The sequence below is a fragment of the Erinaceus europaeus genome, chromosome 1 (assembly GCF_950295315.1).
Source record: "Erinaceus europaeus chromosome 1, mEriEur2.1, whole genome shotgun sequence".
In the NCBI taxonomy this organism is placed as follows: Eukaryota; Metazoa; Chordata; class Mammalia; order Eulipotyphla; family Erinaceidae; genus Erinaceus; species Erinaceus europaeus.
The window spans coordinates 140,535,561-140,607,649 of NC_080162.1; the positions used below are offsets into that span (position 1 = coordinate 140,535,561).

At 40.3% G+C, this 72,089-nt stretch overlaps 1 protein-coding gene and 1 pseudogene across 1 annotated transcript; both read right to left on the bottom strand.

Annotated features, from left to right (window-relative positions):
* Positions 1 to 18,727: 18,727 nt before the first annotated feature.
* Positions 18,728 to 24,964, bottom strand: LOC103109769 (NADH dehydrogenase [ubiquinone] iron-sulfur protein 6, mitochondrial-like; annotated as a pseudogene).
* FZD6 (frizzled class receptor 6) lies at positions 24,854 to 44,870 on the bottom strand. The gene is made up of 7 exons (XM_007518865.3): positions 44,658 to 44,870; positions 42,621 to 42,949; positions 35,888 to 36,084; positions 32,979 to 33,996; positions 30,249 to 30,397; positions 28,968 to 29,390; positions 24,854 to 26,391 (listed from the first exon to the last, which is right to left on the bottom strand). The coding sequence occupies exons 2-7, from the start codon at positions 42,795 to 42,797 to the stop codon at positions 26,223 to 26,225; spliced, it is 2,133 nt and encodes a 710-aa protein (XP_007518927.1). The 5' UTR covers positions 42,798 to 42,949; positions 44,658 to 44,870; the 3' UTR covers positions 24,854 to 26,222.
* Between the last annotated feature and the right edge of the window lie 27,219 nt (positions 44,871 to 72,089).

Genomic DNA, 72,089 nt, shown 5'->3' on the forward strand with positions numbered 1-72,089 from the left:
TCAGAAGATCCAAAGAGAACAACACACATATTTGAAGAGATCAGTGTTTACCTAGGTTCACAGCAGCATATTTTTTAATAGGCCAATCTTGGAAACAACCCAAATATTCAACAATATATGAGTGACTATGAAAGTTGTGGTATTTATACACAAATGGAATACCAATCTCTATCTTTTTCTTTTTCTTCCATCCCCTCTATCTAACATAAAAGAAAGAAAACAAATAGGCCCAAGTAGGTTATTCAACAGTGCAAGATCCTGGGTTCAGCCCCTGGTGACACACACAAATAAAAAAACAACAACAAACCCAACCAAACCAAGAAACAGTTGAATGAGTAGGGCTATGGAGGAAAGGCAGAGTATATGCCTCACATATATTAGGTTATAGGTTTTTTAAAAAAATTATTTACTTAGTGGATAGAGACAGCCAGAATTTGAGAGGGAAGGGAGTGATAAAGAGGGAAAGAGATAGCAACCTGCAACACTGCTCCACCACTTGCAAAGCTTTCTCCCTGCAGGTGAGGACTAGGGGACTCAAGCCCAGGTCCTTGTGCATTGAAACATGTGTGCTTAGCCAGGTTCATCACCACCCAGCCCCTAGGTTTTATTCCCAACACTTAAAAAGAAAAAGCTATGGAATGCCACAAATGGTCAAGTTGTGTTCTCTCTCTCTCAAAAAAGAATAAAAAAACAAAAAAAGAAAGAAAGGAAGGAAGGAAGAAAAAAAGAAAGAAAGAAAAGAAAAGAAGAAAGAAAAGAAAAGAAGAAAGAAAGGAAGGAAGGAAGAAAGAAAGAAAGAGAGAAAGAAAGAAAGAAGAGTGTTTTCTTCCCTTCTGAAAAGCAGGGTTTGGCTGTACTAGGCTAGAGCTCCATATTGCTCTCACCACTCCCACTCTCAAAGCCATGTCCAGCAGCATCAAGGTCAGGTGCCAGCTGTGGTGCAGGGATGCCTATGTTTCAGATACAATTTGGACTGAACTGGAATCTCCCAGAGGAGTCCCAAGAAGGCAAGAAAGTCTTTACAATTTGTTACCAGTGCTCCTTTTGTTCTGAGATAGTTGGGCTTTGCTCAGGAGCAAGAATCCAGTTTATATTGTGGGCAGCTACAAAGCTCTTTTTCCTCTCTGGCCTGACAGAGCCTCAGGGAACAGAAGGGAGATGGAGACAGTACAGTTCCCCTCTATCTGAGCCCCAAAAGGGTGGTGTAGAGTTATTGGCAAAATTTTGGCATTGAAGTTGAGAGTCAAGTCCAGTAAGCCTAAATCAATTCCACTTTTCTGCAGAATTATAGTAATTCTAAACCTCCACACACCAGAACTATGAGCTAAACATTAAAGTCAATGCATGTGGGTGTGAATCATTGTTAATACATTCAACAGATACGCCAGCTTCCAAGCTTCATGTCCAAAGGAAGGGTTTTAGTGTTTTTTTTTTTTTCTTGGTGATTTGATCATGTCTGCATACCAGCAGTCATGCTTGGCTGACCAAAGCCGTCTTGAAATATTTAACTTTGAATTTAGTCTAGGAATTCAAAGTTTCTATGTGCAACACAGATCACTCATCAACATTACTTCCAAAGCAAGCTCCAGTCAAGTGTAAAACCAACTATATATTTTATACATTAATGCCATCTATGGAATTAAGTTTGCCAGTCATGTGAGAAAATGTTATGCATGTGTGAACAAACTGTTCTTTCATAAAATTGAAAAAAGGAAATATTCATCAAATGAGCAATAATTCTGAAAATTCCCCAATCATGTTGAAGAAAACAAAATTTATTATTCATCTATCTTTTTAAAATTTATTTATAAAATAAAAATATTGACAAGGCCATAGGAAAAGAGGGGTACAATTCCAGAAAATTCCCACCACCAGAGTTCCATATCCCATCCCCTCCCTTGAAAGCTTTCCTATTCTTTTTTTTAAAAGACTTTTTAAAATTTTATTTATTCCCTTTTGTTGCCCTTACTGCTTTATTGTTATAGTTATTATTGTTGTCATCATTGTTGGATAGGACAGAGAGAAATGAAGAGAGGAGGGGAATACAGAGAGGGAGAGAGAAAGACCCCTGCAGACCTGCATACACACTTGCAAAAAAAAAAGGGGGGGAAATGTAATTAAACTGTCTCTCAGACTTTGTGAGCAGTGTGTGTGTGTGTGTGTGTGTGTGGTAGGGTGGGGGGAAAGCAGCACAGAACTTTAGTGGTGGGTGTGGTGTGGATCTACAACCTTGTAAACCATCATTAAGTCACTAACAAAAATAAAGTTTAAAAATAAAATAACTGTTGTCCACTTATGTTCCTGGTCATGACACAGACCAACACAGAATGACAATATTTGGTTAACTGTATACATCTAGGATTGTTGTAGAAATATGTGATCATGGGGTACATAGTATGAAAGATACATTGCTTTCATCCTTGTTCCTCACCAAATACTTTACAAACTCTTGAAAGTTTGAAGAAAAAAAAGAATGGTGAGGGTGTCTTGATATTCAAAGTAACCCCCTTTTATTCACTTCTGAATTTATGTTAATTAGTTAACTTTTGGAAAGGATGGGGACTTCTGCCAAAGCAACCAACCTTGTGGCTAGAAGGCTGGAAGTTTTAGTCCTACCCCCTGGATGCCTGTGTAATGAAACTTCCATAAAAACCAAAAGATGGGATTCAGAATGCTGGGCTGGTGATCAAATAGAGGAGCTGGGAGAATGGCATCTCAGAGGGCAGACGAGCTCCTCTTTCCTCCACACACACCCTGCCTTGTGTGCTTCTCCACACAACTGTTCATTTTACCGTGTGTCTGGGGTGGTGGTGGTGGATGCTGGAGTCTTGCACTGCTCCCCGAGTTACTTTTTGCACTTCTTTTATTTTAGAGAGAAAAAGAAACTCAGAAGGTGGTATTGTGGAAGAGCACTGGACTTGCATACAAGAGGTTCTGAGTTTGATTTATGGCTCTGCACATATCAGAGTGAGGCTCTGACTTCTCTCTCTCTTTCTCTCTCTCTCTCTCTCTCTTTTTCTTCCCGTTCTCTCATGAAATAGATATATATCTTTAAAATTTTTTACTTGTGATTTAATAATGATTAACAAGATTGTAAGATAACAGGGATACAATTCTATACCGTTCCCACCACTAGAATTCTACTTTCATTCATCCTTCCCATCCCTTCACTGGAAACTTCCTTATTCTTTATCCCTCTCTGGGAGTATGGACCAAAATTCTTTATGGGGTGCAGAAGGTGGAAGGTCTGATTTCTGTAACTGCTTCTCCACTGGCAGGTGGATCCATACCCCAGCCTATTTCTATCTTTCCCTAGTGGGGGACATTCTGGGACTCATTGGTGAGATCATCTGCAAGGGATGTCAGGATGGTGCAACTTGGTGGCATAGAAGGCAACTATCCCCCCCCTTCTTCTCTACAGATATTGACCCTTGAGAGCAGTGCAAAGCTTTTCAGTTCTGAAGAGCAAGAGCTCATGGGGCCAAGAGGTCAGCTGTTTATAGTTGAGTCTTTTTAGTAAGCCATGCATGCTTGCACTTTCCTGACCCACAGAGCTCAGGCTCCTGCATTTACTTTGGCCAAGTTCTCAACCCAAAGTAGATGAATATAGGAGCAAATTACAGGGACACATCACCCACTGCTGAATTTTGATACCACTGACTTTTCTTCCTTTCTGTGTTTCCTCCTGAAATTGGGCTCCAAATAGCCTGGACTGTTTGATGTGGCCCTGGGATGGAGGAAGGGAGGTTGATAAAAAGGGTTAAACTTAAACCCTATAGTTAATATGCTACTGCTGAATTTGGAAACAAAAAGACAGACTCTGGGACTCAAATCCTGCTACCATGAGCAATGAAGAATAGTTAAAACTAACTATGAATGTTTTTCTTTCTTTTTTAAATATTTTATTTATTTTCCTTTTTGTTGCCCTCATTTTTTTATCATTTTTGTGGTTATTATTATTGTTATTGATGTCATTGTTGCCAGATAGGATAGAGAGAAATGGAGAGAGGAGGGGAAGAGAAAGATAGACACCTGAAGACCTGCTTCACTGCTTGTGAAGTGATCCCCTCCCCTGCAAGTGGGGAGCCGGGGGGCTCAAACAGGGATCCTTGCACTCTGTGCCATATGCACTTAACCTGCTGTGCTATCACCTGACCCCTAAGGGTCTTTTTCTCTTAATTTTTATTCTTTCTTTCTAATATTTATTTTATTTTATTTTATTTTATTTTATTCCCTCCAGGGTTATCTCTGGGGCTCCATGCTGACACTACAAATCCACTGCTCCTGGCAGCCATTTTTCCATTTAATTTGATAGGATGGAGAGAATTTGAGAGGGGAGGGGGAAATATATAGAGAGAAGGATATCTGCTGATGTGCTTCAACTGCCTGTGAAGCATCCCCCCTGCAGTTGGGGAGTGGGGGGAGGGTGTGTTGAACCCAGACCCTTGCACTTAGTACTATGTTCTCTTAACTGTGTGAGCCACTGCCTGGCCCCCTATAATTTTTATTAGATAGGACAGAGATAAATTGAGAGGGAAGGGAAGAAAGAGAGACACCTGCAGACGTGCTTTATTGCTCATGAAGTGTCCCGACTGCAGGAGGGGAGCAGGGGCTTGCACCCAGGTCTCTGTGCATGATGATATGTGCACTTAACCAGGTGTGCCACCATCTATCCCCTAATTATGAGTTTTTAAAAAATATTTGTGAGAAAGAAGAGAAGAGAGAATCAGAAAATCACTCTGGTAATGTGATGTCATTCTTGAGAGTCCAATACTTTATTCACTGTGCCACCTCCAGGGTCACAGATGATGAATTTTGCACTAGGAGAATATTTGAGGAGACACGATCATAGAGGAGAGAAGATTTGGGGACCATGGGCTCCTCTTTGATTGCCCCTAAATCCAGCTTTCCTCTTTCCTGCCCTTCTCTACTTCCACCCGTAGAGAAGGCTGGCCCTCCTCACAGGACAGGAAGTTGACTTGAGTTAATATACTCCAATCTCTGACTTGAAAGGGAATGAGGTAATATCCTTTCATGCAAAAATGGGTGTGGCAGAGTTTGACTTTCAAAGCATCTGGCAGGGCCCTGTTTGAGCAGCACATATTTCACAGATTAGAAGACTGGACCCCTAAACTCCTCATCTCCCAGTGTGGGGAGCAAGTCAACAGAACTAGGCTCTACTTGTAGGGATGGGAGTAGAATCTGGGGAAAGGATGGAGAAGGAAGTAGTAGGCATGGAGAGTCTCACACAACACAAAGTGATTGACAACTGAAGAGGCAGTTGCATGCTGGGAGGTAGTGCAGTAGATAAGGCAGTGGATTCTCAAGCACTGAGATCTTGAGTTTGATTCCCAGTACTGATTGTGCCAAAGCAATATTTTGGTTTTCTCTCTATGCCCAATAAACAAACAAACAAATGAATATTTTAAAAGATGATTGAGGGCTGGAGAGACAGCATAAGAGAGAGAGACTGAGAGACCAGAACTTCTAGAATGTCCACCCATGAGCACTTCTTAGGCATCTTTTCTGTGCCATGAAGTATACTATGTACTGAGGCTACATTCTGAACAAGATAAACAAAGTTCCCTTTCTCATAGTTTTTTTTAAAAAATATTTTACTTATTTATGAGAAAGATAGGAGGAGAGAGAAAGAACCAGACATCACTCTGGCACATGTGCTACTAGGGATCGAACTCAGGACCTCATGCTTGAGAGTCCAAAGCTTTACCACTACACCACCTCCCGGACCACTCTCATAGGTTTTTACATAAGAGAAAGCATGGATATATAAATATATTGGGTTGTCGGAAAAGTCATGACTTTTTTTTTTATGAAAAAGTGCATCATGACCTTTCTAACAACCCAATCAATGGATTTTAATAGATAGTTTCTGATATTGATTAGAATCATAGATAAAAATGAAACAATAGGGTGGGAGACAGTGGCCAACCTGTGTGAATGAATCAGCATGAAAAAATGTTAGTATGAAATTTCTCTTCTTCTTCTTCTAGCGTTTGCCCTTCTTCCGTAGCCAGTCAACAGCATCAGGTTGAGCCTGATGTAAAGTTTCGAGACCTCCTTTGAATCTGGAGAGGTGGCAGTCGTTGACTATGTGGGTCATAGTCTGTCTGGAGCCGCAGGGGCAGTTCCGGTCGTCTTTGAAATTTCTCTGAGGAACTTGAGCTCCACCTCAAACAAGAAGATACATCCAGAATATCTAGAGGAAGCTATCCCAAGCAGAAGCAGTAAGAGCAATGATTTAAGAGAGAACAGGAAGTTGTTTGGGAAGACAAAGAGAAGCATAGGAGGAGAGAACCAACAGGAGTTGAACTGTTACCCTTTCCTGACCTCAGAAGTGTGGGTTGATCTTCTGACCTGCAGTCATGTTGATGTAAAAGTGTCTGCCTGTGTTTAGACTTGGACCCTCTTTCAAGCAGATGTGACTGAACTCCATTTGTCAGTATTAGTGAGTGCAGTAGCTTTTGTTTTCTACTTAAGAAATAGATTTTTAAATTACACAATGAGTTATACTAATTGACCCTCCTCATACAAATTTAAACAGATGAGGCTAGTGTCTGCTCTGGGGCTGGGGAAGTGACTAAGCAGTAGAGCATATGCCTTGCATATCCCTGGGGTTCAAGGACAGGCTGTTGTGCACTTGGTTAAGCACACACATTACAGTGTGCAAGGACCCAGGTTCAAACCCCTGAGCACCACCTATAGGGGAAAACTTCATGAATGGTGAAGCATGGCTGCAAATGTTTCTCTGTCTCTCTCTCCCTCTCTATCTCCCACTCCCCTCTCAATTTCTCTCTGTCTCTATCCAATAATAAATAAATAAATAAATAAATAAATAAATAAATAATATATATAGTATATCCCTTGGGTTTGACTCCTGGCACTATGTAAGAATGGTTCCCTAGGGAGTCAGGCGGTAGCACAGTGGGTTAAGCGCACATGGCGCAGAGCACAAATACCAGCGAAAGGATCCCGGTTCAAGCCCCGGCTCCCCACCTGCAGGGGCATCACTTCACAGGCAGTGAAGCAGGTCTCTAGGTGTCTGTCTTTCTCTCCCCCTCTCTGTCTTCCCCTCCTCTCTCCATTTCTCTCTGTCCTATCCAACAACAGTGACAACAACAATAATAACTATAACAATAAAACAACAAGGGCAACAAAAGAGAATAAATAAATAAATAAATAAATAAAAGAATGGTTCCCTGACCTTAAACATGCATGTATGCACAACAAAGCAGGAACATGAAAATCAGTTTTGAGAGCCAGATAGTGGCATACCTGGTTAAGTGCATACATTACAGTGCACAAGGACCTGGAATCAAGCCTCTGGTCTCCACCTGCAGGGGAAAGCTTCATCAGTGGTGATGCAGGGCTGCAAGTGTCTCTCTGTCTCTTTTTCTCATTATCTTCCCACTCCCCATTTAATTTCTCTCTGTCTCTGACAATTAATAAAGCTCAAAAAAAAAAAAGACAATCAGTTTTGATCATTACCTACAATGATGAGCACCTCTTTGAAGACAATCTCTTATTACCATATTTTCCGGGTTGGGCATTGGCACACCCAGTAGAGTGCACACAAAATCATATCACCACAGCTTCCAGCATATTATTCTATACACACACACACACACACACACACACACACACACACACACACACGACTATACAAAGTAGACAACACTGTTCTGTGGTGCAAGGGTTGCTGACACATAATATCATGAGGGGCTGGGAGGTAGTGCACCTGGTTAAGTGCACATAGTACTAAGTGCAAGAGCCCACTCAAAGATCTGGGTTTGAGCCCCTACTCCCCACCTGAAGTGGGAATGCTTCACAAGTGGTGAAACAGGTCTGCAGGTATCTCTGTCTCTCTCCCTCTATATGTCACTCTCTTCTCTCAATTTCTCTCTGTCGTGTCCAATAAAAAGGAAAAAAAAAGGCTACCAGGAGCAGTGGACTTGTAGTGCTGGCACCAAGCCCCAGCGATAACCCTGGAGGCATTATATGTATCTCTGTCTGTCTGCCTATCTCTCTCTGTATATAATATGATGTATTTAGGTACATGTACAGTACATCTTCATTAAATGCTGTCCTTAAGTTTTTGGACATTACAACTTTAAGAGAAATGATACAAAATGAAAACAAGTTTTCATCATCTGTTCCTTGATCACTGGTAAAGACTGTTTTTCTCATCATTGTGACCAAAGTTATTCAGGCTGTGGTGGTTGTCTTTGAAAGGGTGGAGACACAAAACTTTGGTGGTAGGTGTGATGTGGAACTAGACCCTGTAATCTTATGGCTATGTAAAGCACTATTAATCATACACACACACACACACACACACACACACACACACACACACACACACACACACACACACACACACAATGACTTAGCAATAAATATCCTTTAAAAATAAAGTTATTCAAGGATCAGTGTTGTCTGTAACTATAGAAAAGAGCATAATTCTGTGATAGGAGGGTCGTTTACATACATGATATTTTGTAGGCATTGTCTTGCCAATTCCTCTAATGTGTTTAATAATGCCTTTGAAAGTTTCCATGTTTGCATAGTTATTTTAATTTCTTTCAGCTTCTAGCTCTTCTTTTAAAAAATTATCTTTATTTATTTATTGGGTAGTGACAGCCAGAAATTGAGAAAGAAAGGGAAGGTAGAAAGGGAGAGGGAAAGAGAGACACATGCAGCACTGCTTCACCATTTACAAAGTTTTCCCTCTGTATGTGGGGTTCAGGGGCTTGAACCTGGGTCCTTGCACATTGTAACATGTGTGCTCAGCTATGCCCTACCTGCCCACCCCCCCCACCCCCCAAGCTCTTTAGTCTGTCTTGCTTCTTGTACTGTTGTGACATAGCATGGACTTTGGGATGTAACTGGCTGGGGCTGGCAAATATAACTAGCATATGGCTGACATCAGCTTAGTATGAACCTAAGTAAACCCACAAGGGATTGTGGGTGCTTTGTAACTGACTTAAGCACAGATACCCTACCTCCTCCACCCCCTTCTCCTGCTTGCATGGAACCTGGCTTGGCTTCCTAGGACCAACCTTGCAGCTTCTGACTGGAGAAAGTGAACATGTGGAGCTGAACTTTGAGTAACTTAATGTACTCATGGGCCCAGCCTAGTCTTTACTCTTCTGATAATTGCCTATCTTGCTGCACCAAAAAATACCATTGTGTACTGTTGAACCACCATGTAATAAATCCTGATTCTTTTAAACAGTGCCAACAATAGCTAAGATCCCAAAAAGTCCTTTTATTTTTTAAATTACAATATTATACCTGTGGATACATTCTTATCCATCACACTGTGCACTTTTGGGGAGGAGAAAACAAGATTTTATATTCTGTTTAGCCTCTTTGAGATGTCCATACTGTGTCCAAATACTTTTTAAAAATTTTATTAGTGATTTAATAATGATTAACAAGACCATAAAATAACAGTGGTGAAATTCCACACAGTTCCCACCAACAGAGATCTGTGTCCCAACCCCTCCATGGGAAGCTTCCCTATTTTTTATCCCTCTCTGGGAGTACAGACCAACATTCTTTATGGGGTGCAGAAGGTAGGAATTCTGGCTTCTGTAATGGCTTCTCCACTGGACATGGATGCTGGCAGGTGGACCCAAACTCCCAGCCTGTTTCTATCTTTCTTTAGTGGGGTAGGGTTCTAGAGAGGTGAGGTTCTGGGACACTTGGTGAGATCATCTGTCCAGGGAAGTCAGGATGGAATGATAGTAGCATCTGAATACTTTCATCCTGGTTTTACATATGTAGTAAATACCCCTAATCTACCCCCACTCCCCAGCCCCCTGTGCTTCAGGACAGCAGCCTGAGGTCACAAAGGAAAGGAATACGAAAGGTGTTGGATGTCACCCCTCCCTTCATGGGAAAGCCACCTTCCAGCCTATTATGCAGATTGGTCTAAAAGGCAGTCCTGTAGCAATATGCATATAAGATAAGGATTAGAGCACCGATGGGTTGACTTAAAATTCTGAGCTCTCAGTAGCTGCTAGCTTTGCAACACTTAACAGTTCTCCTGACACAGTTTTGTTTTTACGAAACGGTTCCATTTTATTTTCTTTCTTTTTCTATATTTTTTATTGAAGAAAATCTTTGAATCTCTTTGTATCTATGGGCTGAGCTTGGAAAAGGCTGAATGGAGTTCAGGGATCAGTGACAAAGAGGCAGTGATGACAGTCTCTCGAGGAAACACAGTCCTCCTGTTTTGTCTTCCTGTACGTTTTATTTGTCTACAGCCTGCCAAGCAGGTCAGCTCTGCAAGGAAACACAGTAGCCCATTCTTTGAGGGTTGGAGCCTGCACTAATAGAGGTGGCAGTTAGGAAGCTGGGAATGTCTGCCTGGATATTACAAGTTGGTCAACTTCATTTATAGGCTCTGGAGAGACTTCTGAAGGTCACAGGGAAGGATTAAAACCACTAAAGAAGCTCTTGTTTTGTGAGGAAATTTTCCAGATAAAGTCTGGAGTCTGTACATTCAGGTATATAGGTTTCCTAACAGTAAAATGGATTAGATCTTAGAATAGGGCCTTAAAGATATAAACACACAAAGAAGGAGGTTTTTTAACTTCAGTTAGCACTCTGGGAGTGGAGGGAAAGGGGGAGATGATATTAAGATATTTTATTTAATCTTGATTTTTAGGACAAATTTTGTCCATTGATTTTGTGCCTCTGTTCTCAGAATACTGTAAATAAGATAGATGAATTTATCAAAAGTGCACATTAACTGTAGGATTGAATAGATTTCATGTGCTTTAGTATGTTATATCCAGTGTAAGTGGAAGCACATAGGAACTCTGTGTGTGTTTAAGGAAACTGAAAATGAATTATGGCATGAATTTGGAAATTAATTTCAAAAACTTTCTCTAGATGATTCTGTTAGAACTTAAGTAGGGGATCAGGAGATAGTGCACTGGCACACACTCTGTCATGAAAGGGCACCTGAGTAGAGCCCCCAGTCCAACAAAGGAGACCTATGCATGGACAGGGGAGCTCCATGAGCAATGGAGCAATGCTGTGGTGCCTCTTTTCTCAGTCAGACATTATAAGGAAAAGGAAGTCCCCTGGGAGCAGTCAAATTGTATAAATACAAGGTCCCTCTATTCCCACCTCCCCCTAAGGGGGGGGGTCAACTTAAGTAGATTTGCAGATTTATCTTCTTTTGTAATGGGAAAATTAGAAAATCTAATTTTAGCAATTTTCCTTTTTACTTTCTAGGGGTGGAAAAAAAAAAGCTTCATTTGGCAGCTAAAATGTATTCACTTTCATGATCACTTTTTCCATTTCTATTTACCAAGTATTTATAACTTCCAGACCTCCCTCCCCCATAGTCCAGAGTGCAAACCATTACATAATGGAACCACCACTTTTTTTTTTTTAAGACTGTTCCTTTTCATTTCAGATCCTCCACTAATGATCACAACAGACTTTACAGAAAAGTAACAGCAGGACTTCTTGCGGTTATTAAGCATTCTTACTTTCATTTTCTGAAATCCCCAGTGCCTGTCTCGGCAACTTTTCCAGCTACAGTAAGTGGAAATGCCTAGTAGAAGGAAGGGTACATTTCTGAGAAGCGTAAAGACTGCCATTTTGATGATGGGTGGTAAAACTATTAAATTAAAACTATTTTTGGTCTAGTTTTTTTTTTTTTTAAGTTGAGGGAACCTTCTTTCAGTACTATCAACAGAATGGCAGTGAGGGGGTCTCATAGGTGTACTGAATTCCACAATGTTCTATGAAGAATTTGTGGCTGATTTTCAAAGTGAAATGTTGCCTTATCACATTTTTACTGCTATTGAGGTTAGCTGCACATTGCTTATAATAACTTGTTACTATAAAGTAAGTCTACCATGTAATTTAGGTCCATTTTCTTGGTTAATGATGTTATGCATGGGGGCTGGGTGGCGGTTCAGCCAATACAGCATACATGTTACCAAGGACAAGAGCCCAGGTCAGGTCAGGCAGTGGTGCACCTGGCTGAGAGATCTGAGTTTAACCACCTGGTTCCCTACTGCAGGGCGGGTGGGGGGGGGGGGAAGCTCGATGAATAGTGAACCAGGGCTATAGGTGTCTCTTTTTATTTCAATTTCTGTCTGCCCTATCAAATAAAAAAGAAAACAAAAAGAATAAGAAAGAAAAGAAAGTGAGAAAAAGAGAACAAAAAAAAAAAAAAGGAAAAAAGAAACTTAGACTTGAGCCCTTTAGGGTGGGAGCATCTTGAGTGGTGGAGTGGTACTTTGGTGTTTCTCTTTCTCTCTACATTTCTATTTCTCTCTATCTCTGTTCTGATTCAGAGGATACATAGACTGCTGTGCTAAATATGAATAGACATGGGCCCTAGGTCAGATCAATGGGGTTTACATTTAATGGTATTTATATACTTTCTCCATTAAAAAAAATTATTTATTGGGGAATTAATGTTTTACATTCAACAGTAAATATAATAGTTTGTACATGCATAACATTTCCCAGTTTTCCATATAACAATACAACCCCCACTAGGTCCTCTGTCATCCTCCTTGGATCTGTATTCTCTGTACCCACCCACCCCAGAGTCTTTTAGTTTGGTGCAATACACCAATTCCAGTTCAGGTTCTACTTGTGTTTTCTTTTCTGATCTTGTTTTTTTCAACTTCTGCCTGAGAGTGAGATTATCCCATATTCATCCTTCTGTTTCTGACTTATTTCACTTAACATGAATTTTTCAAGGTCCATCCAAGATCAACTGAAAACAGTGAAGTCACCATTTTTTATAGCTGAGTAGTATTCATATAAACATATATATATATATATATATATCACAACTTGCTCAGCCACTCACCTGTTGTTGGACACCTGGGTTGCTTCCAGGTTTTGGCTATTACAATTGTGCTCCCAAGAACATATGTGTACACAGATCTTTTTGGAGGGGTGTTTTCAGTTCCTTAGGATATATCCCCAGGAGAAGAATTGCAGGATCATAGGGTAGGTCCATTTCTAGCCTTCTGAGAGTTCTCCAGACTGTTCTCCACAGAGGACTGGACCAATTTCCATTTCCATCAGCAGTGTAGGAGGGTTCTTTTGACCCCACAACCTCTCCAGCATTTTGCTATTGTTACCTTTTCTGATGTATGACATTCTCACAGGAGTGAAGTGGTATCTCATTGTTGTCTTTATTTGCATTTTTCTGACAATCAAAGACTTGGAGCATTTTTTTCATGTGTTTCTGGGCCTTTTGGATCTCTTCAGTGGTGAATATTCTAACTATGTCCTCCCCCCATTTTTGAATGGGGTTATTTGTTGTCTTGTTGTTGAGATTTGCAAGTTCTTTATATCCTCTGGTTATTAGCCTCTTGTCTGATGTATGGCATGTAAAGATCTTCTCCCATTCTGTGAGGGGTCTCTTGGTTTGGGTAGTAGTTTCTTTAGCTGTGCAGAAGATTTTTAATTTGGTGTAGTCCCATAGCTTTCTGCTTATCTTAGTCTTCTTTGTAATTGGATTCGTTTCATTGAAGATGTCTTTAAAATTGATGCGGAAAATAGTTCTGCCAATATTTTCCTCTAAGTATCTGATAGTTTCTGGTCTAACATCCAAGTCCTTGATCCACTTGGAATTTACTTTTGTATTTGGTGAAATATTGTGGTTCAGTTTCATTCTTTTGCAGGTTTCAATCCATTTTTTTCCAACACCATTTGTTGAAGAGACTCTGCTTTCCCCATTGAATAGTCTGGACACCTTCAACAAAGACTAGATGTCCATAGGTGTGAGGGCTTACGTCTGGGCTCTCAATTTTACTCCACTGGTCAGTATGTCTATTCATGTTCCAGTACCAAGCACTTTTGATGACAATGGCCGTATAATACAATTTGAGATCTGGGAGTGTGATGCCTTCAGTTCTGTTCTTTTTTCTCAAGACTGTTTTGGCAATTCTAGGTCTTTTCTGGTTCCAGATAAACATTTGTAGCATTTGTTCTATTCTCCTAAAAACTGTGGTTGGGATCCTGATGGGGATAGCATTAAATTTGTAGATGGCTCTGGGTAGTATATTCATTTTGATTATGTTAATTCTCCCAACCCATGAATATGGAATATCTTTCCACTTCTTTGTGTCTTTTTTGGATTTCCTTGAGTAGTGACTCATAATTTTCAGTATACAAGTCTTTCACTTCTTTGGTTAGGTTTACTCCTAGATATTTTATTGTTTTTGTTGCTATAGTAAAAGGAATTGATTTCTGGATTTCAATTTCTTCTAGCTTAGTGTTTGCATAGAGGAATGCCACTGACTTTTGAATGTTAATTTTGTAGCCTGACACCTTACTGTATTGCCTGATGATTTGCAAAAACTTCTTGCTGGATTCCTTAGGTTTTTCTGTGTATACTATCATGTCATCTGCAAATAGGGAGAGTTTGACTTCTTCTCTTCCAATCTGTATCCCTTGAATTCCTTGCTCCTGCCTGATTGCTATGACAAGAACTTCTAACACTATGTTGAATAGTAATGGTGATAATGGGCATCCCTCTTTAGTACCTGATCTGAGTGGAAATGCTTCCAGTTTTTCACCATTGAGTATGATGTTGGCTGTAGGTTGGCTATATATATTCCACTATCTTGAGGAATTTTTCATCTATTCCCATTTTTTGTAGTGTTTTCATCATAAAGGGATGTTGTATTTTGTCAAAGGCTTTCTCTGCATCTATTGATATGAACATGTGGTTTTTGGTCTTGCTTTTGTTGATGTGGTTCATCATGTTGATTGATTTATATATTTTAAACCAACCTTACATGCCTGGGATAAACCCACTTGGTCATGATGAACAATCTTTTTAATATACTGCTGTATCCGGTTGGCTAGAATGTTGTTCAATATTTTCACATCTATGTTCATCAGAGATATATTTGTGTTTGTCTTGTTGAGTCAGGTGGGTTTCCTGTAGACAGCATCTTGTTGGGTTATATTTTCTGATCCATCTTCCTACTCTGTGTCTTTTAATAGGTGAATTCAGGCCATTGACATTTATTGATTTCAATGATTGAAGATATTTTAATGCCATTCTTGTAGAGTTTTAGAGTGTTCTGATATATGGCCTGTTGATGGTTGTCTGACTGTTTATAGGAGACCTCTCAGAACTTCTTTCAGGGAAGGCTTGGTGATAGTTGATTCCTTCAACTGTTACTTGTCTGAGAAGGTTTTTATGCCTCCCCCTAGTCTGAATAACAGTCTAGCAGGATACAGTAATCTTGGTTGAAAGCCTTTCTCATTGATAACTCGATAGATATCTTTCCATTCTCTTCTGGCCTGTAGTGTTTGTGTGGTGAAGTCTGCTGCTAATCTTACAGGTTTTCCTCTGTAGGTGACTCTTTATTTTTCTCTTGCAGCCTTCAGGGTCCTTTCTTTATCCTTATTCCTTTCCATTCTAAATATGATGTGTCTTGGTGTCTTTAAGTCCGGGTTAATTCTTTTTGGGACCCTCTGGGCTTCTTGAATCTTTATGTCTTTGATGTTGTCTAGACTAGAGAAGTTTTCAGCTATTATGGCCTGAAGAATGCTTTCTTCCTCTCCCTCTTTCTTCCTCTGGTAAGACAATAATGCATATATTGTTTCTTTTGAAGTCATCTCATAGGACTCTATTGTTATTTTCAGTATCTCTTCATCTCTTTTTAAGATCTTTTCTTTTTTAGTTGTCTCTAATTCATCCTCGATCTTGCTAATTCTGTCTTCAGCCTCATTTATTCTATTTTCTTTCCCCTCTACTGTTTTCTGTAGTTCATCTATTTTGTTACCCTGTTCTGATACTGTTTTAGCTTGTTCAGCTAGTTGTGTTCTTAACTCAGCTATTTCAGCTTTCAGCTCTCTAATGACCTTGAGATAATTAGTGTTTTCTTCTAGAGTCTCATTTGTTGTTCCTGTATTTCTTTCAAACTCTTTGCTCACTCCTGTGATTATTTCCTTAGCTAGTGTTTGGATGTTGACCTCATTATTTTGTGCTTCACTCTTTGGGAGACTTTTATCTGGACTCTTGTCCTGGTTCATTTCTCCAATATTTCTTTTTGTTTAACCATTTTATATATTATGATATGAGTTCCCTTTCTCAGTACTTCTCAAATTACTGATCACTCTTGCCTGGATTGACTTGTGTCTAAGTAAGGTAATTAAGTAAAGGGTTCACAGTGGTGGAAGTTAACAGTTGTTTTAATAGTATTTTAATCCCTGATTTGGAGCTCAGTGGCTTAAAAGCCTCTTTTGTTCTTTTTCTTCCCTGTAGGCTATGGGAGCCTGTAAGTAGTCTTAAAACTATAAGTAGGCTTCTTAGCTTAATCACTGACTCCTCGCCATGAGATAAAACAGGGTGTGGCAGAGATAATCCAGTGGTTATACAAAGAGACCTTCACAGCCCCATGGCTATGCCACCGAGGTATAGGTCTTCTCCTGAGTTTCCTGGTTAGATCTCTGTCCCCTGCTTTCCCTCCCTGCCCACTGCTCCAGATTCTGAGGGCAGTAGCAATGGAGACTCAGAGTTGCACTTGGTGAGTCTCCGGGGAGTCCTCTCCTCCCTTCAGCTGTCCCCTTGTTGTTGGAACAGACTGGAGGTGGTGTCTCTGATAACCTGCCAGACTGTTACCAGCCACTTAATCTCTCCCTAGGCTCCTCTCTGTCCAGCAGCCACAGGTGTTTGCACTTACTGGTGATTTGGTGGGTTCCTGAAATTGTTCTATTCCTGTCTTGTTTCGGTCCTAGGTGGTCTCCTTTGGTATTCCTAGTTGATCCAGGAGAGGAGAGGAGAACTTCCCCATATTTGAAAGCTACTCTCTGTCCTGATCCAGCATTCTAGACCTATTCCAAACTCTGACACCATCTCCCCAGACAATACTTTTAGCTCACCTGCATGTTAGATGTTTGGCTCAGGCAAAAATTAGTAAAGTCATGGGCCCCTTGGAATATACCTACAATAGACTTCTTATTTCCTTTCAACATGAAGACCCCAAATCTCATCTGCTATACTCTTACTTGGAGATTCCTGATTATTAAATAATTTGTCCTGCTTTGTATATTACTGATTTTCAGCCATCATGTTGCAAATGCTACCATGATATCAACCTGACTTCCCTGGGCAGACCAACTCACCAATGTTTCCTGGAACCCTACCTTGCCAGAGTCCTACCTCTCTAGGGAAAATAGAGACAGGCTGGGCTTGATGAATAGACCTGTCAACGCTCATGTCCAGCAGTGAAGCAATTACAGAAACCAGACCTCCAACCTTCTGTGTCCCTTAGAGATCTTTGATCCATACTCCCAGAGGGATAAAGAATATGGAAGCTTCCAATGGAGGGGATGGGATGCAGTACTGTGGTGGTAGGAATTGTATGGAATTGTACCCCTCTTATCCCACAATCTTGTTGACCATTATTGACTAAATCACTAATAAAAAAAATAGTTACCAGGAGTGGTGGAATTGTGCAAGCACTAACACCCAGCAATAGCCCTATTGGCAAAAAAAAAGAGAGAGAGAGAGAGAGAGAGATGGTATGTAAATGCTATAGAATTCTTTAAAAAATTTTTTTATTATACATTTTATTATATATATTTTCCCTTTTGATGCCCTAGTTTTATAAAATTCTTATAAAAAGAATGTCACACTTCTGAATAGTAGGCTTCTTTTCCATCAAAAACTCAGGCTCCATGAAAAAGAGAAACATTTTAAAACTAACATTTATTTATTTATTTACTTACTTATTTATGGTACAGAGAGAAACTGAAGGGGAAGGTAGAGAGGGAGAGGACACCTGCAGATCTATTTCACTGCTTATGAAGTTTCCCCCCTGAAGGTGGGGACCGGGGGCTTGAACCTGGATCCTTGTACATAGTAACATGTGTTCTCAACTAAGTGTGTTACCATCTGGCCCCAAGACACTTTAAAAAAATTACATAAAGGTTTTTGAAATTTTCTATTAGAATTAATACTTTAACAATTTAGCGGGGGCCAGGTGGCGGCACAACTGGTTGAGCACACGTGTTACAGTGTGCAAGGACCCGGGCTCAAACCCCTGGTCCCCACCTGCAGGGGGAAAGCTTCACAAGTGGTGAAGCAGTGCTGCAGGTATCTCTCTCTCTCTCTCTCTCTCACTATCTCCTCCTTCCTCTCAATTTCTAGATGTCTCTATCCAATAAATATATAAATATAACTTAAAAATAAACAACAGCAACAACAACAAAACAATTTAGCTAAGAGACCAGGAGGCAGTGCACCTAGTTGAGCATATATGTTACAATGAGCAAGGACCAGGGTTCAAGTCCCTTGTCCCCACATGCAGGGGGAAAGCTTCATGACTGGTGAAGCAGGGTTGCAGGGGTCTCTCTCCCTCTCTGTATGCCCCTTCCTCTCAGTTTTTGGCTGTCTCTATCAAATAAATATAAAATTTCAAAAAATTCAGCTTGCTTCAGAACATTGGAATGGACATGCTGTGATCCTGCAGTTTGTCTCCTGGGAAGACAAAGGAAGCAGAAGCATCTTTCTAAAAAGATTTATAAATACCTATATTTATAGCAGCACAATTCTTTATTTTATTATTTATAAAATGGAAATATTGACAAGACCATAGGATAAGAGACTGCCACCTCTCCAGATTCAAAGGAGGTCTCGAAACTTTACATCAGGCTCAACCTGATGCTGTTGACTGGCTACGGAAGAAGGGCAAACTCTAGAAGAAGGATAAGAGAGGTACAATTCCACACAGTTCTCACCATCAGAACTCCATATCCCATCTCCTCTCTTGAAAGCTTTTCTATTCTTTTTTTTTTTTTTTTTGATGGTGTGCACGCGGCCTTCATTGGCAGGTGGTCTGAGCCCCGCCACCCTGTCCCTGTCCCCTGCCATCCCGTCCTCAGTGGTGGTGATGCTGGAACTGCAGGTCACAGTAGGTGCAGGTGCCCATCTTGGTGTCCTTGTCCAGGTTGATGTAGACTCTGGGGCCCTCGCCGCCATCACAGGACGTCACGCGGGTGCCCACCTCACTCACAGGCTGCTCAGAGATCAGCTCCACTGCCAGGTTCTCGTTCACCGCTTTTTGCTGGCCGACGAAGCACACCGGCCTGTGGTCCTTCTTGTAGTAAACCTGGCCAGTGTGCGTGATCTTCTACTCAGTGGGCGAGGTGCGCACCCAGAAGGCCCGGGCTCCATGGCACGGACCCCAGGCTGCAACGCCGCCCTGGCCCAGCAGCCGGTAGAAGGTCACCACCGCCACAATCCCAGAGGCTAACCTTTCTTTTATTCTTTTTTAAAAAGTTATCTTTATTTATTTATTAGTTAGAGACAGGCAGAAATCAAGAGGGAAGGGGTGATAGAGACGGAGAGAGACAGAGAGACACCTGCAGCACTGCTTCACCACTCGCAAAGCTTTCCCATGCAGGCGGGGGTTGGGGGCTAAAACCTGGGTCCTTGAGCATTGTAACACATGCACTCAACCAGATGCGTCACCACCCGGCCCCAAAAGCTTTCCTATTCTTTATCCTTCTGGGAGTATGGAGCCAGGATCATCATGGGGTGCAGAAGGTGGAAGGTTTGGCTTCTGTAATTGCTTCTCTACTGACCATGGGCATTGGCAGTAGACCCATATTCCCAGCCTGTCTCTCTCTTTCCCTAGTGGGGCAGGGCTCTGGGGATGCAGGGGTCCAGGACACATTCCTGGGGTGATCTGCCCAGGGAAGTCAGGTTGGCATCATAGTAGCATCTGGAACCTAATGAAGCAGCACAATTCTTAACAGCTCAGACATATATGGCCAATGACAGTTGAGAGGCTAAGAAAGTCATGGCATAAACAGTGGAATACTACTCAGCTATTAAAAAATGAAGTCATCTCCTTTACATAATTTTGGATGAAGCTTGAAATCATGTTAAATAGGATAAACCAAAAGGAGGAAAATACTGGATGGTCTTACTTGAGAAACAGGGATAGAATAAGAAAACACTAAGTAAAATTGAAATTTGGATTAGGGGCAACAAAGCAAAGGTCTCTATAATTCTTTGGGAGGGCAAAAGGAGGTGCAGTAGGCATTGGGGTACTGTGCATGATGGCAGAGAAGGACCTAAATTGGGGTGGGAGTGTTTTATAGACACTTATCAAGGGGAGATGAAAATTTGTACCCATATGTCAACAGCTGTTGTCAACAACCATAAATCCTCTAATAAAATAGTTAAAAAATTTAGCTTAGTGATTATAATTCTGCCCATAGTTGAAAATTCATTTAGAATATAGGTGGATATATATACAATTAAAAAATATTATCTTTCAGAAACTATCAAATAGAGAAAAATATTGGCAGAACTCTTTTGCATCTAAATTTTAAATGCACCTTCAATAATATAAATCCAATCAATTACAAAGAACACTAAAACAAAAATAAACCAATGGGACTACACAAAATTAAAATTAAGCTTCTTTTGGACAGCAAAGGAAACCACCACCCAAACAAAGAAAACTCCCACAGAATGGGAGGCTATCTTTACATGTCATATATCAAACAAGAGGTTAATAACCAAAATATATAAAGAGCTTGCCAAACTCAACAACAAGAAAACAAGTGACTCCATCCAAAAATGGGGAGAGGACATGGACAGGAATCTAAATAGGTCCAACCCTTGTGGAGAACAGCCTGGAGACCTCTCAGAAGGCTAGAAGTGGACCTACCTATGATCCTGCAATTCCTCTCCTGGGAATATATCCCAAGGAACCAAAAACACCCATTCAAAAAGATTTGTGTGTACCTATGTCCATAGAAGCACAATTTGTAATAGCCAAAACCTGGAAGCAACCCAGGTGTCCAACAACAGATGAGTGGCTGAGCAAGTTGTGGTATATATACACAATGGAATACTACTCAGCTATTAAAAAAGGTGGCTTCACCTTCTTCATTCCATCTTAGATAGAGCTTGAAGAAATCTTGTTAAGTGAGATAAGTCAGAAACAAAAGGATGCATATGGGATTATCTCACTCATAAACAGAAGCTGAAAAATAAGATTAAAAGGGAAAACACAAAGCAGAACTTGGACTGGAGTTGGTGTATAACACCAAAGTAAAGGACTCTGGGGTGAAAGGGGCAGGATTCAGGTCTTGGAGCATGATGGTCCAGAAGGTCCTAGTGGGGCTTGAACTGTTTTGTGGAAAACTTGGAAATGTTACACATGTACAAACTATTGTATTTTCTTGTCGACTGTAAACCATTAACTCCCCCAATAAAGAAATTTAAAGGAAATGGTGATTTCACTTTCTTCACCCTATCTTGGCTGAAGTTTGGGTAGAGCTTGAAGGAATCATGTTACATGTGATAAGTCAGAAAGAGGATAAATATGGGATGGTCTCACTCATGGACAGAAGTTGAAATATACTAGCATGACACTGGCCTGTCTTCCCTGGGCCGATGACCTTACCAGTGTGTCCTGGAACCCCACATCTCCAGAGCCCTATCCCAGCAGGGAAAGGTATAGACAGTCTGCAGTTATGGTTCAACCTGTCCATGCCCATGTCGAGCAGAGAAGCAATTACAGAAGCTAGACCTCCCACCATCTGCATCCATAGAGATCTTTGGTCCATACTTTCAGAGGGATAAAGAATAGGGAACCTTCTGGAGGGGATGGAATATGGCACACTGGTGGTAGGAATTGTATGAACTGTAGCCCTCTTATCCCTCAATCTTGTTGATCATTATTAAATCACTAATAATAATAAAAATAAGTTGAATAATAAGAAAACACAAAGCAGAACTTGGACTGGGCTTAGTGTATTGCACCAACGTAAAGGACTCTGGGGTTGGGGGTGGGGGGTTCAGATCCTTGAACATGAAGTCAGAGGACCTAGAGGGGGTTGAATTGTTATGTGGAAAACTGAGAAATGTTATACATGTAAAAACTACTGTATTTTATTGTTGACTAAATCATTAATCCCCTCAAAAAAGAAAATATTGGAAAAATATTTTTAAAAATTTAAATTTCTTTATTGGGGGTTTAATGATTTACAGTTGACAGTAAAATACAATAGTTTGTACATGTGTAACATTTCCCAGTTTTCCACATAACAATTTGACCCCCACTAGGTCCTCCTCTGCCATCATGTTCCAGGAACTGAACCCTCCCCCTCTCCCCAGAGTCTTTTACTTTGGTGTAATACACCAATTCCAGCCCAAGTTCTGCTTAGTGTTTTCCCTTCTGATCTTCTTTTTCAACTTCTTTTTTTATTTTTATTTTTTTATATTTCATTTATTTACTTTTCCTTTTGTTGTCCTTGTTTTATTGTTGTTGTTATTGTTGTCGTCATTGTTAGATAGGACAGAGAAAAATGGAGAGAGGAGGGAAAGATAGAGAGGGGGAGAGAAAGATAGGCACCTGCAGACCTGCTTCACCACCTGTGAAGCAACTCCCCTGCAGGTGGGGAGCTAGGGGCTGGAACTGGGGTCCTTAAGCTGGTCCTTGCCTTTTTCAACTTCTGTGAGTGAGATCATCCCATATTCATCCTTTTGTTTCTGACTTATCTCACTTAACATGATCAAAATTCCTAAATTATCTTTATTTATTTGATAGAGAGACCCAGAAATTGAGAGGAAGGGGGAGACTGAGAGGAAGAGAGACAGAGACACCTGCAGACCTGCTTCCCCACTTATTTAGTTTTCCCCCTGCAGGTGGGAACCGGGGACTTGAACCCAGGTCCTTGTGCATTGTAACATGTATGCTCAACCTGGTGTGCCACCACCCGGCATATAGAAATCCTAAAGAAATCATTAATAAATAAAATAAATAAAAATAAGTATTAAATGATGCATGAGGATTAAAATCTATTATCTGAAGAATTACACTAGATTTGGAAATGTATTGATTGATTATCGAAGTAGATTGAAACACTGCAGGTCAGCTGTCATAATGAAGCCTGTTTCTACTCTCTCCCAGGCATTTGTCTAGACCATGTTTCTCAGCCTCTCTTATAACTGGTACTAAGCTGTGCCTGAGTTCTGGTGAAAGAAATATGGTTGGAAACAATCCTTGCCACTTTAGTTTTTGACCCATAGCACTTTCTGAAGCAATTGTTTCCTCTCTTCTCCTTGATGCATAGGAGCAAATAGTTATGTGGGACCATCTGAATTCCTAAAGGAGGATAGAATCACAAGGTGGGAGCGGGAAATCCCAGAACTATCATTTGGGGAGGCTGCACAGTGATACACCAGTAGTAGTGTACATACGACCATGCTCAAAGACCCAGGTTCAAGTCCTGGGTTCCCACCTGCATGAAGGAAGCATTATGAGCAGTGGAGTAGGACTATAGATGTCTCTCTCTCTCTTTCTTCTGTCTCCACACCCTTTCAATTTCTGTTTCTATCAGAAAGGAAGGAATAAAAGAAAGAAAAAAAAAAAAGAGAAAGGAAAAGAGAAGAAAAGGCCTCTAGGAGTGGTGGATTCACCTGTAAACACTGAGCCCCAGCAGACTCCCCTTCCCTTCCCTTCCCTTCCCTTCCTTCCCTTCCCTTCCCTTCCCTTCCCTTCCCTCCCTCCCCTCCTCTTCCTTCCCCTTTCATTTCCTTCCCTCCCTTTCCCTCCCCCTCTCCTTCCCTTCCCTCTCCTCCCCTCCCCTCTTCTTCCATCCTCTTCCCCTTCCCTTCCTCTCCCTTCCCTTTCCTCTTTTCTTTTCTGTAACAAATGAGAACAATCACTTGGAAGACTAACTTGAGTGGTAAGAGTTTCTTAAACTACTAAGACCTTGAGGATTATTTTTTACAGCAGTTTGCTTACTTTGACTAGTACTGATAGCAGAAAGACATTTGATTAAAAACAACTGTATAATGTATTGCACCAAAGTAAAGGACTCTGTGGTGGGGGAGGTGTTCAGGTTCTGAAACATGTTGGTGAAGAAGGACCTAGATGGGGGGTTAGAGTGTTATGTGGAAAACTAAGAAACATTACACATGTACCAAGTACTGTATTTTACTGTTGACTGTAAACCATTAATACCCCAGTAAAGGGAAAAAAAGTAAAATTCTATTCCTATCTTTTCCTCCTCTCCCCACTTTTTAGTGGGGCTGTTTCTTGTTTCTGAGTTTTGTGAGCTTATTATGTATTTTGGTCATTAGTCCTCTCATGTGTGGTGTGTAAAGATCTCCAACTCAGTAGGGTGTCTTTCTAGTTTTGGTTTCATCCCCTTCCCTCTCGATTTCTGGTTGTCTTCACCCAATAAATAAATAGAATTCATTTTTTTTTTAAAAAAAGTGTGAAAAAGGGGGCCCAGCGATAGTGCATCACATAGTGCAAAGTGCAAGGACCTGCACAAGAATCCCTGTTTGAGCCCCTGCCTCCCCTCCTGCAATGGGTTGCTTTGCAAGCAGTGAAGCAGGTCTGCAGGTGTCTATCTTTCTCTGCCCCTCTCTGTTTTCCCCTCCTCTCTCCATTTCTCTCTGATCTATCCAACAACAATAACAGCAGCAACAATGGAAAAAAGATGGCTTCCAGGAGCAGTGGATTCGTAGTGCAGGCACCAAGCCCCAGCGATAACTCTGGAGGCAAGAAAAAACAAAGTGTGAAAAAAAATGTCTAATAGGAGCAGTGGAATCATGAAGGATCCAAACCCTGGTAGCAAAATAAAGTAAAAAGCCTAAAAACTATGGAAAGTTGGACTGTATATTTTACACTTTAGGAAGACAATTGTGACAAATAAAAAAAATGAAGACTCTAATGCCTTACTCCGCTACAGGCAAAAAAAGGAGCCTCTGACCTCTAGTCACGGAACTGTACTCAACTTACTACTCACTATGTCAGGAACGCTACACAGAACCACAGAATACAATCTCTTAATAGAGAAAAGTTTATTACCGAAAAGACCACACAAACCAAGGTTTTTGCATATAAAGTTCACAAAATGTAGAAAGGTTAATATTTACAACATTTTCCATACAGTACATGATAATTTTTCCTTTTTTTCTTAAACAAAATGATAAACATAGGGAAGAAAAGCTATAATCATTAGAAAATCTTACTGAAGGAATAAGATTTACTTGGAAAAAAAATGAAGAAATTTCTTTAATATTTTTTAAAGTATGTTATACAAAATACATTTTTCTTTTATCAAGACTACATCTTCCCCTCCCCCATTTGATTGGCACTAGTACTGCTAACAGATTTCTGAGGGCATCAAAGTCCTATTTACCTGCAGAAATGAGTTCTACAAAAGGCTGACCAAATTCTGCACCAAGTGTGTCAGTATTCTAAATGTTAAAAAACTAAAGCAAACCAACCAACCAACCAACCAACCAACCAAGCAACAAACAAAAAGAGTTAAGACAAATGTCTAAACAACTACAAGTGGTCATAATAATACAGTTGTGGGTGGTTATGAAACATTAAAAAAGGAAGTCAATTGCACTTAGCTTAATTTTTAAGGTTAACATTTCATCTACTAACCCTTCAGGTCACTTTGTTTAAAGTTCAGAAGGATCAGTGAGCAGCAGTAGCACCATCGAGAATGGACATATCTTCAGTCAGCACCTTATTTCAGTTGCATAGTGAATCTGCACAAGTCTGGAGACAGTGAAACTTTATAAAATTCACACCCTCAAGATAATAAGGCAGAGTAAGTGGACTTTAAAAGATGAATGCTCATTATAATATATTTGGGCATGTCAACCTTTTTATACAATAAAGAGAAATTCAGTGTAAAAACTACCGAAGGAATGCTAGAGTTCTTATTTTTCAGAATATAATAAAAATCCTGAATAGACTTTCCCGAACTTCTAAAAAAAAAAGTTTAAATACATATAAAATTATTTTGAAATATATAAAATAATACAAAGATAAACTTTAAATATTTTATCACAGGAAAAAAATCTCAATTTTTTATACCATAAAAGCAAAGTAGTGTATCTTAAAAATACTTCTGACAAAATAGAATCCTATAAATGAAAAAAGTAAAATTCCTCTTAAACCCAAGCTTCCCTTCTACCACACAATTTAAAGAATATTAACCTGCACATATCTGCCTTTCAGTTATACTAGTCACTAACTTTTATGTGAAATGAATCACATTCTTGGAATCTGTTGTTTCCAGTGGAATAGCAGGTGATGCAGCTTTAAGTGCAAAGGAATAATGTAACAGTGATTCTTACAAGACAGTCTGCTGGTCACTTCCAGTGTAAGGCCAAGTTTGTAGGGATCAACTCGTTTTCAAGTCTCTGAGTGACCTCCAGTGCCTTGCTCTTCTCTGACTTCTGAGGTCGAGCGAATGAGTAGTGGCACAGAGCCTTGGAGGCTACTTGGCTCTGAACAGCTGTGCACCTGCAAGTTGCTGTTTTGCACTGGACAAGTTCCAGTGACATCACTCTTTGGAGTTGTCCTAGGAAAATGAACAGAAGTTGACACACACATGCATACCCAAGTACCAATATGATGCTAGGTGTCTTTATAAATGTGCTCTCCTTTGCCCATATTTTACTCCTGACGTCTTTCCACCTTTATGACAATATAATTAAAATTCTTTCTTCATCATCTCACAGCTTAAAGTACCAAAGTGTTTATTTTAGAATACAATATTTGCTCATTTAAGAAACTTGGTCCCCTGACACCCATGCATGGCGTCTTGTGGTGACTCCAGTAAGAGAGAACCCCTGCTCTCAATTTAGCAAGTGTTTTTTATTTTATTTTATTTATTTATTCCTTTTTTTGTTGCCCTTGTTTTTATTGTTGTAGTTATTTATTGTTGTCTTTGTTGGATAGGATAGAGAGAAATGGAGAGAGGAGGGGAAGACAGAAAGGGGGAGAGAATCGACTCCCCTGCAGGTGGGGAGCTGGGGGTTTGAACCAGGATCCTTACACCAGTCCTTGCGCTTAGCGCCACATACGCTTAATATGCTGCACTACCGCCTGACTCCCTAGCAAATGTTTTACTGATTTCCCCATCATGGATCAAACACTGTATTTGGAACAAAGATGAGTAAAATTGCAGCTATGACTCTGAGGAGTTTAAGAATCTAGTAGAGGATACAAGTCTGTTTCTAGTTACAAACCACTGTGGGAGGGTTAAGGCAAAACAACTTTACAACTTTGAAACCTTAGTAGATAACATTCCGGCTAACTACATAGGTGTGTTTGAATCAACAATGACTACCTGGAAAAATTCCTTAATTACACTTATAATGTCAATATCCTTTCATATTAAGAAAATAAAAACACTTAGTAATTACTTCCATGTAATAGACAAATTCATTTTAGACAGCACTATAATGCAATACTAGCACAATTTAGTAGCCTGTGTTTCAGATGAATCTTAAAACATTTACCAAAATAAACAAGCAACTCTTAACAATTACCATAGAAGTGAACATGACTTTGGGGGCTGGGCGTTGGTGCACCCGGCTAAGCACACACATGACCAAGTGCAAGGACCTAGGTTCAAGCTCCCACTCCCCACCTGCAGGGAGGGGTGTGGGGGGGACACAATTCATGAGCTGTGAAGCAGGTCTGCAGGTGTCTATCTTTCTCTCTGTCTCCCCTTCCCTTTCAATTTCTCTGTCCTGTCAAATAAAATAGAAACAGAGAGAAGTGAACATGACATTTCTATGTAACCCACATACCTGAAGGCTCTTCCCAAAGTGAACAATTTAAACTTATGTAGTAGCCTATTTACAGGCTGAGCCCAAATTCTTTTTTTTTTTCTTTTAAAGATTTTATTTATTAATGAGAAAGACAAGAGGAGAGAGAAAGAACCAGACATCTCTCTGGCACATGTGCTGCCGGGGATCGAACTCAAGACCTCATGCTTGAGAGTCCAAAGCTTTATCAGTACGCCACCACCCAGACCACGTGAGCCCACATTCTTAAACTCAGATTTATTGGGATCAAATGTACAGATATGTCATCTCACAGAATGCTTTTGCCTTTTGGAACAGACCTAAAATAGACTTCCTAGCTTCTTCTCACACAAACACCCTTAAACACCCTTAACTTCTTTTTTTTTCTTTCCTCCAGGGTTATTGCTGGGCTTGGTGCCTGCACCATGAATCCACCGCTCCTGGAGGCCATTTTTTTCCCCTTTTTGTTGCCCTTATTGTTGTAGCCTCGCTGTGGCTATTATTATTGCCATTGTTGATACTGTTCGTTGTTGGATAGGACAGAGAGAAATGGAGAGAGGAGGGGAAGACAGAGAGGGGCAGAGAAAGACAGACACCTGCAGACCTGCTTCACCACCCGTGAAGCGACTCCCCTGCAGGTGGGGAGCTGGGGGCTTGAACCTGGATCCCTACGCCGGTCCCTGTGCTTTGCACCACATGCGCTTAACCCACTGCACCACCGCCCGACCCCCATGAACACTCTGAATTTCATCTGTTCTACTCCTATGTTTGGGTTCCTATTTATTAAATAATTTGTCCTGCTTTATATCTCACCACCTTTTGGCCCCCAAGTTGCAGATGCTACCATGATGCCATCCTGACATCCCTGGGCAGATGACTTCACCAATGTGTCCGACAACCTCACCTCTCCAGAGCCCTACCCAACTAGGGAAAGATAAAAACAGGCTGGGGGTAATGGATCCACCTGTCAAAGTCCATGTCCAGTGGAGAAGCAATTACAGAAGCCAGACTTCCCACCTTATGCACTCCAATTAAGATTTTTGGTTCATATTCCAAAGGGATAAAGAACAGGGAAGCTTCCAATGGAAGGGATGGGACACTGAACTCTGGTGGTGGGAACCGTATGGAATTATACCCGTTATCTTAAAATCCTGTTAATTATTATTAAATCACTAATAAAAAATTTTAAAAATACACATCTTACAACTTTTTAATCATTATTACATCACTAATAAAATTATTAAAAAGTGTTATTTTTTTTGTATGTGGGTATGGTTAAATAAAGTCTGTATAATGCAGCATTCAAAGCAGTCAGGACTGGAGATAGGGTGTTGAAGCTCACCTTCCTTCACTCCGCACACTCCCGGACACACTGCCGCTGACAGTGCCTGCTGGGCTTTTTTTGTTGTTGTGCTCCCTGCTGAATTTGGAGCTGGACGCTGCTGGGGAGGCAGGCACCTCACAGTCCTGTGCTCTTAATCTAGGGGTGCTCGCCCCATCTGCTCTGACCTCTCTAACTGATGTTTCTGGGGAGGTTTGGATGTCTGTCAGTGTCTCTTGCCCCAGGAAGTCATGGCTGGTGATTGCGACCGCAGAAGTGCTGGGATTTGCTGTGGCGCCTGTGCTGGTTCCCATGGATTTGGAAATGACCTTCAGCTTGTGCGAACTCGGCTTATAGGGCTTCTTCTTGTGTTTGACTTTAGAGTTGTGCTTTAGGAAAAACTCACATGACTCCTGTAGTACTCTTCGACTTTCACTGATTGGACTGTAAAAAAAATTCAAGGAGAGGGTTTGCTTGATTGAAGTATTATAGAAGCTGTAAATCAGCACATTTTATCTTTTTTTCAATAATCCTTATACATTGAGGTTGAAATTCTGTATAATGTATACTCCTTAAAAAGTCTAGGACTATAAATACTATGAGATACAAGTAGATTGGGTGGGAAGTAGTGGGGACATAGCAAAATGTTTATGCAAGGAGACTTTCATGCCTGAGGCTCCAAAGTCCCAGGTTCAATCCCCAGCACCACCATAAGCCACAACTAAGCAGTACTCTGGTAAAAACAAAAACACAACAATTCTATGTTACATTATTGATACTATACTGTATACAATGTAAGGAAATCATAAAAATGAACCATTTGTTCATACTACAGAATATTCAATAATTTGAATTTTTACCATCTTAAGCAAACAAATCAATAAAATTGTAAGTCATTAAGGTATGGAATAAAATCTATCAGCAGTCAATAATTATCATAATATCACATATAAATCATACTTTGTAGACTCCTCTCTCTATATTTTACCCACTTAATCATTTGTCATTGATAAAAGTATTTAAGATATTGCACCCAAACTAAAGAATTCATGATGGCAGTAATACTGGACATACTGTGTCACAGAAAGGAAATCTATATTTTATTAATCTTTCATTCATATTATAATAAAATATGTCAAAGAATATTAAAACAAATATCAAAATAAAGTATTTCTCTCCATGAAAATACTTTCTAACTTGAGACAATAGCTGATAGGATGAAACCCCAGTGCAATGATTTTAATAGTTTTCTATCTGTTATATCTATTTTAAAGCAGCATAGATCATTCAATAGGTTCTTACTCTCTCTTGCGATTTCGCTTAAAAAATCCAGCCCATTCTGTGCAAGTCTTTTTGCTTCCAACCCAGAAGACAGCAGAGATACCAACAATCAATGTCATTAGGTATTTTATCATAAATAAAGCCAATTCTGGTCGAGTTTTTGCTTCTGCCTACAAAAAAAAAAATGAATAAAACTTCAGTGACATATTTAAAGTGAAGAGAAAGCTCTACATAGAAATGTGACATGAAGTATAAATCTTCAGTCTGATTATAAAATACTTGACATAGGGTAGATGGGTGGTGGTGTACCTAGTTGAATGTACATGTTATAACATGCAAAAACTCAGTTCAAACCCCTGGTCCCCACCTGCAGGGGGAAAGCTTCATGCCTAGTGAAGCAGGTCTGCAGGTGTCCCTGTCTGTCTCCCTCTCTGTCTCTCCCCTCTCAGTTTCTCGCCATCTCTAGCCAATAAATTAAAAATATTTAAAAAATTAAAAAATGTTTGACATAACACAATGAATAATGCTTTAAGTGTAACACACTATTTTCCAAGTCTATCCAAGTTTTAACAAAGAAACGTTTTCCATGTATCAATAAATAGTTAGGAAATAACTAAAATATACTTTGGAAGAATAGCCTAAATTTTTTTTTTTCTAATGCCCCCTCTCCCCACACTGAAAAACACCATTCTCTTGTAATTGTCAAAATGTTTGTCTTTAAGCCTTTACATATTTTCCTTGACCACTGAAAATATTACATTCATTATAACATGCTGTCTTTATGTTATAAAAGTTTGGCTGGTTAGTGTCAAATAAATTTCAATAAAATGAGAAAATGTAGAAATTTCATAAATTGAATCATACTTTTTCTTTCAAGATTAAACTTTCTGTTTTAAAGGACTGAGCAGTGGTACATCTGATTAAGCACAGTCTACCATGTGCAAGGACCTGGGTTTGAGCTCCTACTCCCTATCTACTACCAGCAGAAAAGCAAGTACTGCAGGTGTCTCTTTTTCTTTCTCCCTCTCTGTATAACCCCCTCTCCTCTCAATTTCTCTTTCTCCTATCAAATAAAGGAAACAAACAAACAACAACAACAAAATAAATAAAGGAAAAATGCCCACCAGGATTTATTGTGCAGGTGCTAAGTCCCAGCGATAACAATGATGGCAATTAAAAAAGTTAACTTATTTTGATATTTATTTATTTATTTATTTTTGGATAGAGACAGAGAGAAATTGAGAGGGAAGGTGGGAGGAAGAGGGAGAGAGACAGAGACACCTGTAGCACTACTTCATCACTTGTAAAGCTTTCCCCCTGCAGTTGGGGACTGGGGGCTTAAACACAGATCTTTGCACACTATAACATGTACTCTCAACCAGATACACCACCACCACCTGTGCCCTCAAGATAAAACTTTCAAAATTATCATTTTCAGTGTTGCACAAGTACCAAGGTTAGTTAACATCATATATAACTACTCAGTAAAATCTATTAAAAACAAAAAGGCTTTCTATTAAAAAAAAAAAAGAACAAGCAAACCACCACTAAAATGTTTTATGTTGCTTAAATAGCTGAGCATTAGATATGTATGCCTGAGGCTCCTGGTTTGATCCCTGGTACCACAATTACTAGAGTGGTTCTCTGCCTTCTCTCTTTCAATCTCGGTCTCATGTGAAAATCTATCTTGTGTATCCATAAAATAAAACTTTACAGTGCTTTATGAATGTTCTCAGGGCTGGGCTGGGGAGGTGGCACAGCTGTAAGCATATACCTGTGTTCCATCTTTGATACCACATGTAATGCAGTGGTCCCCTGGTCTCTCTTTTTCACAATGAAAGGTTTTTCCCCCCCCAGTAATGTACTTTTTTAAATCTTAAAAACACTACCTTTATAATAGTAATGACTAACAGAAATTTAATTTGTTTCCATTTTTTTCCTAGATAATGATTTATAAGGTACAGGCTAGGGAAAATGTTTTTGTAAGCATATACCATGCAAAATTTCTATTTATATATTTATACAATGCCAGGTCTCAAATATGCACAATTACACTGCTCCAAGATCTACTTTCTTTTGTTCTTTTATTTCAGAGAGAGACAAGACAGAGAAGTAAGGGTCCAAAGAATCCCTCTTCCATCTATGGAGTGTTCCCTGGTGTGGCGGTGCCTCCATGTGGTACCCCTAGGTGGTGCCAGGGCTTGAGCCTGGGGAATCACACATGCTTATATGCATGCTCTACCAGGTGAGCTAACTACTGGCCCTAATGCAAAAAGAAAAAAATTAATATGATCAAATGCTATATACTCAAATAAGTTTTCTCTAGTGACTGAACAACATGAAACAACTCCAAATTCGGCAGACGTTACTTTGTCTGTAAAATGACCTATTCTTCTGATACTGTTCTTAGTTGCTTCTTCATTGCTGTGCAACCCAAACTGCTCAGCTATGGCTTACTGTGGTGCTGGGGATCGAACCTGGAACCTCTGGGGCCTCAGACATGAAAGTTTGTTGTGTACTATTCCACTAGTCCCCAACTTGGCTTTTAAAAGGTCACATACTATTGTAATTGATGCTGAAACTTGAGATTCCCCACCCAGCTTTAATTCATGACAAGAATCCTCAATCTCCACTGGATTTTCCCACCTGAAACTCCCTTTTTATGTTAAATGGCTAATACAACTATTATTTCTAGGGAACATTTTCTATAGCAAAATTCAATAGTGAGATTATACAAATGAAAGCTTTTACCTGATAAGGACACGGGATATGGTACTGACGACAATGGTCGGAGACCCATGTTACCTCCCAGGTAAACCTGTTCACTTGCTCATAGACGTAACATCCAAGAAGTGTGACAAGGGGCACAAGGTACAGGCCACTAAAGACTCCAATGCGAATCATGAACTTTTTCAGTTTTTCCTGGTTCCGACCATCATGTTGTATAACTTGTCGGACGTGATTTAAGGAGATGATGCCGGCTAGAAGGAGAGACAGCCCAACAAACACACAGAGGCACAAAGGCAAGAGTACAAAGTAGCGAGAAGCGTCCAGGTCATAGAGGCCAACGAAGCATACTCCACTAATGTTATCTCCTTCAACTTTGTTCATAGCAAGCAGCATGATCGTCAGAAAGCCTGGCACTCCCCAGGCCACGGCATGGAACCACACTGCTTTCTGTTCAATGGCTTCGCAACTCCATTTCCTTCCTGCAGCTAAGAACCAAGTAATGGTAAGAATCACCCACCACACAGTGCCAGCCATTGTGAAGAAATAGAGAAACATGAACAGAATGGTGCAAGCCTTATTCTGGGAGCCTAGGACAACAGTATCACCAAGCTCTTGCTTCTCATCTGCCTTATTGCATGCCGTGCTATTGCCTAGCAAGAACCCAACAAAGTACATGAGAGATACAATGCTATAACAGACGGAGTAATATATAATTGGCCTCTCTGGGTACCTGAATCTTTTGACATCAATTAAAAAAGTAAGAAATGTAAACAGAGTTGCACAGAGGCAAAATATTGAAACGATCCCAATAAAGCTTTTAGCAAACTCAAGCTCGTCAGTCTTAAAATACATGTTGGGGCACGGAGGTGCACACTGGTCAATTCCCAAGAACTTATATCCTTGGCCCCCAGAAGTCTTGAGATGCCTTGGACACCAAAATCCAATGTCTCTTTGGACTTGTTCTGTTTCCTCCTGAGGACTGAGAAAGTCTGTGTGTGGATCTGAAGTTACAGGAACAGTCTCATCACAGAATTGTAACCTGCAAAGATTAAAAAAAAATTAAATGTATGAAATAAACATGGTTATTGATTCACTATTTTAATGCTATGCTTTCCAAGTATAAAGTGTTTCCTCAGGGGCTGGGTGGCGGTGCACCTGGTTGAGCGCACTATGCACAAGGACCTGAGTTTGAGCCCCCAGTTCCCACCTGCAGAGGGAAAGCTTCACAAGTGCAGGGTTGCACACCTGCAGGGCTGCAGGTGTTTCTCTGTCTCTTTTCCTCTCTATCTCCCCCTTCCCTCTCAATTTCTGCCTCTAGTCAACCAATAAATAAAGATAATAAAAAAACTTTAAAAAAAGTTTCCTCGTGAATTCATAACCGATGGGAAGATACACAGTCCTACATAGATTACAAGTTAGAGTTGGATGGGAAATGTTGAAGTTGATTAAACATTTATGGTTATTAATTAAGCCCTAATATACTAATACAGATTAAATATGGCAAATGAATATGAAAATCTCACTTGGAAAACAATAAATTCTCACCTTCCTTTTTTCTACCCTTCCTTCCTTCCTTCCCTCTTCCCTTTCCTTCCTTCCTTCCTTCCTTCCTTCCTTCCTTCCTTCCTTCCTTCCTTCCTTCCTTCCTTCCTTCCTTCTTTTCTCTTTCTGAGAGAGACTACAGCACTGAAACATACTTCAATGCAGTGGAGGCTGGGTGCATGACAAAGCAGCACACTGTCCAAGTAAGCTATTTTAACAGTACCAAGCCATCAATTTTTAGGCTCTCTCTTCCTCTCCCCTTTCTCCTTCTCTTCTTTGTTCCTTCCCTTTTTCCAGTCTTGCACATGTCCAATTTCATCATCCCTGGGCTTTTCATTCAGATAAGAGATGGAAAGAAAGGGAGAGACAGCACAGTTCCAGAGCTTCCCCAGGCACTGTGGCACTCTGGTGTGCTGTTGGGGTTTGAATCTGAGTTCTCCTACCTGGAGAACACTGTGTCCTACCTGTTGAGCGTGTTTTGAAACTAAGTGATCCTTAAAAAATTGCTGCTTTCTAACTAATTTTTTTGTTGAAAGGGGAGGTGTCACCAGTGTCTTGCAAAAGCATGGTTTCACAGCTTTGGGTGAACTCCCTGACATGGTGGGGGGAGAGGGGAGACACAGAGAGAGGGAAGATATCACAATACCAAAACTTCTGGTGCCACAGTCCTTCTAAGTGGTACCAGAGCTCGAACCTGGGTTGAATGCAAGATACCCAAGGCTAAATATTCAGGAGAACTTAATTTTCCCAAAAAGAGTTATTTTCATTTATTTTTATGAGAGAAAGAGATAGAGAGACAGAGGGACAGAGAGACAGACAGACTTGCTTAACTCTGGCACACAGTGGTGCTGAAGATTGAACTTGGAGCATCTGAGGTCTTGGGCTTGCAAGTGCTATGCTCTGCTAAGATATCTCCCTGGATCAAGAATTTATTTATTTATTTCCCCCCCCCCCCTCCAGAGTTCTTGCCGGGGCTCAATGCCAGTACTATGAATCCACTTCTCCTAGAGGCCTTTTTTTTTTTTTTTTTTCATTTTATTGGATAGGAGAGAAACAGAGAGGGAACAGAGAGCAAGAGACAGACACTTGCTGACCTGCTTTGCTGCCAGTTGTGAAGCTTCCCCCAACCCCTGCAGGTGGCAGGAGCTCAGACCCAGATCCTTTTGTGGGTCCTTGTGCTTAGTACTATGTGAGCTCAACCAGGTGTATCACTGCCTGGCACCCCCTCAAGAATTTTGTGCTCTTCAGACAAAACTGTGCTGGCTTGTCTGCTTACAGCATAGGAAACACATCTTGGGGAAATTACTAAAAGCCTGTCTCTTACATGCTGGAAAAGTAATGCCAATATCAAAATAGCATTTGCAGCTTTCAGTCAGAAAGGCACATACCTATCACATTCAAGTTCCTCAGGCCATCGGATTTCAAAAGTGTCCATTATTTCTTTGCAATCAGAATATACTCTTTCACAAGATCTACGGCAAGGTGGAGCCACATGAATTTGTTCTGTGCAGGCTGGCACAAAGGCTTTGCAAAGAAAAGTTTCTACATTTGGAGAACATTCCAGCTTTGTGAGAGGAAGAAAATGCTATTAAGAAAAACAGCAAGATGAGATTAGCAAACATTTTAATAGCAAGTAAGTGAAATCAATCTATTATTTAAAGTAAGTACAATAAACTCTTGAACAATTCAGGGGAGTTGAGGCAAGCTCCTCCCATATGTAGTCAAAAAACATAACACAATTTATGTCCTCCCAAGTTAAAAATGTAACCACTAATGGCCTGCTGTTGTTGGCTGGAAGTCTTACTTATAGTCAACTAACACATATTTTACCTATTATATGCCTTACATACCATATTCTTAAAATAAACTAGAGAAAATGAAATGTTAAGGGTATCATATGGAGGAGTAAATACACTAATAGCACAAGTGTATCTATCAATAAACAGATAAACTGTTGACAATAAGTCCATGCATAAGAGAGCCTGTACAGTTTAAAACCCTGTTGTTCACAGTTCAACAGACTTTTCACCAATGCCCCCAAATAGTAATTTCTCTCTCACTACAATTAATTTCCAAAAAATAATTAAGAAAGAGAAAGGTAATCATGGGGAACTGCTAGTATTTACGTTCTTTACTCACTCCTCCAAGTAAGTCTGGTTGCCAAAATATTTAAGTGTTCCATCTCACTTTTCTTTTTTAAATGTTCTTTTATTATATTTATTTATTATATTTATTTATTGGATAGAGACAGCCAGAAATCAAAAGGAAAGGGGGAGATAGAGAGGGAGAGAGAAAGAGAGACACCTGCAGCCCTGCTTCACCGTTCTCAAAGCTTTCCCCCTGCAGGTGGGGATCAGGGGCTCAAACCTGAGTCCTTGTGCATTTTAACATGTGCACTCAACCAGGTGCGCCACCACCCGGCACCCATCCCATTACTCATCAATGTCCTAATCTACAACCACAATTCTACTTCAGCATGATTCCAAGGAAGTCTCCTCAAAAATCAAACCTGGAAGGAAGGCTTATACATTAGCTGTGAGGTACTATTTATTTATATTGACTGCTGAGACTGTTAGCTTAAGGAGCAGAGAGAACAATTTTACACAAGACTAAGGTATACTGACATAGGTGTGTTGATTCTAGATTCCATGTGTCAGCTGCAGAAACTGGACCTTTGGAGGTCATGCAAAAACTGAACTTTTCACAGAGGTTCAGTGAAACTTCAGATCCAACCCACTGCAACTTCCCAAGTCAGTGAGCACATAATTTAAATAGCTATATTTAGCAATCACTGAACATGACTCCTTTCCTAGATAAATGTTATTATGCTATATGGGATTAAATGAAAACGATTAGTGTTCTCCCTCTATTAAATAGAACTTTAAAAGCAACATTGTAGACCAAGGGAATCTCAGAGTGATACCGGCCAGAAGAAAGTCTTTTATTAGCACCCATCCATTTTGTTTTTTACCTCTTCTCTATACACACACACACACACACACACACACACACACACACACCATAATCAAATGTCTAAGATGCTTTTCCAGATGTGGTTTCTCTATTGCTGCAAATTTGCTACAGCCCTGACACTTTATATATACGGCTTTAATCTGGTCAGTGCTTTCTTTCTTCAAAAGTTAATTTTCTTTTAGCTAGCAGGGACAGTAGTATACCTTGGGCAACTTGCCTCACAGCAGTGGTTCCCAAGAGTGGTCCCTGACTCATAATCACCTGAGAACTTGTTAGAAATACAGATTCTCCATCCTATTCTAAACCTACTCATTTAGGAATTTTGAGAGTTGGATATGTTTTAACAAACCCTTCAAAAAGTTTTTGGAGCCAGGTGGTAGTGCGCCTGATTAAGTGCTCACATGACAGTGAGCAAGGACCCTGGTTAAAGCCCTCATTCCCCACCTGCAGAGGGAAAGCTTCAGGAGTAGTGAAGCAGGGTTTCAGGTGTCTCTCTGTCTCTATCCCTCTCTATATCCCCCATCCTCTCAATTTCACTGTCTCTATCCAATAATAAATGCATAAATAAAAAGATTTCCTTTAAAATTATTATTCATAGCAACCCGTTGACAACACACACACACTCACTCTAATTAGTGAAGAGCCAATCAATTTTAACTTGAAAAACTAATTCTGGGGAAGCCATACATGTGATAAACATTAATGGATGTTTAATGACAGACAGACCAGAGCAAGAAGGCTTCACTATCTATATGTCACATTCCAAAAGAAAGCAAATAAATAGTCTTCCCAGGGCCTGAGGGGGGAAAAAAAAAAGCAAACAAACAACAACTATGTCCTATTATGCACTGGTTACTCTGAAGTCATAACTAATAACATCCTTGACTGGACTATTGAGGGATGGCCTTGTAAGAACCCTGTGCCTACCAGCAGTGCCTCCCAGGAGAAATAATATCCTCTGTTCACTTACAGATCTAATCTTAATTCTGCAGACTTTAAGGTACTTTCCCAACCATAGCAATGAAACATTTTTTTTAAAAAAGAAGGTACTCGTGGTCTCTACATTTAAAACACAACAGTCATGCCTATATATATGCAATAAAATATTTCAACATTTCACTTTAAGTGATTCAAAAGTTTAAGATTAATTTCAGAAAGCCTTCCCTAGATAATAAAGAAACATTTTTTTAAAAAAAGAAGGTACTTGTGGTCTCTACATTTAAAACACAACAGTCATGCCTATATATATGCAATAAAATGTTTCAACATTTCACTTTAAGTCATTCAAAAGTTTAAGATTAATTTCAGAAAGCCTTCCCTAGACAATAAAGAGATTAGTCACAGCAAAGATTTTCTTTCCCTATGTTGGGGCAGGGGTTATAGGAGTAGAAAATAAGAACGGAAGAAAGGAATGCAATAAACTCTTCTGACAACAAAAATAAGAAAATATCTGAAGAATAACTCCTGATAGAAATAGATCTTTCTTAAAAGTTTGTTTATATAGTTTATCTCATCTCTTTATGTTTAGCTGAATAGAGATATTTTAGTAGTGCATGCTAACAGGTGGAAAGGAAGTTTTTTTTTTTTTCTCACTTCCCTTTAGATTGTTCAAAAGTGGAATTACCACATGCTGCTCTGAGCACAATACATGACTTTGCTTTGGCTGAGATTTCAATTCAGAAAGAAAATAAAATATTCCTCTTTCCATTTTCCCTAGACCAGACTCAGCTCTTTCTTTGATGAGATCAGTCTCCCAGGGGACAAACCACCACACAATTTGAGAAACAGTGTTCTAGATTTGAAACAAAAAGCAACACAATGGAAAATCAGCAGTCACTTGTTTTGCCACTGGAGAGAGGTGTACTGTATAACAACCTTCTTTTCATTACTAAGCTAAGTTACTGATTCAGTCAGTAGTACAAATAGCTTTAACTTCTTTAACTTTCCATGAGGAAAAAGTGATGTCCTTTATATTTTCAGCAATCCGTGAAATAAAATCAGAGAACAGGGATATCTAAGTTGCATCTTTTTTTGGTTTCTTAAGAATTTGACTTAAGGATTTACATGGGAAGTAAGCAGCATGTCACTCAGGTACTACATTAGAAAGAACGCATAATATGTAGCATATATGTGTAATCCTTAAATACACATTCAAGTCTTTAATCTGGGGTTAAATAAACTACAGCCTGTGAGCTAAATATTCAACACTGGAATGGCTAAGAACAAATGAATATGGGGTAGTGGGAGATATCACTGGGGCCAGGTAGTGGCGCACCTGGTTGGGTGCATGTTACAGTGTTCAAGAACCCAGGTTTGAGCCCCAGTCCCCACCTGCTTTACAAATGGTAAAGCAGTGTTGCAGGTATCTCTTTGTCTCTCTCCCTATTTCCCCATTCCCTCCTGATTTCTGGCTGTCTCTATCTAATAAATAAAGATAATTTTAAAAAGGAAAGTATCATGGAACAAAAAATAAATAAATGTGCAAGAATTTATAGTCTGACTCAATATTTTGCAATTTAATTTTCCTTTCTTCTTTTGTAGACTTAGGTTGGTGCTGCTGGTTTTAAATGACTAATTAATGGCTTCCTCATTTTATATCTTTTTAAAAATTTTCTTTATTGGGGATTAATGGTTTACAGTCAACAGTAATATACAACAGTATGTACATGCATAGCATTTCTCAGTTTTCCACATAACAATTCAACCAGTCCACGGCATATATCCAAGGGACATGAAATCACTAATTCATAGAGACATATGCACCCCTGTGTTCATAGCTGCTTTATTCACAATTGCTAAAGAGTGGACCTAACCAAAGTGCCCACTGCCAGATGACTGGATGAAGACGTGATGGAACATCTATTCACTGGGTAATACTCTGCGATAAAAGATGCTTTTGTGTCCTTTGGGACAAAATGGATGAAACTGGAGGTGATTGTGCTTAGTGAAGTCAGTAATAAAATGAAAGGCAATTACTAGATGGTTTTGCTCATGTGTGGAATACAGGGATCTGAAACACATGAACTTGCAAAACAAAAAACCAAAACAAACAAATAAACAAAAAAGAAAAACAGACTGAACTGTCTTTAAAACTTCGTTAGTGTGGAACTATACCTGTGTAATCCTATAGCCTTGTAAACCACTATTAAATCACTAATAAAAAGTGTAAAAAAAAGTTAAATAAATCAAAAAGATGTGTATGAGACAAAAATTAGTTATCATCTTACAATTACAGGTATTTAATAACTAGACCACATCTCTGCCCCCCCCCATCTTTACAATGACACTATGCTAAAAAGGCTTGAGAGTAACTGACTTGATTTTATAAGGTCAGTGTTAGGATTCAAACTTAAAAAGATATGTATGCTAGTCAAAAAAGAAACCAGATTAAAAAACAGTCTGAAGAACTAGAAGTTATAAAGCACAAAATGTAAATGAATTATTTCTTTCTTTAGACTTATGTATCTTATGGAAAGAGAGCAGAGAGAGTGTGAGAGAGCACTTAGGGCCACTTCCCAGGCAGCAGAAGGTATTCCCAATACAGACCTTACTCAGATTAAGTCATCAACTTGAAAAACAACCAATGACAAGTCTCACTGCATCATTTGTTCACTGTTCAAAATGACATTTTATACACATAGGAAAACCACAGTGAGGTGAGGAAATCATTCTTCTTCAAAGGTATATCTACTTTGTATTTTAAAACTTTCTTGTTTTAGACATGAGGCTTCAATGAGGTTGTAAGATAATTATTCTACTAAACAACAGTGGAAGACTTCCCTTAGTCAGTTTTCAAAGTGCCACCTTACAATTGTAGGGGATACTTTCCTCAGCAATAATCTAAGGAAAAAAAAGTTTTCACAGTGCTTGAAAATCTATGAAAACATTAGTCTTTTTCTTCAAGGGAATTATCAACCAAACAGATCTGTAAGGGAGGGCAGGCTCCTGTCTAGACAGGTAACTCCTTTTTCCCACACCTCCCTAGCCATCTGCGTATCTCTAAACCAGAGGCAGATGAACTAGGACACCTAAGGCACTCTTTAGTGTCAATCCCTCCCTCCCCAGACCAGAGGTTTGTTTTAACAAGTATCTTCTAAGGAATCCTTAAAGGTTATGCTTTACAAAAGATTGCTTATTAGCAAAACATGGTATCTACAGTCCTAAACTCTTATATATTTTTTAAAAGAATAGTTTTATTTATTTGTTTATTATTTATTTATTTTTTATAAAGACAGAAATTGAGAGGGGAGGGGAGTGAGAGAGGGAGACAGAAAGAGACAACACTCCTGAAGCTTTCTCCTTCAGATGGGTGTTGTTAAAATTCGGAGGCTCTAGCTGGCCGGGCTGGCTTCACGGGCGGGTAACAGAGATGACCAGAGACATACAGCTGGGCAGGGAAGCTGTATTTCTTTATTCACGAACAACGATTCATAAACTAAGACAAACTAATCACCAAACAGAACTCTGCTGTCTCTTTGCGGCGCACAAGCACTCTCTCTAACTCGAACTCTGCAACTCTGGAACTCTGGCAGGGTTCCTTCAGGCGGGGCCAAGCGGGTGGAAACTAACTGGACTGATCCAATTCTCTTGGCGGGGGAGAACTAGAACAACCCAATGTAAAGCATACAACAGATGGGGACCAGGGGCTTGAACCCAGCTCCACGTGCACTTTGCTTAATTAGGTCTGCCACAGCCTGCTGTCCCAAACACTTAAATAACTTCTTTGCTTCAGAAAACTGTACCAAATGAACATTATGACTATTGATGAAAATATACACAATTAAGGAAACTTTTAGTTCAGGAGATATATACATCACATGTTCAATAAATGTAGAGAAAATTCAATTATCCATTTGTAGAAAAACTGCCATAATCAATTGAGGAGAGCAGCATATTTGCCAGATGCAAGAATATTTTAAATAATTCAGAATTATATATAAAACAAGTAAGCAATGCCATTAAATAGGGTTGCAGATGTACACACAGCATAAATTAGGAGGGGGATTTAATTTTCAAAAGGATTAGTTCAAAATACAACATGTAGCAACTTGAAGAAAAGCCTGTGCATTTTTTTGAAGGTCACATTTACAGTTTATTCCATAACAGAGTGTAAAGGATTTTCTTGTAGAGTTATGAAGACCAGCTTACCTTCATTTCCACAGCAGCAGTATTTTGGTCATAATGGCCCATCAGATTAGGGAAAAATGTCATGTTATATGCCATCTTCATACATCTGGGGATAGTAATTGGCTCACAAGTGAAAAGACTGTGCCCTTTTATCAGGGGCAGAAAAACACATGTCCACACAACTGCAAACATTTCCATTTTCCCTCAACTTCTGGATTTCACCACATGGCTCACAGTAATTTTCTCATTCTCAGGTTTCCATCCAAAGATAAAATGTTCAAATTCCTCATTTCATTATTTTACCATTTTGAAGGAAGCTCTTTTCCTGAAAACGACTTCTGGGTCAATCTCTGTAAAAACAACCAAGAGGGTGTTATCAGCCACATTTGCCATAAACTCAAGTGCAAAAGTGAAAGTGCAGGGTTGGGATTTTTCACCCTAGGGAACTAACACTGGCAAATCCATGGAAAATTCCACCCTCCTGAGACACCAGTCCACCTGCTTTGGCACTGGACATATCATTTGGCCAGGAACTTTCATCTCCATGGAGCCCATGATTGAAGGTTTCTGTTGTTTGAAGCACAGGGTGCAAAATGGTTGGGTGGGGAGAGAGAGACACTGGAGGAGAAGTAGGGGCAGAGATGTAGACAGGGAGAATTACTGGGAGTTGGGAATACATTTAAAAGGAGGCCTAGAATCATAAACTCCTATGAACTCCTGTTGGAATGCCATACTGTGCACTACAAAACAAGAGTTCCCTGGAAACTCCTTATGGTATGACAGGTTCTTAAACTCAAAGACTCTCAAGGGCCAACTTCTGGAGCTGTCTTTAGGGGAGACACTTTTTTTAAATCTTTTCATTTATTTATTATTATTGGACAGAGAAAACAAGAAATTGAGAGGGAGAAGGGAAGAGAGGGAGAGACAAGACACAGCAGCCCTGCTCCACTACTTCTGAAACTTTCCCCCTGCAGGTGGGGACCAGGGGCTTGAACCCAGGACTTTGCACACTGTAATGTAAACGCTGAGCTTAAGAAGGTGCTCCACTCCCTTTGCCCCCACTTTTCTGTTTTTCCAAGGCCCAAAATGTTGCTCCTAGGAAGGAGCAGGAGCGAAGCTATTTAATGGTTTTCCTAGGCTGGGGGAGGGGCCTGCTCAGTTAGCTACCAGCTGAGTCAAGAAACACGTCACAAGGGGAAGATAGAAACAGGCTGGGGATTTGGATCCACATGCCAATGCCCGTGTCCATCGGAGAAGCAATTACAGAAGCCAAAACTCCCACCTTCTGCACCCCATAAAGAATTATGATGCATACTCCCAGTGGAAGAGAAATGACAGAGGGAAGACGAACTCTTGAACTTCAACTCCATCAGGACCCGGAGAGAGAAGAGGAAAAGAGGAGGGGCATTTGGATGCAGTAATAAGTGTAGGTGTGACTCAGAAAGGAAGAGAAGACGGGACCATGGGGAAAAAGGGGGGGGGGGCAAAGATATACAAATAGAGACAGATAGTTGTAGAAATAATAGTTAACCCATATCTGCAACCTTAAGAGAGAGAACTGCTGTAGCTTCCAATGTGGGATCGGTGTGGATTTGTACCGCTGTGATCTTAATAATTCTGTAAATCGATATTAAGTCCCAAGTAAAATTAAAATAGTAAAATAAAAAATAAGTAAATCTTAAAAAAAAAAAAAAAGGAAAAAATAATTTTGGTCCATACTCCCAGAAGGCTAAAGAACAGCGAAGTTTCCAATGGAGGGTATGGGACACGGAACTCTGGTGGTGGGAACTGTGTGGAATTGCAACCCTGTTATCCTATAATCTGGCTCATTATTATTAAATCACTAATAAAATGTTTAAAAGGCACCCCCCAAATGCCACCCTCGCCTGCACGCGGGCTCCCTTATTCCACAAGGCGGCTCCCCAGGGTGGGGGCCCCAGGCCCAGCCGGGCGCCTGCAGGAGGTGGCCCCAACTTCCGCGACACCTCTGGGAGGGTGCCCCTTCGGCTCGGGCCGCCCCGCCAGGCCCGTCCCGCTCATCCCGTCCCACAGCCTCACCTGGGCGGCACGGGAAGGCAGTTGTGCTCGCCGCCCTGCAGAGCAGCCCCGCGGCCCCGACACTCCGGGGTTCCCGGGACTCCAGCCTCGTCGGGAGCCGCTCGCGGAGTGAGAGCTGCGCGATCCCGCGAGACTGCACCGCGGGGCTGAGCCGGCAGGTCCCGGCTTGCAGTGGCGTCCGCCCGCGCAGGGCGCTGGGCTCCGGGTTCAGCGCAGCCGGCCGGGGGAGGACGGGGTTTGGGAGGGGCGGGACCGGGCTCCCAGCTCCGCTCAGCCGCCGGGGCGGGGCCTATTTGAGGGCGGGGCCTGGGCCGGGAGAGCGGGTATGTGGGGGGCCGCTACACCTTGCGCGCCATTCTGGCACCAGAAGCACTCACAAGGCTGCGCCCTGCCTTGTCCGTTCCAGTTCAGGGGGTTCAGACTGTGGGAATTTGGGGGAAGCTCTTGGTAATGTCTCCAAATAAAGAAAAGAATCCAAGGAGGCCAGGAGCTAGCACACTGGGTAAAGCGCACCTTGCTATACTTGAGAATGTGAGAGCATCTGCAAAGGTAAGTTTCAGGAGCGGTGGAGCAATGCTGTGGTGTCTGTCCCCTCTTTTTTCCCTCACTCATTTTCAGTAGGAAAGGAAAAAGAAGAAAGTCAAGAAAAAAGGGAAAAGTTCGCCAGGAATGGTGGAACGGAACCCTAGAGATAACCTTGGAGAAGGAAAACTTCACTTAATTTTGGATTGCAGGAACTAAGATTCTTTTTATTATTATTCATTTTTTAATGAGTGAGAGATACAGAAAGAGAGAAACAGAGACAGAAACTGGAGCACTGCTCAGCTCTGGCTATGGTGGTGTAAGAAATTGAACCTAGGACCTCAGAGCCTCAAGCATGGAAGTCTTGCATAAACGTTATGCTATCTTCTCAGCTTGGAACCAAGATTATGAAGTAGGACCCATTTACTCTATCAAGATGATTTCCTGAATTGTTAGCTGGGTAACTTTTCCTGCAGAAGTATTCTAAAATGACCTATCATTTATTAGAGCAGTCTGATCACCAGCTTGAAGCATGGGTGTCTATGAAATTCCTATCCTGTGGCAGGTCCTAGTTTTATGGATGCAAAAACATAACAGAAATTTGAATTGCCTTAAGAGTCATCTTAGTGTTTCCTATCAACTCTTTGTGAATCATCTCATGTTCTGCTTATTCCTCGCCTCCTTCCTCATTGACTTCAACAACCGTAGGTCCTTTTGCTGTCTTTAAGATTTGGCTTTTCCATAATATCATGTAGTAGAGAGTCTTTTTTTACACTGATATTCACTTACTCTTCCTCCATGTCTTCTCAATACTTTCGAGCACTTTTCTTTTTAGTGAAAAATAATATTCTGTTATCTGGATGTATCACAATTTACTAATCCATTAAACCACTGAAGGGCATTTTGGTTTGTTTCAAGTTTGGGCAACTAGAGGTATAATGTTATAATCAACATCTGTGTACAGGATTTTTCTTTTAATTTTTAAAAAATTTATTAGTGACTTAATATTGATTTACAAAATTATAAGATAACAGGGATACAACTCTTCATTGTTCCCATAATCAGAATTCTGTATCCCCATTCCTACCACTGGAAGCTACAGCAGTTCTCCTAAGGTCACAGATATGAGAATATCCACTTCAAGTTGGATGAATTTGCTAGAACAACTCACAGAACTCAGAAAACCCATTTCCATTTACTCCCTAGATGACAGGTTTATTACAAAGGACACTAATCAACAGGTAGATAGAACAGATTCAATAGTCACTTCCGTTAGGAACATCATCATAAGCTCTCTTGTGGGCCTCTCCAGGACCTTGCCCTCATTGTAGAGCAGCAATGGTAGGGACTGCCCCACTCTCCAAAGGGAGGCTGGATTAGCCCACTCTGCCACTCAAGGAAGATTGGTCCTGAAATGAGTGCAGCCTAGAATGTTCCCAGCAGTGACCACGAACTGTGAGCTCAGATGGACAGGGACTCAGAGGTCACACAGGCTCCTGTGCTAAATATGAATAGATATGGGCCCTAGGTCAGATCCATGGGGTTAACAGTTAATGGTATTTATATACTTTCATCACATTTGGGAGTTACTTTCTATTCTAATCCAGCTTTCTAGCCCTATTCTCAAGTCTGATGCCATCTTCCCCGATAATACTTTTAGTCCACCTGAATGTTTGCTATTAGGCTCAGTCAAAAATTAGTAAAGTCATGGGCCTCTTGGAACATACCTAAAATAGACCTACTAACTTCTTCCCACATGAAGACTCCTAGTTTCATCTACTCTATTCCTACCTTTGGGTTTCTGTTTGTTGAACAATTTGTCCTGCTTTTTATCTCACCAGTTTTCAGCCACCAAGTTGCTGATGCTACTAGGATTCCAGCTTGGCTTTCCTAGGCAGTTGACCTCACTATTGTGTCCTGGAACCTCACCTCTCCAGAGCCCTACTCACTAGGGAAAGACAGAAACAGGCTGGGGGAGAGCAGGTGGTGGGGCACCTGATGAAATGCATACATTACAGTGTGCAGGGACCTGGGTTCAATCCCCTGGTTCCCACCTGCAGTGGGAAAGCTTCATGAGTGGTAAAGCAGGGCTGCAGATGTGTTTTTGTCTCTTTCCCTATCTCTATCCCTCCCCTGCCTTCTCAATTTCTATCTATTTCTATCTTCTCAATTTCTCTATCCAATAATAAATAAATTAAAAAATTAAAAAGATGAAAAAACATGCTGGGGTATGAGCTGACCTGCCAACACCCATGTCCAGCAGAGAAGCATTTGAAGAAGACAGACCCTCTACCTTTTGCACCCCATAAAGAATTTTGGTCCATACTCCCAGAGGGATAAAGAATAAGGAATAACTTCCAATGGAGGGGGTGGGAAATGGAACTCTGGTGGTGGGATCTGTATGGGATTATACCCCTGTTATCTTATACTCTTGTTAATCATTATTAAATCACTAATAAAAATTAATAAAAAAGAAGAGATGCAACAGGCACTCTTTAGGTACACTATTCACACAAGTCTCCACATGTTTGCCAAACTGAAGTCCTGATTTGAGTTTTTTTTTAATGGGAAGGTCACCACATGGGATGACTAATTAATTCATTGACTTGGTGGTTGAAGTCAATTGCCAGTTCTTATCCCTTCCCTTGATGTGGGGTTTGAAATGAAAATAGAAGTTCCAACCCTTTGTTATTTTTAAGACTTAATTCTTTTTTTTTAATGTTTTTTTAAATATTTATTTTATTTATTTATTCCCTTTTGTTGCCCTTGTTGTTTTATTGTTGTAGTTATTATTGTTGTCATTGTTGGATAGGAGAGAGAGAAATGGAGAGAGGAGGGGAAGACAGAGAGGAGGAGAGAAAGACAGACACCTGCAGACCTGCTTCACCACCTGTGAAGCGACTCCCCTGCAGGTGGGGAGCCGGGGTTCGAACCGGGATCCTTATGTCGGTCCTTGTGCTTTGCACCACTTGCACTTAACCCGCTGCGCTCCCAATCTTTTTTTTTTTTTTTGCTTTTTTTTTTTTAATTGGGAATTAATGTTTTACATTCAACAGTAAGTACAATGGTTTGTATATGCATGACATTCCCCAGTTTCCCATATAACAATACAACCCCCACTAGGTCCTCTGAATCCTTCTTGGACCTATATTTTCCCCACCCACCCACCTGAGTCTTTTACTTTGGTGCGATATGCCAATTCCATTTCAGGTTCTACTTGTGTTTTCTTTTCTGATCTTGTTTTTCAACTTCTGCCTGAGAGTGAGATCATCCCATACTCATCCTTCTGTTTCTGACTTATTTCACTCAACATGATTTTTTCAAGGTCCATCCAAGATCGGCTGAAAACGGTGAAGTCACCGTTTTTTTTACAGCTGAGTAGTATTCCATTGTGTATATATACCACAACTTGCTCAGCCACTCATCTGTTGTTGGACACCTGGGTTGCTTCCAGGTTTTGGCTATTACAAATTGTGCTGCCAAGAACATATGTGTACACAGATCTTTTTGGATGGATGTGTTGGGTTCCTTAGGATATATCCCCAGGAGAGGAATTGCAGGATCTTAGGGTAGGTCCATTTCTAGCCTTCTGAGAGTTCTCCAGACTGTTCTCCACAGAGGTTGGACCAATTGACATTCCCACCAGCAGTGCAGGAGGGTTCCTTTGACCCCACACCCTCTCCAGCATTTGCTGCTGTTACCTTTTCTGATGCATGACATTCTCACAGGAGTGAAGTGTATCTCATTGTTGTCTTTTATTTGTATTTCTCTGACAATCAGAGACTTGGAGCATTTTTTCATGTGTTTCTCGGCCTTTTGGATCTCTTCTGTGGTGAATATTCTGTCCAAGTCCTCCCCCATTAAGACTTAATTCTATTTGATAGAACAAGAGAAATTGAGAGGAAGGGGGAGATAGAAAAGGAGAGACAGAGAGAAACCTGCAGACTTGCTTCACCACTCATGAAGCATTGTCCCCTGCAGGTGGGGACTGGGGAGCCTGAACCTGGGTCCTTGTGTATGGTAATACATGCACTTAAAACAGGTGTGCCAACACCTGGCCCCTCTCTTTTCTTTTTTCTTTTTTCCCCCATATTTTTAAACTATTGATTTGATAGTAATTTACAAGATTATCAGAAAATAATGGCATAAGTCCACATCACTGCACCAAAGTTCTGTGGCCCCCCAAAAAAACCTTTATTGTTTTTGGTTTCCTTAGTGAAACCTCAATACTCATATTCAGGTGCTTCCCCGAAGTTACATTCACTAAAACATAAAAAGACACCTTTAATGCTGTGGACATCTAGGAAATTTGAAGGCTTTTGGGGAAGTTGTGATCAAGACTGAATGAACAAGGACTGGGTAGTGGCATACCTGGTTGAACACACATGTTACAATGCATAAGGACTGGGGTTTGAGCCCCCAGTACCCTATTACAGAAGGAAAGCTTTGCAAATGGTGAAGCAGGGCTGCAGATGTCTCTCTGTCTCTCTCCCTCTTTATCTCTTTTTTAAAATAAATTTTATTTACTTATTATATATATATATATATAACTATATATATATATATACAGACAGAGAGAGAGAGAGAAACTTAGAAGGGAGGGCTCGATAGAGAAAGAGACAGACACCTGCAGCCCTGCTTAACCACTCATGAAGCTTTCCCCCTGCAGGTGGGGACTTGGGGCTTGAACCTAGGTTCTTGTACACTGTACTGTATGCTCTTAACTAGGTGTGCCACTTCTTGGCCTCTCTCCTTCTTTATCTCCCCATCCTCTCTCAATTTCTGGGTGTCTCTATACAATAAATAAATAAATAGAGATACTTTTAAAAAAGACTAAATGAATGAACACACACACACACACACACACACACACACACACACACGCCTGTCACTTCTTTCTCTAAAAGCTAATTGCTTCAGTGTTGGTAGCTTACCAGTTAGCCTTCTGCTGTGTTTGTATTAATTATTTACTACATATGAAAGACAAGAGTTTCATGTTAGACAGAAAAAGAGAGAGAAGTCAGAATACCATTCTGGGCACACAAGGTGCCAGGGATCTAACCAGGAATCTCAGGCATGTAACTTTTGATGGTTTCTCTGGCCACTAATTTTTTTTCCCCTTATAGAACATTATTGCAATTAATGATGGATTTTTTCCCTTGTCTTTTTTCTCTTTTAGCTTTTCAGTTTTGGAAGTTTCAACTGGTGTGGCATCAAGCCCGAATTCTTTTATTTTTTAAAATATTTATTTATTTTCCCTTTTGTTTCCCTTGTTTTTTTTTTTTTGTTGTTGTTGTAGTTATTATTGTTGTTATTGATGTCATCGTTGTCAGATAGGACAGAGAGAAATGGAGAGAGGAGGGGAAGACAGAGAGGGGGAGAGAAAGATAGACACCTGTAGACTTGCTTCACTGCCTGTGAAGTGACCCCCCTGCAGGTGGGGAGCCGGGAGCTGGAACTGGGATCCTTAGGCTGGTCCTTGTGCTTTGTGCCGAGCACGCTTAACCCGCTGCCCTACCGCCCGATTCCCAAGCCTAAATTCTGTCTTCAACTAAATTGTTTACTAATGAACCCATCAAAGGTATTTTTCATATCTCTCTATTTATGTTACTCATTTGTGAGTTGCTTGTTGCCTGCCTTTTTTCCCTCTAAAATCCTTAGCATATTTGTCATAAGTATTTAAATTACTGCTCTAATAATTTCAACACCCTTATTATATCTGCATCTGATTCTAGGCTTTATCTGCCTAATCTAATCTGTTTCTTGCTTTAGAGTATGCCTTGTAATTTTTTGTTTGTTTGTTTTGTTACCAGAGCACTCTTTAGCTATGGTTTATGGTGGTGTGGGGGATTGAACCTGGGACTTAGGAGCCTCAGGCATGAGAAGGCATTTGCATAACCATTATGCTATATACCCTCCACCCATAGTTTTTTTTCTTTTTTAGTCAGATACTACTTACTGAGTGAAAGGAGCTATGGTAACTTAGACTGTAGTGATGTGGTGTTAAGGTGGGGCTGCCCAGGGGAATAATTCATTTTAAATATATATATATATATATATATATATATATATATATATATATATTTATTTATTATTGGATAGAGACAGAGAGAAGTTGAGAAGGGAGGAGGAGATAGAGAGGGAGAGAGATAGAGAGAGATACCTGCAGCTCTACTACACCACTCGTGAAGCCTTTGCCCTGCAGGTGGGGACCAGGAGCTTAAACCCGGGTCCTTGCACAATATAATGTGTGTACATAACCAGGTGAGCCACTGCCTGACCCTTTGACTAGGTCTGTTTCAAGACTTAATGAGTCTGTGTCCCTTGGGCTGTGAACCCCACTATTGTTTTTCACTTTTTTTTATATTTTATTTATTAATGAGAAAGATAGGAGAGAGAGAGAGAAAGAACCAGACATCACTCTGGTACATGTGCTGCTGGGGATTGAACTCAGGACCTCATGCTTGAGAGTCTGTGCCTTAGCCACTGCGACACCTCCCAGACCACTGTTTTTCACTTTATCTGTTCCTTTGGTGAGGCAGAATGGCTAGAGTGGACTAGGGCTGGGTATTTCTCTTTCTTCTGAGTAGTTATGCTCTGATAATTTTTACATAGAGGCAAACCTTATTAAAATGAGCAGAGTATCCATGTGTGTGTGTGTGTGTGTGTGTGTGTGTGTGTGTGTATTTTCTTTATTTGGGGGAATTAATGCTTTACAGTTGATGGTAAAATACAGTAGTTGGTACATGTGTAACATTTCTCAGTTTTCCACATAATATTCTAACCTCCCCACCACCTGTTCCAGAACCTGAACACTCTGTCCTTACATGTTTCAATATGCTTTCTCCCCCCACCCCTCACCACTGACAGTAGGAGCATGGTGAGATTTTTCTCCAATTGAGTTCAGTTGGAGAACTTGATAGATCTTTAGGGGATGAAACACAAAAGTGTAAAAGATCACATGGCCTCCTCCCTGAAGAAGGGGTCCCTTGAAGCTCTTAACTACCTGTTTAACACTCTGAACCTTCATCAGTTTTCCTTTCTTTTTTTTTGCCTGTGGGGCTTGGTGCTGGCATTATGAATCCACTGCTCCTGGTGGCTATTTTTTCCATTTTATTGGACAGGACAGAGAAAAATTGAGAGGGGTTGGGGAGACCGAGAGAAAGAGAGACAGAGAGACCTGCTTCACCGCTTATAAAGCATCCCCCCTACAGGTGGGAAGCAGGGGCTTGAAACCCAGTCCTTTTTTTTTTAAATTTATGTTTTATTTAAGAAAGGATAAATTAACAAAACCATAGGGTAGGAGGGGTACAACTCCACACAATTCCCACCACCCAATCTCCATATCCCACCCCCTCCCCTGATAGCTTTCCCATTCTCTATCCCTCTGGGAGCATGGACCCAGGGTCATTGTGGGTTGCAGAAGGTGGAAGCTCTGGCTTCTGTAATTGCTTCCCCGCTGAACATGGCCCAGTCCTTATTCTTAGTACTATGTGCACTTAACTGGGTGTGCCACCACCTGGCCCCCAATTATCATTAATTTATATGAAAAAAAATTTAGTGTTCTCAGATGCAAAATAATATGACAACAGCCTATGTATCAAAGGGATCACTCTTACTTGCAGAGTATATATTATCTCTAGATAACCCAATGCAAAACAGAGGCACCCAATGCAGTTTTCACTTTGTGCAATTTGTTGTCAAGGCAAAATCCTCCTCATATGTCTTTCAGTTAGAAAAAATGGAATAGTGGGGCCACGTGATGGTGCACCTAGTTAAACACACACATTACAATATGCAAGGACCTGGGTTCAAGGCCCCAGTCCCCACTTGTAGTGGGAAAGCATCACAAGTGGTGAAGCAGGGCAGCAGATGTCTCTCTGTGTCTCTCCCTTTTTATATCCCCTGTCCTCTCAATTCCTGGCTGGTTCTATCTAATAAGCAATGATACTTAAAATTTAAAATGGAGGGGCAGGTGGTGAAGCACCTGGTTAGTGGGCAAGGACCCGGGTTCAAGCCCGTGGTCCCCACCTGCAGGGGGAAAGCTTCACAAGTGGTGAAGTAGAGCTTGGAGGTGTCTCTCTGTCTCTCTATCTTCCCCTCCCCTCTCAGTTTCTCTCTGTCTCTATCCAATAATTAACTAATTAAAATATATAGGGACCAGTTGGTGGTACACCTAGTTTAGCGCACACACTACAATGTACAAGGACCCAAGTTCAAGCCCCTGGTCTCCACCTGTAAGGGGAAAGCTTTGAGAGTGGTGAAACAGGGCAGCAGGTGTCTGTCTCTCTGCTTCTCTAGCTCCCTTTACCCTCTCAATTTCTCTCTATATCCAATAATAAATTAAGTAAAAGAACATATATATATGAAAAAATGGGATAGCAATATAGGTCTTTGGTAAAAAATAAAGAGTCAAAACATTAAATTTTGGAAAATAAGGAATGTCTTCATTTGGTGATATCTGTGACTCTGTAGAGAGAATCTGGTTAATGGCATTACGAGATTGTTCACCACTACCAGGTTATGTGAAGGACAGTACCTACAGTCTTCCCCATTAGGTCAGTGTGTGGCTACCAGCAAGAACTTTAGATTTATACTTACTGGGTTTGAAACATGGACTAGAGGGGCCAGGCAGTGTTGTACCTGGTGAAGTGCACATACTGCAGTGCCCAAGGACCTGCATTCAAGCCCCTAGTCTCTACCTACAGGGGGGAAATTTTCACGAGTGATGAAGCAGGGTTGCAGGTGTCAGTGTTTCTCTCCCTGTCTATCTCCCCCCTCTATTAATTTCTCTCTGTCTCTATCCAGTAATTATAATAAAAGCAGCATAGACTAGATATTTTCTAACTTGTACCTTAGGTAAATTACTACCGCTCTTTGCCATCGTTTCTATAAATGTCAGATCAGTTTAACAACAATATGCTTCTCACAGTTGTCACGAGCCTTAAGAATTATTTCCTATAAAGCATTACAACTATTGCCTGGTTTGGTAGTATGCCCAATTAATGCTGCCTCTCACTAAATCATTTGAAAAAAAAAAGTGCCTGGAGTCTTCCAGAATCCAGACAGATAATGGTGGTCGGACCTGTTATGACTGGAATGCCCTTATCTTTCCCATCTGTCTCAGGAAGTATTTGAAAACCACACAGTAAATCAGTTTACAGGTCAGCGAGGTGCTTCTTTTAGTCTCAACTATGCTGTGTCATGAGTCTGTGGTTAGCTGTGGGTCAGCTAGATGGCTCTGCTTCTAGATGCCGGTTCTAGACATTGATACTCCACATTGTCCAGCAGATTATCTAGAGGTTGTTCATAGGAGAGTGAAAGTATGAAAAGCTTTTTGGGAGCTAAAATCAGAAGTGCTCAATATTGCTTCTGTTACATTTGCTTGAGCAAAGCAACCACAGAGCCTGCACAGATTCAAAGGGCTGAGAAATGTCTTCTTCCAGTAGGAGACTTTCAGAGTCATCTTGCATAGGAAAATGGATAAAGGAAAAGGAATCACTGAAGTTATTGTTTACGACTCCTTTTTCTACCTCTCCCTTCCCTTCCCCTCCCCTCCCCTTCTCTCGTCTTCTCTTTCCATTTTTCTACCATCAGGGTTATTGCTGGGGCTCAGTGCCTACATGATGATTCCATCCCTCCTGGAAGCCATTTTTAAAAAAAATATTTATTTTTGTATTACAGAATTACATATCAACAGGGGTTTGAATCCACACCATTCACACCACCAGAGTTCTGAATCTTCAGTCTCCCTACTGCAGTCCACCACAGTTCCCCTAAGGTTGTAGACATGGGCCAACTATCATCTCTACAACTATCTGTCCACATTTATACATAGTTGACCCCTTTTTTTCTGGTTTAATCCTCTCTTCCCCTCAGAGCCACTCATGCCAACATAACTACCTCTATATATTCCTCTTCTTTTCCATCTCTCTCTCTCTGGCTGCTGATGGAGCTGGAGTTCAGAGTTCTCTTATCTTCATCCTATCACTTCTCCCCTGCTGGGAGTATGGATCAAGGTTGTTTTGGGGGAGCAGAAGGTAGGAGCTTCTCTGTAGCTTCTATGTAGCTGCTTCTCTTCTGAGCACGGGCATTGAAAAGTCAATCCATACCCCCAATTTGTTTCTATCTTTCCCTAGTGGACCAGAGCACCGGAGATGTGAGGGTCCAGGACACATTGGTGAGGTCATCTGCGTAGACAAGTTGGGATGGAGTTGTGGTAGTATCTGTAACTTGGTATCTGGAAGGAGGTATGACCTAAATTGAGACAAAATGGTTAATGAATAGGAACCATAAAGTAGGATTAAAGCAGATGAGATTAGGGATTTTAGGGTAGAAGAAAGCTAGGAAATCCATTTTAGGCATGCTTCTGGGGGCACACAATTATGGTAGTTTTGCTTCAGTTTAGTAGCTAGCCTGAGGTTGGATAAGAATATTGTATGAGTGAATGGTGACAGAGTAGAGAAAAAGAGCTAGAAAGTTGGATTAAGGCAGGGAGTAGCTCTCTTTCTTGGGAAAGGTGTATAAATATTGTTGACTGTAAACCCCATCAATTTGATGTGATCTGGGGCCCATATACAGCTGAGGAACCTATGTGACCTCTACATCCCTATAGAGCTGAGTTCACATTCTGTGGTCATGAGTAGGAACATTCCAAGCTACCCCAGTATCAGGACCCATCTTCCTCAGGTGTAGCATAGAGTATGTTGTCCATCCTCCCTTCAGAGGATGGAACATTCTCTACCATTGTTGATCCAAGTTGACGGCAAGGTCCTATGGGGGCCCACAAAGGGGTCTGTTGTGTTGTTCCTGATAGAGATGAACAGTAACAATGGAGGGAGGGATCTATTCAAGATCTAGGCCCATCATGTCTGTTTGGGAATCTCAGGACTCCCTGACTAGGGCCCCAGCTGTTGGGGTGGCCTGGTAGTGACTAAAGAGTCATCATTAAAGTATGCCAGTCTCTTGCCCTTATTCAGCTTTTTCAGTCCTTGCTTTGATAAGGTTAGCTTTGGAGTGAGTCAGAGAACTGTAATAGGAAGTAAGTGAGGAGGGTATCTAAGTCTAAGTAGACACTGTTTCATTAGGAACTTTATACTGTCTCACTGCGGACTATTGTTTACTTTTGCTTTCAGGAATATATTTTGCCCTAATTTGTGGATACATGTGAACATATGCTCTATCTCATGGGACCTGGTCTGTATCTACGTTTTGGGACTTTGTTAGGAAGGGAACCACCTGGAATGGAATTAGAGAATATGAAAGGAAAGGTCTCACCCGAGTAATGAGGGTAAAGTGTTGACATTCCATGCCTGACTTCTCTGGACACAGTCTGAAGTGAAGCATGCTGAGGTGGTACTCATTTTGTTGATTAGGTTGGGATAGGTGGGTGCAATATCATTTGGTATGAATTGAGAGAAGCATGCAGGAAAGTGAGCCCCACCCTAGAGGTTCCAGGACTGGGGGAAATATAGGCTCTATAGAAGAAGTGGTCTGCTGTCTTAGGGTTTCAGAAGGCAATAGATAGTTATTGCAATAATTACATTATTGGGCAATTGGGTTAACTTTGAAATATCCCTTTGTTAGGATTTGCTGTATCATACACAACCTCACCATAATTTATGTCCTTTGACATTACTTGTATATAGCTGTGCCACCGGTTGCTTCTGTTCTCTCTGGCCTAAGCTTTTAAGAGAGTCAACATATGACTCAGCTTATGTATTAAAAAGACTCAGTCTGTGATTTAAAAAGTTTGAGACATACAATCAATTTTCCCCCTCTCATACTAATCAATTAAATAGTGATTTATCTGACTACAAATTGATAGAAGTGTACATAAACACCATTCCCACCACCAAAAGACTGTGTTCCATCCCTCCCCCACCCCAACCCTGTGAAGCTGAACATCCACCCTCACTCACCCTCAACCCAGGGTTTTTACTTTGGTGCCCTACTCTAGTTAGTTTTTTCTTATCCTCTTAGCTATTGCTCAGAATCTCCCCCAGGAAACCAAGGACTTGTTTTCCTTACCTCCTTTTATTTCTTTTCTTGAGATTTATTTTTTAAAGTTCTTTTGTTGAAGTGACAGTGCATTGTGACATTACATAAACGTCAGGGATGCACCATTATAATTTGACACAGGCATATAGTGTGAATGAGATTTAGCACTGAAAGCCTAGTTCTGCCTGTCCTTCCCCATACAATGGACTTTTGGAATTAGTTTGTTACTCTGAGACCTCAAATGTCTGATGAAAATTGTAAGTTTCCAGAATACTTGACTGCTTATGTTGGAAGGGTAAAGTAGCATTCTTTCTTGGATTTGTACATTCTAAGTTTACATCAGGCTCAACCTGACACTGTTGACTGGCTACGGAAGAAGGGAAAACGCTAGAAGAAGAAGAAGTAGAATTAATTTTGAGTTGTGATTAAGATCTGTACTTAATAATAATATAGGCTATATATCCCCCAGTTCTGGAACCTCTAGGGTGGGGCTCACATTCCTGCATGCTTCTCTCAATTCATACCAAATGATATTGCATCCACTGATCCCAACCTAATCAATGCAACGAGTACCACCTCAGCATGCTTCACTTCAGACTGTGTCCAGAGACGTCAGGCATGGAATGTCAACCCTTCAGCCTCATTACTTGAGTGAGACCTTTCCCTACTGGGGGGATTATGGTTTACAGCCAACACTAAAATGCAGTAGTTCATACATGTGTAACATTTCTTAGTTCTCCACATAACAGTTCAACCTATATACACACCAGAGTCCATTACTTTGGTGTAAATACACCAACCCCAATCCACGTTTTGCTTTGTGCTTTCCCTTCTGTTCTTATTTTTCTACTTCTGTCTATGAGTGGGATCATCCTATATTCATCCTTCTCTTTCTGGCTGACTTCACGTCACATGATTCTTTCAAGCTTCATCCAGGATGAAGTGAAGAGGGTGAAGTCACCATTTTTAATAGTTGAGTAGTACTCCATTGTGTATATAGACCACAACTTACTGAGCCACTCATTTAGATGATATTATTTTTATTTATAAAAAGGAAACACTGGCAAAAACCATAGGATAAGAGGTGTACAACGCCACACAGTTCCCACCACCAGAACTCTGTATCCCATCCCCTCCCCTGATAGCATTCCTATTGTTTATCCCTCTTGGAGTATGGACCCAGGGTCATTATGGGGTGCAGAAGGTGGAAGGTCTGACTTTTGTAATTGCTACCCCGCTGAATATGGGCGTTGGCAGGTCGATCCATACTCCCAGCCTGTCTCCCTCTTTCCCTAGTGGAGCAGGGCTCTGAGGAGGTGGACATCCAGGACACATTGGTGGAGTCAACTGCCCAGAGGAGTACATTTGGCATCATGCTAGCATCTGGAACCTGGTGGCCGAAAGAAGAGTTAACATATAGAGCCAAACAAATTGTTGACCAATCATGAACCTGAAGGCTGGAATATTGCAGATGAAGATTTGGGGGTTTCCATTTTGTAGCTAGCTAGTAGGCCTATTATAGTTATATTCCAAAGGGCCCATGACTATACTAGTTTTTTTTTTTTTTCCTGAACCTGACATCTGATATGCAGGTGGACTCAAGTTATTGTCTGGGGAAATGATGTCATGGCTGGAAAAAGGGCTAGAAACTGGATCAGGGGAGAGAGAAGCCAGATTTTCCATCTTCTGCATCCCACAATGACCTTGGGTCCATACTCCCAAAGGGTTAAAGAATAGGAAAGCTATCAAGGGAGGGGATGGGATGTGGAGTTCTGGTGGTATGAATTGTGTGGAGTTGTACCCCTCTTATCCTGTGGTTTTGACAGTGTTTCCTTTATATATATATAAAAAATGGATAAAATGGCTGCTGGGAGCAGTGGATTCATAGTGCTGGGACAGAGTCCTAGTGATGACCCAGGAAGCAGTTTAAAAAATAATAATAATACATACTACTGTGCAAGTAATTCTCTTCTCATTTTAGGGTTCAGAGAAAAAAATTTTCAAGATGATACAGCAGGAATATGGCTAAATTTAAACTTCAAACCCTGGTCTATCAGATTCCGAAGTACAATTGATTATAATGCATGTTTGAGTTACCCCTCATTATAGTTATTTTATATGCACTGCATATAATGAGATGCTGTTTTATATATGATATAAAATCAATTACTAAGTCAAAGCTACCGTGACATAACATTTGAAAGTCTGCAAAGTCATCAATCCAAAGCCATTATCCCTTAATCACAACTCAAAATCAATTCTACTTAGATTGTATAAATCTGGCAGCCATTTTTCTTTTTTCTCTTTCTTTTTTTATTTCATTTATTGTTTGATAAGACAGAGAAATTGAGAGAGGAGAGGGAGATAGAAGAGAAAGAGAGACAAATAAGAAAGAGAGAAAAAAATGGAATATAGGTCTTTGGTAAAAAGTAAAGAGTCAAAAGAAAGAGATACCTGCAGACTTGCTTCACTGCTACTGAAGCAGGATCCCCACCCCCTTGCAGGTGGGGAGTGGGGTCTCAAACCCAGGTTCTCACACATGATAATGTGTGCACTTAACCAGATGCACCACTTCCTAGACCCCAGAACTTTTTTTTTTTTTTTTTTTTTTTAACCAGAGCACTGTTCAGCTCTGGCTTATCGTGGTGCAGGAGATTGAATTTGGGACTTTGGAGCTTCAGGCAAGAAAGTCTCTTTTCATAACTATTATGCTCTCTACCCCTCCCCCAGAACCATTTTCTATGCTGTTTCATTTAAGGATTTCTTCCATACTGTTTTGGCAGATGGTCATGCAACTGGTATACCTTTAAAGCTAAGTGGACCACTAATTTTCTATAAAGCCACTCATATCATTGGAATGCTCTCCACTATTAATGCCTCTATAGAGGGAAGGATTCTGAGTGTCTTTGAATAACAGAATTGAAAGTCTTCTAGGGCATGACTGTTTTGAAGCCAAATTTCTGTACAGGAAGTCACAAGAAGTCTGCAATTCCCATCGATGGGTCCTAGTTCTACTTTGTGGTGCAAAACAAAGCATGTATTTATTACTCACTTGTTATTAAGCCATTCCATCAAGGTCTACTTTGGCCTTATGAAGCAAGTATATCATCCCCATCCCAACACTATTCATGTATTCTTCATGTATTCATGCATTCAAGATCTACTAGACAAGTGCCATGAGTAAGTCCTCATCTTAAGATGCATAAGAACATAGTGTTTCAAGACCTTAGATTTAATCCTGATGATTTTTACTATTTGTCAGTAGTATGACATGGGAAAATTATTTAAATTCTCTAATTCTCAGCTTCTTTATATTTGAAAACATTAGTATAATAATTCCCACCTCATAGCATTATTGTGATAATTAAATAAAACAAGTATAAAATATAAAATCTGCAGCTATAGTTAGTTGTATTATCTCTTTTTAAATTAATATTACTAGAAGAAAAAAATGTGCTGCTAAGAAGATATGTGTACACAGATCTTTTTGGATGGATGTGTTGGGTTCCTTAGGATATATCCCCAGGAGAGGAATTGCAGGATCATAGGCTAGGTCCATTTCTAGCCTTCGGAGAATTCCCCAGACAGCTCCACAGAGGTTGGACCAATTTACATTCCCACCAGCAGTGCAGGAGGGTTCCTTTTACCTCACAACCTCTCCAGAATTTGCTGCTGTTACCTTTTCTGATGTATGACATTCTCACAGGAGTGAAGTGGTATCTCGTTGTCTTTATTTGCATTTCTCTGACAATCAGAAACTTGGAGCATTTTTTCATGTGTTTCTCGGCCTTTTGGATCTCTTCTGTGGTGAATATTCTGTCCATGTCCTCTCCGCATTGTTGGATGGGGTCATTTGTTTTCTTGTTGTTGAGTTTGTTGTTTAGCCTCTGGTCTGATGAATGGCATGTAAAGATCTCCCATTCTGTGAGGGGTCTCTTGGTTTGGGTAATAGTTTCTTTTGCTGTACAAAAGCTTTTTACTTTGATGTAATCCCATAGGTTTATGCTTGTCTTAGTCTTCTTTGTAATTGGATTTGTTTCATTGAAGATGTCTTTAAAATTGATGCAGAAAATAGTTCTGCCAATATTTTCCTCTAAGTATCTGATAGTTTCTGGTCTAACATCCAAGTCCTTGATCCACCTGGAATTTACTTTTGTGTTTGGTGAAAAATAGTGGTTCAGTTTCATTCTTCTGCATGTTTCAACCCATTTTTTCCAACACCATTTGTTGAAGAGACTCTGCTTTCCCCATTTCATAGTCTGAGCACCTTTGTCAAAGATTAGATGTCCATAGGTGTGGGGGATTACTTCTGAGCTCTCAATTCTGTTCCACTGGTCAGTATGTCTATTCATGTTCCAGTACCAAATAGTTTTGATTACAGTGGCCCTATAATACAATTTGAGATCTGGGTGTGTGATACCTCCAGTTCTGTTCTTTCTTCTCAAGATTGTTTTGGAAATTTTAGGTCTTTTCTGGTTCCAGATAAACATTTGTAGCATTTGTTCTATTCTCCTAAAAAATGTGGTTGGGATCTTGATGGGGATAGCATTAAATTTGTATATGGCTCTGGGTAGTATATTCATTTTGATGATGTTAATTCTTCCAGCCAATGAACTTGGAATATCTTTCCACTTCTTTGAGTCTTTTTCAGTTTCTTTGAGTAGTGACTCATAATTTTCAGTAAGTCTTTCACTTCTTTGGTTAGGTTTACTCCTAGATATTTTATTATTTTTGTTGCTATAGTAAAAGGAATTGATTTCTGGATTTCAACTTCTTCTAACTTAGTGTTTGCATAGAGGAATGCCACTGACTTTTGAATGTTAATTTTGTAGCCTGACAACTTACTGTATTGCCTGATGATTTGCAAAAGCTTCTTGTTGGATTCCTTAGGTTTTTCTGTGTATACTATCATGTCATCTGCAAATAGGGAGAGTTTGACTTCTTCTCTTCCAATCTGTATCCCTTTAATTTCTTGCTCCTGCCTGATTGCTATGACAAGAACTTCCAACACTATGTTGAATAGTAATGGTGATAATGGGCAGCCCTCTTTAGTACCTGATCTGAGTGGAAATGCTTCCAGTTTTTCACCATTGAGTATGATGTTGGCTGTAGGTTGGCTATATATATATATATAGACTCCACTATCTTGAGGAATTTTTCATCTATTCCCATTTTTTGTAGTGTTTTCATCATAAAGGGATGTTGTATTTTGTTTAGGTTTTTTTCAGTGTACATTATCATGTCATCTGCAAATCAGGAGAATTTGACCTCTTCTCTTCCAGTCTGTATCCCTTTAATTCCTTGCTCCTGCCTGATTGCTGTGGCTAGATCTTCCAACACTATGTTGAATAGTAATGGTGATAGTGGGCACCCCTGTCTAGTACCTGATCTGAGTGGAAATGCCTCCAGTTTTTCACCATTGAGTATGATGTTGGCTGTAGGTTTTCTATATATAGACTTCACTATCTTGAGGAATTTCCATCTATTCCCATTTTTTGTAGTGTTTTCATCATAAAGGGATGTTGTATTTTGTCAAAGGCTTTCTCTGCATCTATTGATATGAACATGTGGTTTTTGGTCTTGCTTTTTTGATGTGGTGGATCATGTTGATTGATTTACATATATTAAACCAACCTTGCATGTCTGGGATAAGCCCCATTTGGTCATCATGAACAATCTTTTTAATATACTGCTGTATCCGGTTGGCTAGAATTTTGTTCAATATTTTAGCATCTATATTCACCAGAGATATTGGTTTATTTGTGGTGTTTTTTGTTTGTTTGTTTCCTAATGTGTGCTTGTATGGCTTTGAATTTCCTTTTCAGTCCTGCCTTAGCTGTGTCCCAAATATTTTGATAGCCCAAGTCTTCATTTTCATTGAACTCTTGAAACATTTTGATTTCTTCCTTTATTTCCTCTTTGACCCAGTAGTTGTTAAGTAGTGTACTGTTGAGCTTCCATATTTGGGACTATAACTAATCTTTTGTTGATCATCAAGTGTTAGTTTAATTCCACTGTGGTCTGAGAAGATGCTTGGGATGGTTTCAATGCTCTTGAATTCGCTGATGTTGTCTTTGTGGCCTAACATATGGTCTATCCTTGAGAATGACCCATGTGGACTTGAGAAGAATTTGTACTCCAGTTCCTTGGGATGAATGTCTCTGATAATATCCAATTGTTCTAGTTTATCTATCTTCTCATTTAGCTCCCTCATTTCTATATATATGTGTGTGTGTGTGTGTGTATGTATATATATATATATATATATATATATATATATAAACTTTATTTGATTATTAAATAGAGAGTGTAAGAAATCAAGAGGGGATTTAGTGTAGTTGTTAATATATGAGTACAATTTTCATTGTAATTGTGAACTTTTATGGTGTAAATTTCCTAGACTAATATGACTAGAAAAGCATGGTAACAAAGAATATGTTTTAAAAAGTTCATGCTATATTCTGCACCCTATAAAGAATTTCGATCTATACTTCCAGAGGGATAAAGAATAGGAAAGCTTCCAATGGAGGGGTTGAAACACAGAACTCTGGTGGTGGGAACTGTGTGCAATTTTACCCCTGTCACCTTATACTCTTGTTAATCATTATTAAATCACTAATTAAAAAATGTTCATGCAGGGTCAGGCAGTGGAACACCTGGTTGAGCGCCTGCAGAGGGAAAGCTTCACAAGTGGTGAAGCAGGACTGTAGGTCTCTATCTCCCTCTCTTTCTCCCCCTCCCTTCTCAATTTCTCTCTGTCTCTATCCAATAATAAATAAAATTTTAAAAAGCTTATACTATAAAGATAGAAAAACTGAAATTCCTTCTGTACCCCATAAAGAATTTTGATACATACTCTCAGAGGTTGTGTTGTACCAAATTCTGGGGTGGGGGTGAGGGGTGGGGTTCAGGTCCTGGAACATGATGGCAGAGGAGGACCTAGACAGGGTTGAACTGTTATATGGAAAACTGAGAAATGTTATATATATATATATATATATACACAAATTACTGTATTTTACTGTTGACTATAAACAATTAATTCCCCCAATAATTTTTTTTTAAAAATCAGAAAAAAAAAATACAGAAGCTCCAATGGAGGCCATGGGACAGTGAACTCTGGTAGTGGGAACTAAATGGAACTGTACCCCTGTTATCTTACAATCTTGTTAAATCATTGTTAAATCACTAATAAAAAAAGTAAAAAGAAAGACTGAAATTACTTGCTAGGAAAAGAATCTTGTGAAAGAGAAAACAGTGACTGATTGGCTCTGTCAATAGATAGGATGCTAGGAAGTGGATAGTTTCATTGTGATTTTTACAGACAGTGTCTAGAGATGGAGTAACTTGTCCAAGATTACACAGTTAGTGTGTGACAGAGACATAAAGGAACCTGGTCTCCTGCCAGCCATTTACCTCTTTGTTCCTACTTAGTCATCCTTCTGTGACCCACCCTTGACTGCACGGTATGAAATCTTTATTAAATCATTTGGAAATCACTAGCAACACGTGGCTCCACATAATGTTTCAGCAATTACCTCCAAACAGGAGACCAGAGCCAGATGCGGTTAAAAGAGAGAAGCTTAATACATTGGTGGGTGAGGGAACTGGATAGCTCCAGGAATTTCTATCCCCTGAACAAGGGAACAGCACAGGCTTATATAGAATTTTACATTCTGGTTACAAAGAGAATGCAGACATTGGCACACTGCAGGCACATGACCCTTGGATCTGGTGCTAGTTAGATATGGAAGTCGTATCTCTTCTGGCTAGGCTGAATTTCTGTTTTCCTCCCTATCTGTCCTTATTTCTGTGCACCACTGCCTAGGGCTGTCCTGCTTAGGAGTGTGGAGGCAGATGGCAACTGCAGTCACTAATTGCTATAAGGCATACTAAGCATAGGGGATCATATATATCATAATATATTCATCTACTTTTCTACTTCAAAACTAAACTTTTTTTTTTGCCTCCTGGGTTTATCACAGGAGCTTTTTGCCTGCACTATGAATCCACTGCTCTCAGAGGCCATTTTTTTCCATTTTGTTGCCCTTGTTTTTGTTGTTGCTGCTGTCATTATTGTTGGGTAGGACAGAGAAAAATTGAGAGAAGAGGGGAAGACAGAGAGGGGAAAGTAAGATAGACATATGCAGACCTGTTTCACTTCCTGTGAAGCAACCCCCCCTTCTTCTTCTAGCGTTTGCCCTTCTTTCGTAGCCAGTCAACAGCGTCAGGTTGAGCCTGATGTAAAGTTTCGAGACCTCCTTTGAATCTGGAGAGGTGGCAGTCGTTGACTATTTGGGAGGAGTGGATCAGTTCCAGATAGATTCCACCTTTGGTGATTTTAACAGTGGTGCAGTGGGTCACACAGTGTGTGGCAGTCATGATTCTCAGGGCAGTGTCAGTAGTTCTGGCAATAGCCTCAGTAATGACAATGAGGAAAGCTTGATGGGCCTGATGACATTACTTTCTTTTCTTTCCATCCCCCCCTTTTTTTTGACACCCAGTCTTAGAATGGTAGCAGATTTCTTCAGTTAATCTCACATTTCCCTCATTGTCCCCCTTTTCCTGCTTCAGCCCTTCTTTTTATTTATTTATTTATTTATTTATTTATTTATTTATTTAAGAAAGGAGACATTAACAAAATCATAGGATGGGGGGGTACAACTCCACACAATTCCCGCCACCCAATCTCCATATCCCATCCCCTCCCCAATAGCTTTCCCATTCTCTATCCCTCTGGGAGCATGGACCCAGGGTCTTGTGGGTTGTAGAAGGTGGGAGGTCTGGCTTCTGTAATTGCTTCCCCGCTGAACATGGGCGTCGACTGGTCGAACCATACTCCCAGTTTGCCTCTCTCCCTAGAAGGGTGAGTCTCTGGGGAAGCTGAGCTCCAGGACGCATTGATGGGGTCTTCAGTTCAGGGAAGCCTGTCCGGCATCCTGATGGCATCTGGAACCTGGTGGCTGAAAAGAGAGTTAAATACAAAGCCAAACAAATTGTTGAAGAATCATGGACCCAAAGGTTGGAATAGTGGAGATGAAGTGTTGGGGGGTACTCATTGCAAACTCTAGTGTACTACTGCTTTCAGGTGTATATTTGCCCTAGTTTATGGATACGTGTGAACATATGCTCTATCTCCTGGAACCTGGTCTATATCTAGGTTTTGGGACTTTGTTAGGAAGTGAACCACCTGGGATGGAATTAGAGAATACTATGAAAGGAAAGGTCTCACCCGAGTGATGAAGCTGAAGGGTTGTTGTTCCACACCTGGAGTCTCTGGACACAGTCTGAAGTGAAGTATGCTGGGGTGGCACTCATTGTGTTGCTTCAGCCCTTCTAACACTAAGTAACTTTTACTTGTAGTTGATTTCCTGTTTGGTTTACCCAAATAGTTTCTGACAAAGTTGGCTTTGAGTTCCTAGCTAGTAAATTATTATAGAAAAGAAATTAAAAGCACTAAGGTTTAACCAAATGTAGAGTGAAACTATATGCTAAATAAGAGTGACTGCTGATGAGAATGAATATCGAGAGAATCAAAATATTTTTTGGAAGGAGATATATATCTATTTTCAATGATAAATATTGTTATTTTTTTGAAAATGTGTTTAAAATTTCTGAAATTAGGGGCCACATAGTGGTGCACCCAGTTGAATGTACACATTGCACATTACCATGTACAAGGACCTGGTCAACCCCCTAGTCCCTACCTGCAGGGAGGAAGTTTCACAAATTGTGAGGTAGACTGCAGGTTCTCTCTTTCTTTTTCCTCTCTATCTTCCCCCCATTCTCAATTTATCTCTGGTCTATCAAATTAAAAAAAAAGGGGAGCTGGCTGGTGGTACACCAGATTAGGTACACATAGTGCAGAGTGTAAGGACTGGCTGCAAGAATCCCATTTCCAGTACCCAGCTCCCCACCTGTGAGGGGTTGCTTCAACAGCAGTGAAGAAGGTCTGCAGGTGTCTTTCTCCCTCTATGTCTTCCCCTTACCTCCCCTCTCAATTTCTCTCTATCCTATTCAACATCAGAAACAGCAGCAACAAAAACAACAGCAATGGAAAAAATGGCCAACAGGAGCAGTGGATTTGTAGTGCAGGCACTGAACAACAGCAATACACCTGGAGGAAAAAAAAAAAGAAAGAAATGTGGGACAATGTGGAAGCATGGTAGAGCATAGGGGAACTCCCCCATCCTTGAGATGGAGGTCTGAAAAGACACCCCACTGCTTTCAGGGATAGAGCTTAGAGGGAAAAGCTTCCTGACTCAGTTTCCCCTTGTCAGTCTCCCAGGCTTCACAAAGGTATGCACCCTCTAACACTTAACCCATTCCCCTACTACAAACCAAATGGTTGCCTGCTTGAATGTTCACTTAAAGTTCACTATAAGTTCACCATCTTTGATCACATATAAACTATACTCCATCACCCCGCCTTGTCAGTAACTTAACAATGAGACCGTCACACATTTTTTTTTAAGATTTGAAATACTCAGTGATTTTTGTCCACGTTCATATATTTCAGAACATACAATTCACAAGTGAATATTTGGTTAATAAAAACACAATAGTGTATACTACATATCTAAACATTCTTATATATAATAAACATTTTCTGGAAGAGAAGGGGAAAGAGAGAGAGGGAATGAGAGAAGAGAGTGGGCAAGCATATCTGGGACATATTAGGTGCTCAGTTGATGCTTAGTGAATGAATGGATAGATAAATGAATAAATAAATGCTTTTTGCATGCAAGTTTATTTGAACTTGCAGAAAATGCAAACTAGTAAATTGTACCAATTCTTGACATATATATATATATGTATTACTAATTGTACCTACAGTCTAATTAAATAGAATTATCAACTTTTAGGTGGATCACTCTTCTAAATTATGGCATCACATAATCAACAGTGATTTCTTTCTTTGTTTTTCTTCCCTGACAGTATAATAGTTATTTGGTGAGGAAGGAATTACTTACTGTTCTTTAATAAAAGATAAATCAGATATGACAATATTCAAAGCAGGCCTATTAAAACTTGTTTTATTTGCTTTCTTTTTAATGTATTCATTTATTTAATAGGACAGGGAGAAACTGAGAGTGAAAAAGGAGATAGAGAGGGAGAGAGAAGGAGAGAAATAGAGACACCTGCAGCACTGCTCTTTGTCTCCTGAACCTTCCTTCCTGCAGGCAGGGCCCTTAAGAATCGTGTGCAATGTACTGTGCACTCAGCCAGGTGCAGCATCAGTCAGTCCCAGCTTATTAAACATTTTAATGGACTGGTCAACAAGACAGATCACTAGGATAGTATGCTGATTTGCAATGTGCAACCCAGGTTTCAACAGGGCTTTCACCACACTGAAAAAGGTTTGCTGCCATGTTTTATTGATCTCTCTACATCTCTGTGTCTCCCTATCTGAACATGAAAATAATTTATTTTTTATTATTTAAAATTTTTTTTTATTTAAGAAAGGATTAATTAACAAAACCATAGGGTAGGAGGGGTACAACTCCACACAATTCCCACCACCCAATCTCCATATCCCACCCCCTCCCCCAATAGCTTTCCCATTCTCTATCCCTCTGGGAGCATGGACCCAGAGACCCCCGCACATTATTTCCTCATTCTTTGATCACTATGTCTTACATCAATATTCTGTTCTTCTCTGCTTTATCTCACTCTGCTGGTTTAACCACCATGTTTTTCTTAATACCTTCAGTTAATTAACATCTTTGCCTCATGGTAGCTAATTATCCTGACCTTTCACTACCCCTGTCAATTCTTGTCATTCCTTAGCCCTCTCATCATAAGGGTACTGACCTTTTGGAAACCCATGATTACTGACATATGTGAAAAATGTTCTTTGTTCCACTCTGCTATATAATCTGTCTTTTTCTGAATAAATTGGATTGTTCATACCTGAATTTTCCTCTGGAGTTCCCTTTTGTTTTGCTCAATCTCTTAAATTGGTAATAGGGAAGCCAGCAGCTACCTCAGTTGCAAGGCCACCCATGTGAGCACCAGCAAAGAAAAGGAAGATAACTATTAGAAAACTAACAAAAAGAAAATTTCTGAAGTTAAATATTTAATTCTACTCTAACCCTAAATTTTTATGCACCAAAATTTTTATTATGATTTAAAAAATTTTAAATTATTTTTATTTCCTTTTATTGCCCTTATTTTATTGTTGTAGTTATTGATGTTGTCATTGTTGGAAAGGACAGAGAAATGGAGAGAGGAGGATAAGACAGAGGAGGAGAGAAAGATAGACACCTGAATACTTGCTTCACTGCTTGTGAAGCAACTCCCCTGCAGGTGGGGAGCTGGGGGCTTGAACTGGGATCCTTACCAGTGTGTTTCATGCCATGTGTGCTTAATCTGCTGTGCTACCTCCCAACTCCCTCTACCAAAAATTTTTATTACCCTAAATTTTTATCAAAAACTAGGCTGCTTAAGAATGCCAAAAACAGTTAAACCAATTAATTGGCCTAGTTTTATTCTCAACATCAGTGGAAATTTAAACCTGCTATGTTAAACATATTTAAAGTTACTGTTTACTAATAATTTAAGGGGTTGAAGATAGACTGGAAAGATCTTAGACCATGAACTCTTATTATTTGCACTAGAGAACTTTTCCATAAAGGCAAGTTATGTGATCCTTTATTTTTATTTTACTGGTTCCTTTTTCGAGAACTGTTGAAAAAAAATATGTAAAGAAATATGGGGCAGGACTTCCAAACTAATGGAGTTCTGAGTAATAAGATACTTTCTAACAGAATAACAGCATAACTGGTAGTTTTGACCTCCCAGTTGCTCACAAAATAACCTGATTATTAACATAACCTATATTAGCTCATTATTTTTTTTTATTATTTATTGTCCCTTTTGTTGCCCTTGTTGTTTTATTGGTGTTATAGTTATTGTTGTCATTGTTGTTTATGTTACCATTGTTGGATAGTGCCGGGTTAGCTTCGCAGGAGAGAGAGAACAGGAACTCGTGGTGGCGTGGTAATACAATTCTTTATTCATGTGGGAGCTCCAGAGTTGGGTGTGAGCACAGCGGGTTAAGCCATGTGGTGCCAAACCTCAATGGCTACCTCCCGCTTTGCACGCCAGCCCTTCTCCAGGTCAGAACGAAGGAGAGAAAAGGAAGAAGAGAAGAAGAGGAAGAGAGCAGAACCAGGAACAGAAGTGGGCTTTATAGGGTAAAACCTGAAGTGGCAAGTTGGAACGGAGATGGCTGGGAAAGGGGGTGGAGAAAAGAAAGAGCAGGAAGGTAGAAAGCTTCGTAGCAATGGTTGCTAGGATTTTAACTGGCCAGATTAATATACTCTGCAGGCAGGGTGGGTCTCGAGGTAGAAAGAAGATAGATCAAAGGAATGGGTGGGGGATCTTTCAGGCAAAACAGTGATTATGTAAATAGGCCATAGTGCCAGCAATACAGGATGGAGCAGGGGGGCTTCCCGACAGGATAGGACAGAGAGAAATGGAGAGAGGAGGGGAAGACAGAGAGGGAGAGAAAGAGAGACACCTGCAGATCTGCTTCACTGCTTGTGAAGCGACTCCCCTGCAGGTGGGGAGCCAGGGGCTCTGACCGGGATCCTTACGCTGGTCCTTGCACTTCACTCCACATGTGCTTAATGAGTGGCACTGCCGCCGGACTCCCTTAATTTTTTTTTATTAGTGATTTAATAGTTACCAACAAGATTGTGGAATAAGAAGGGTACAATTCCAGGTGGACCCATACTCCCAGCCTTTCCCTGTCTTTCCCTAGAGGGTAGGGCTCTGGAGAGGTGAGGTTCCAGGACATATTGGTGAGGTTGTCTGCCACAGAGGTCAGGATAATGTCATTACCATTACCATTATCATCTGCAACTTGGTGGCTGAAAGCTAGTGAGATAAAAAGCAGAACAAGTTGTTCAATAAATAGAAACCCAAAGGTAGGAATAGAGCAGATGGAACTATAGGTCTTTGTGTGGGAAGAAACTAGAAAGTCTATTTTAGGTATATTCCAAGGGCCCCATGACTTCACTAATTTTTGCCTGATTCTGATATTCACCTGATATTCATTCAGGTGGATTAAAAGTATTATCTGGGAAGATGGTATCAGGTTTGAGAATAGGGCTAGAAAGCTGGATTAGAATAGAAATTAACTCCCAAATGTGATGAAAGTATATATAATAAAATACCATTAACTGTTTACCCCATCAATCTGACCTAGGGCCCATATCTATATGTATTTAGCACAGGAGCCTCTGTGACCTCTGAGTCCCTGTCCATTTGAGCTCACAGTTCATGGTCACTGCTGGGAACATTCTAGGTTGTATTCATTTCAGGACCAGTCTTCGTTGAGTTGCAGAGTAGGCTGACCCAGCCTCTCTTTGGAGAGTGAGGAAGTCCCTACCATTGCTACTCTTACATCCTTCATTCTTCCATAGGGTCTGGCAGACAGCAAGAGTTCAGAACGTACTGACTGAATAAGTAAGCAAATGAATAAATGGTATCAGTTATGAAATGTATTCATATATCTAGTAGCACAATATTTTATTTAGCAAGTTTTTGTACAAGAAATACTTGTACAGGAGCTCTGCCTATATTAATGTTAATATGGAGCAATAAACATTAATGTATGATGCATTGTTCTGTTTTATCCTTTGTCTCATCTTATCCTCATCAATTTTTTGGGAACTTCCAGCAGATGGCACCAATGAATACTGTCATGGGAGTGAAAGGGAAATTGGTTGATATATTTCAACATGAGTTAGAAGCTATAGTGGTGAAACGAATAAAACTTCTTTGGTTCAATTGAGAATAACAACTTGGGGGTTGGGTGGTGACGCACTGTGTTAAGTGCACGTAGTACGAAGCACAAGAACCCACACTAGGATCCTGGCTCGAGATGCTGGCTCCACACCT

Bases quoted from the DNA above. Each gene is read 5' to 3' on its own strand.
- FZD6 (XM_007518865.3), bottom strand. From the start codon at position 42,797: ATGGAAATGTTTGCAGTTGTGTGGACATGTGTTTTTCTGCCCCTGATA. The intron at 33,997-35,887 runs GTATGTGCCTTT...TAATCTTTGCAG, and splicing joins GAGGAACTTGAATGTGATAG to GTTACAATTCTGTGATGAGA. The intron at 30,398-32,978 runs GTAAAAGCTTTC...TTTTTTTTGTAG, and splicing joins ATATCCCGTGTCCTTATCAG to GCAGAAGCAAAAACTCGACC.